At 34.5% G+C, this 72,089-nt stretch overlaps 1 protein-coding gene and 2 pseudogenes across 1 annotated transcript; all 3 read left to right on the top strand.

Moving 5' to 3' along the window:
- Window positions 1-12,107: 12,107 nt before the first annotated feature.
- On the top strand, window positions 12,108-14,526 carry LOC131071062 (3-hydroxy-3-methylglutaryl-coenzyme A reductase 1-like; annotated as a pseudogene).
- Window positions 14,527-35,838: 21,312 nt separating this feature from the next.
- Window positions 35,839-38,261, top strand: LOC131071063 (3-hydroxy-3-methylglutaryl-coenzyme A reductase 1-like). The gene is made up of 3 exons (XM_058006756.1): window positions 35,839-36,896; window positions 37,042-37,223; window positions 37,342-38,261. Exons 1-3 carry the CDS (start codon window positions 35,917-35,919, stop codon window positions 37,926-37,928), a joined length of 1,749 nt encoding a protein of 582 aa, XP_057862739.1. The 5' UTR covers window positions 35,839-35,916; the 3' UTR covers window positions 37,929-38,261.
- Window positions 38,262-50,173: 11,912 nt separating this feature from the next.
- Window positions 50,174-51,377, top strand: LOC131071029 (3-hydroxy-3-methylglutaryl-coenzyme A reductase 2-like; annotated as a pseudogene).
- Window positions 51,378-72,089: the final 20,712 nt, after the last annotated feature.

Genomic DNA, 72,089 nt, shown 5'->3' with positions numbered 1-72,089 from the left:
AACCATTAACAATCAAAAAATATTTATGAATAATATTATATAATTTGTTTTATATTTAAATAATTATATTTACTAAGTTTCTAAATTCATATATGAAAATAAAATCCATTCTAAAAATTTATTTTAAAATATTTTAAGTAATATTCTCTCATTTCAATTATGACAAGTTTCTAAATTGATATAAAAATAGAATTATTCTAAAAATTCATATTAAAATCTTATAAAATTAGAAATAATATCCTTCTATTTCAAAATATTCTAAATAAATTTCTAATTTTATAATAAACATTCTTAATTAATATAAATCAATATTATATAATATATATTATCTACTATAATTTTTTACTGTTTATTAATAATTTGAAGTGTCATATATACGGTTTTAGAAAAAAATAACATGTCAATGCATACGGCCTAATAATTTTTTAAAGTGTCATATATGGTCCAAAAGTGAAAACACGACCATCTAGCATGTCAAATTCCATTATGATCGACTAAGAATATTAATCTTTTTAATTTTATAGATGATTATTCAATGTTAAAAATTACAAAATATAAATCAAAATTACTACAAGACAATAAAAATAGAATTGAAGATGTCATTCAAATTATATTTAAATAATTTTATATTAAATTTTTATAATATCAAATTATGATCAGTACCGTTTCAATTTCAAGGAGGAAAAATGATTCTAATCAATTTTTTTTTTTTAAATTTGAAAATATTATAAGTGTCCATTCAAGTATATTGTATTTATCTAAATTCTGACATTATGCTTATATTTATTACGTCAAAGGAATCTCTTATATGAAAGAGATGACCATTTTTTTCCCATTGACGTGTACATTTTTCGAGAACGGATGCAAGATGATTCAATGCATCTTGTCCGTTAAAAAAAATTCATCATTTTTTATGCTTTCCGATGATTTTCCTTTACTATTTTGGGCTCCTAGTTTTACACGTCCACCGGGAAATGTTTTTCACGCAGTTGTATATAAAAGATATTAAAATATAATCCCAATTAAGAAATTTGTCCGTCAACTATACTCACTATTTTCGTCGTATTGTTTGACTCCTTGGCACCAATGACAACACGTCACTACATGCCTCAATTGCAGCGAGGCATATGTACCTATATAGAGTGCATTTTTGGGGGGTTAGTGTTAGGTTAATATCCTATAGTTTTCTAAGATATTTTAAATATTTAATTTTATGAATTTTTTAAATATTTTTATATGGTTGCTTAGAAATTAAGAGTATATTAAAAAAAATTAGTATTTAAAAAAAATTAATATACCTTTTATTTGGAGTAATATAATATAATATTTTTATTTTTTGAAATAATAATAAAATTAAATTTTAAAAAGTTAATAATAATATTATTTATATTATGATAAGTTTATTAATTTTATAATATATGAATTTACTTAAATTAATTTAATATTAATTATTATCAAGGATTGTACAAGAAATAACTCACCCTCTATAAATTAGTAGATTTTTATCTTACAATAAATATTAAGTATTTTTTATTAAAAGATGTAGTAACATAATGTATTTAATGATTGGATGAAAAAACTTGAAATTAAATATATATTTAAATATTTTTATTATTCTATTGTAAGTATGTTTTTTAATAATTTTTCAACCATAAATTTATAATATATATGAGAATGTGAAATACAAACTCATACAATTAAACATGTTTTATATTATATATGTTTATAAAATTTATTATTTTAAATCTAAAATGCAAAATAAATAATAATAATAATAAAGATAAGTGTTATAAAAAAAATATTATATAAAATATATATTATAAATATAAAAATTATTATTAATCATTGTTCTATTGATTAGATAAATTTAGAATTTATTTTATTGTTGAATTAAAATATGATACAAAAAATATATCATGAATAAATGTATTTTATTTTAACATATTTAATTATTTAAATTTATTTATTTTTAAAATTATTTTGTTTTACTTTATAATCATGATGATAAGAATGATTTTGTTTTATTTGCATTTTTTAATCAAGAACTATTGATATTTACTTCATAATTTTAGGTTTTTTAATTTATTAATTTTTTAAAGAAATATAATAATATAATAAATAGTTAGTTTAAACAATAAAAATAAGTAAAAAATATCTTTTAAATAATTTCAAAGCAAAACATTAATTAGGATTACTTTTAATGTTTAAATTTTATTATTATTATTATGAATATTTAAATAAGTGTTGCTTTCCAAGTCAATTTTTAGTCTATGTGAACACTACACAAAATATTTAATGTTTTATTTAATTTTTAGTTTTTCAGTAAAATGTGAACTTTAATCATTGTAATTGTTAGTGCTTAGATTGGTAACCCTCAAGATTCATAAAATCTCATGATGCCTACTTTTTGCACATGTCTTACTTTTTCATCAATTAAACCTGATCCAAGATACTTTCAATGTGTTTGTATGTTCCAAAGGTAATGTTCCCCCTTATACTTTGATTATTCACCCAAGAGTCAAAACTTTCGGGTACCTGTAAGTGGATGCATAGTTGTTTTGAAGACCTCTATTGCACAAACAACATCATTTTTTAAACAACCTACCAATTGAACTCAAGTACTACATAAATGTATGCAAAAAATAAACTAAAATTTTTCATAACTGAATTTCCACACATCTTCGGCGTACCTATTGCACACCAAGGTACAATTGCTAGTAATACTATACAATCACTACATTAGATATTTAACGCCGAAGACGTTTCCTTAATTGAAAGGAGCAACCTGCTTTATCAAATCAACGGTTATTAATTCAGGAGAAAGATTGCAAGACGATTGAAGCAATCACAATCGTCCGCCACTTTCTGTCACCGATTTCTCTTTTCATTGACGTGCCTATTTTGTTTGCCCGTTGCCGAGTTTGCCAACGGAAGATAACACACGTTTGCCGATATACTCGTCCTCTTACATTTAAGAAAGATTAAAAGAAAAAACCAATGAGCGAGTAGTTAGTTAGTCAAACATTGGTTTAAGCGGAGCATTATGCACACTTACCTAAAACAAGCAAAAACCAATTAAGACACTTTACAGTTTGGGCCCTTCCAAGTTTTTTAATATTTTGTTCTTTTTATTTTTAAAATTTTTAAAGATTTTAATAATTTCTTTACTATATTATATAAATTAATTCTTTTTAATTTTTAATTTTTTTTCAAGATTTTAATAATTTCTATATTATATTATATAAATAAAATAATAAATTATATGTTTAAATCTATTTAAATGTTTTTATTTTTATTTTTCTATTTTAATAATTATTATATAATATATAAAAATGATTGATTGTTTTATTTTATAAATAAATTTTAATAATATTATTATTTAACTTTTTAAAAAATATATAAATTAAAAATAATTAAATTTTTAATAAATATAAATATTTTTTGAATAACAATATTAATAATTATTAATAGATTATAAAATTTCCCAATGATCAAGAGGCACTTGGTTATCTTTAAAATGAAATTAATTATTATTTAAAAATTGCATTTTAATAAATTTATATTATATTTTATATTTTATATAATTTAAATTCGTTTTTACATAATATTACACACATATTTATAATTATAAATTATATTCTATAATAAAAATTATTGAATATAAATATAATATAACATATGATTAATGTATAATATTTAAAACTCTCTCTCTCTCTCTCTCTCTCTCTCTCTCTCTCTCTCTCTCTCTCTCTCTCTCTCTCTCTCTCTCCATCTCTTCATCTATCATTGTCTCCCTCTTTCTATCTTTGTTTCCACCTCTCCCTCTTCCTCTCTCCTTCAATTGTTCCCTCTCTCTACATTTATCTCTCTCAAACCTTCTATTTTTCTTTTGTTATATCTCTCTCATTTTCTCTCTCCCTCTCTACGTATCACTCCCTCTTTCTATATCTCTCTAATCCTCTCTTCTCTCTATTTCTATCACTCCATTTCCCTTCCTTTCTATCTCTTTATCTCTCTCTAGAACTCACATACACACACTCCTCGTTTCTCCCTCCCTATCTCTACCTTTCCCCTCTCTCTCTCTCTCTCTCTCTCTCTCTCTCTCTCTCTCTCTCTCTCTCTCTCTCTGTATATATATATATATATATATATAGAGAGAGAGAGAGAGAGCTATTTCTCATTCTCTTAACTCTCCCTCTCTTCATCTCTATTTGTCTATCTCTACTTCTCTATGGTTGTCTATCTCTCTTTGTTCCTCCATCTTTTTCTCTCTCCCCATCCCCTCTCTTTATATCTCATTATATCTCTCTATATCCCTCCTTCTCCTCCTTCCTCTATATATATCCCATCCTCTATCTCTCCCTCTACCTCTATCTAGTTCTCTATCTCTATATCTTCATCTCTATCACTTTCTTTGTCTCTCTCTCTCTCTCTCTCTCTCTCTCTCTCTCTCTCTCTCTAGAGATATCTCCCTATCTCTATCCATCGATCTCTCTCCATTTATATATGTATCTCTTTCATTTCTATCTATCGAAGTTTCCTCTCTATCTTTATCTCTCCATCTCCATCTCATTTCTCCTCTCTCCCATACTCTTCCCCTTTTGTCTCTCCCTCTCTCCCTACTGGTAATGAAGCCTAATTTTCTTCTTGGTTCAAAGGTTTTGTTTCAATCATTTTTTAATCCTTCTAAGTGGACAAAAAGTTCATTTCAAGCCTATCACTTCTCCATTGAAACCGTCATTGTATAGACAAAATTATTTACTCAATGACCTACAGTTAACCTCACAAATGTAAGCGAATAATAGAACACAAAAAATACTAATTGATCTTCTATAAATCTTTGGCGTACCCATTGCACACCAAGGTACAATTGCTAATTTAAATTCAATGAAATAAAACAAAACCAATTCCTCACCGTTTCTTAAGTGTTACTTTCCAAATATATGTAACCCATAATTTGTAGCAAGTACAATGAACGAAAACCAGGTAAGTCTTGAATAGTTTTATAAGATAACATAGACGATTATACAGCCAGCCGGCCATAAAATCTCAATAAATTACAGACTTTTATTTGCTGGTTAATGGGTATTCATGACTCACAACAGAATTTTCTGAATGGAGAGAAAAAGTATTCAACATCTTAGAAGCACGTGAGATGACTAGAGCTAGGTAAATGTTTCTGAATTTTTTCAATTCCTTTCTCCGTTGTATGGAAACAAATCTTTCTTCAATGCACGTTTTTCTGGACTAGAAACCCGTTTAGCTTGCAAGTTGTACAGTATACAAGAGTTTAAACACTAGTCAGTATTCAGTCAATTGTTTTGTATTTATTAACGTTAGGGAAGTCGTAAGGAAGTATCTCTTTTCCATTTTCAAAAGTATTTGAATACAATGTTTGACTACATTTCTCACACTACACTTTCCAAGTGTTTTCTTTGAACCCATTAGATATATCAAACTTTTCATTGTTCTTTTTTTCTTGATTTATTATCAAATAGTAACATTTGTTATCAATGTTTTGAAATCTTTGAAGTTATATTTCATCAAACCAGTTTCTAATAGCTAGAGGGATTTGTGAAATTTATAGTTCTATTTCAAATGTTAAATATTTGGTAGATATCATTTAGATAACCAAAATAATTCTTAATTTTGTATTGTTTCATTAAGTATAAAGCTACTTCACCTATATTTGTTAAAATATACTAGGTTGTGCCCAATATTTTCATACCCCCTAACTCAAAATATGTATGAACTTTTATAAACACATTTCAATATAATGATTATCATGGACATTTTAACCTTTATTAAATAGTTTCCTACGAATACATTTATTACATAGTTGTCTCTCCATGGTCAAAACTAATGTAAAAAACTCTATGTAGTTAAACCAAGAGATCCTTATCCTTGTTCTCATAGATGTAGTTCTCCATAATTATTCTAGATTCATTATCTAGTCTCTACACAAGCCACCAATCACTCTTTCAAAGGTTACCTTCATATTCCTCCCCTTTTATATATAATTGATAGCCATTAGTAGCTCTGACCAACAAATGTTGTGAAATCATTCTATGTCAAGAAATATATGTAGGCCTACTTAGAGTGGCCACCTCAATTTTTCTTCAGTTATTTTTGAGCATGCCTATCAATATTAATCTTAGGCAATCTCATTGATGAACCTTTTAGCACTCTTCTAGTCAATAATTATGATGTCCTCTTTCTAATTAATGTCATGGTTTGGTAGAGAGTTTCTCAGTGAGTTAGCCTCTCAATGGACATGTCTAATCAACAATTCATGTAAATTGTCCAATGCATGTACATTCTAGTAGCCCTTGGAACTTTTACCTAGTTGATCTCCTACATCATGATAGGTGAATCTAGTTCATAATGTCCTCTTCAATTTTCCATCATTTGAGTTTTCTTTTGTTCATATAACACAAGTTTGAGTTTTCATTTGGGCTTCATTGTTAGTCACCATAGGTATTTCTTTGGATAAGGCCCAACTATATTCTTGTAATCATCTCAAATTATGAATCCTTCTCTTGAAGCCCTTATGTTTCCCTTCAAAATCCCATCAATTGTTTTTTTTTGTTTTGGTCAGTAGGTGGGGAGAACCATTTACCCTTTTATTCCTATTTTGATCATTTGATTTATCACTATTCTCTTAGTCATCCAAAGTTATCATCAACAATTATTTTTTCATCATCTTTTCATCCCAGTGTGTGAAGAGCTTAGTTTTGGAATCAGAGGCACTTACTTTAGAAAAATTAATTATACTAATTTCCATTTCAATGTGCCCAATAACCTTCTCCACTACTAGAATATTTTCACTAAATATCTTCTTGTTACTTTATTTCCATAAATAGCATATTATCATTGATGGAATCATCACTCATAAAACATTGTGAATAATACTTTTTTGTGTAGTTGTAGCCAAGTCTCAAAGTGAACCAAAATGTCCTTGTGAAGAAGCCCACACCATCAAATCCATTTGCATATCCAATACTAATACACTTATACAAATTTACAATTCAACAATAAATGATTAATTCATCTACCTCCGTATAGAGAGGTAATTTCAATTTTAAATTATTTTCATTATTTTAGGAAGCATGATAGTAAACCAATAAATTTTATTATCTCTATGGGAACAATTTATTAATAGAACAATATCCTAAAATAAATTAGTTGAGATGCAAAAAAATGTTTCATGTTTAATATGTTAGTATTGTTTAGAGCCTAATGTATGTGATGGTTTATACAAGAGTACATAAAACATAAGAAATGAGAGTTCTAACTAAATTTATGTCAAATCTACAAAAAGAGAAGCCAACTATGATAGAAATATTCTTCAAATATCTCCATGGCACTATGGATTATTCAAGTTTTGACCAAGGAAGACCCAATATGGCTAACAACTTAAAACATAGTAGGTTTTATTGATGCATATTGGTCTAGAGATATTGATAGTAGGATAGGGACTAGTGGTTATATATATACCCACAATTAGTGGTGTAGTTATATGTACAAGAGGAAACCTATTGTTTCTATTTTAGATATTAAATTTGAGTACATGGAAAGTTCTTTTTCTTATAAAGGTTAAAATAGATTGAAAGACTGTGTTTGAACATGTTGCCTAAAACATGATGCATTATTGATTAGAGACGATAATTAAAATGAATTCAACATGGCCAATAGCTAAAGATTTCTTGTACAAAAACAAAGCATATTTGTATTTGTTATTGTTTTGTTATATTTATCAAGAAGGTGCATTCATTAGAGAATATTTATAAAAGAAGAAACCATAAGGGAACATATAAGAAAAAAATTGGTTCAGATGTAGCAAATTTGTTAAGAAGAAAAAATGTGTGTCATCATCTTAGAAGGTGCGTAAGATAATCTTGATTCATCATATTAGGAGTTACATAAACAAAATATTTGTATTATGCACAAGAACATGTAAGGAGGAGGTTACATTAAAATCATGAATAACATTGTGATAGGTTTGGACAGTTCTTATGGAGCATCTATGAATGGGTTCAATGAAGATAAATTTGGGCACCCAAGTTCAGGTGGTTAAATATGGAATTTATCAAATATGATACATGTAAATAATATGAAAATAATAGTTAAGAGGATCAAGAGAAAAGAAGGGTGCTATAATTTGGACTTCAATGTATTTGGGCATTGTGCCTCTTGTGGTGTTGCAAATGTCATTTTTTTTTTTAAATGGTTCCTAGTTTGAGATTCACATATGTATTGGTTCTTAACATGGAGTATAACATTTTTATTTTTATTTTGAGTTGTTTTAATATCATTGGTATGCTGCTAAAATAATGAAAGGAAGCTAATCCTTCCTAAAATAATCTTAGTGGAGATTACTATGTAAAATTAAGATCTTTGTAATTACATAAAGGATAAACACATCAAAATCATCAAAATCATACCACAACACAAGTGTACATGTTTAAACAACTTCTCGCATAAAAACCTCACAATCCAAAGTAGCTCAATCTATTATTCAATGTAAAAATAGTTACAATACAATTGTAGAGAAAGTCTGTACAAGATTATCACCAATCAAAGATCTAGAGTGATTTCAATAGTGTAGTAGAACCTACAAACATCATTATCCAATACCTCCATCTCAAGTATCCTATAAATTGGATAAGTAGTACACAAAACCATCAAATGGTAAATATAAATTTATGGAAATATCTTAGAAATATTTAAATTCACTTGTGCTGATAAATTCATCAAAAGTGTGACACAACGTTGTACATTTTATATATATTAAATATAATTTACCAGAACAAAGTAGTAGATTATGAAAAGTTGAAGATAGTATTAGTTTTGATCACCTAGCAAAACATATACATATAAGATACTAGTTTATAAATCTGGTAAAAATGTTACCACCCATCATTTGACTATACAAGATATTCCCAACAACCTCTAACATTGTAATTTGTTTTTACACTTGTTTCTAGAGGATGCCTAGAACTATAATATATAGTCTCATGATTAATAAAAAATTGTAATTTTTTACTTGATATTGATGCAAAATATAATATTAAGAGGGTTGTTTTACATAAGGAAAAATAAACTGCTATGATACTTGAGAATTATGTGTTCTCATTCTTGAATGATTATGAATTTTACATAGGTAGATGGTTATGATTGACTAAGAGTTTTTAATTAGGATAAACAGGTTTTGAGGGGACCCGAAACCCCTTACAATAGGTTTTGAAGGGACCCGAAACCCTCAGATTTTACAAGGATCTGAAACCCAAAACAAACAACTACAAAATATGCATCAGAGATAATCAGCAACCTAAAACTAGCCTAGCAACAAAGAGATCTCAATGAAACCTAGCTGAAAAAGGAGGAGGCCAAAGCCTTTCATTAGTGCAAGGGTTTTATCAGGGCTCCCTTAACCTTCAATAGATACCAAGGGTTTTTCCCAGCACCCATAACCTGAATTATGGGTTTTACAAGGCTCCCACAACTTGAATTGGGTTTTGAATTGGCTCCCACAACCAAAGAAGGGTTTTCCCAACCTCCCATAACCTATACTAGAATCTCCTGGCCACAAAACACTGCATAATGAAAACCTAACCAAAAACAAACAATGACTAGACTGGGCCCTTGAAAACTGCTAGCAACTAGCCAGTCCCAAAAAGAAACTAAAAATAGAGGGTTTTTCGAGGCTCCCTCAACCTTGAAAGTGGGTTTTACAAGGCTTGCACAACCTTCTAAGGCCTAGAAAACAACAACACTAATAGCATGCCCAATCTGGCTAAGAGGGTTTTTACAGGCTCCCACAAACAGCAAACTATTCTACGACAGAGTGATAAGACTGTGAACCTAGAACCTTCTACGAATATTACCATAATGGTTGAGAGAAGCTCCCTCAACCAGTAGCATGAACTATAACAACCAACAAGCTCCTTCACACCTACTTTCCACCTCAGTAGAAGAAAGGGTCACCTCAATAGGACAAGAAGGAACACAGGTCGACATGAAAGTGGGTTTTACAAAGCCCCCACAATCTGTTGAGGCCTAGAAAATAACATCTTGTCTTGAGAGCACAATCTGGCCAAGAGAGTTTTTATAGGCTCCCAAAACCAGCAAACCATTCTGGAAAATAAGGGAAAAATTGTAAACCCAAAACCATCTGCGAAGAAAACCATGAGGGTTTTGATCAGTTCCCTCAACTAGCAATGTGAACAGTAGTAGCCGAGAAACTCTCCCACACCTACCCTCCACCTCAATAGGAGAAAGGGCCACCTCAATAGGACAAGAGAGAGAGCAACCCAACTGCCTTGATAGCTCAAACACAGGTCAGAATCCATGTCGTCACTCCACCTCCATAGGAGAGAAAAATACCTCATAAAGAGAGCCATGAGAATGGACAGGAAGAGCATAAAAAACCCTCACCAAGGAATAAACTAGGAGAGAATAGAGGGTCAACACATAGAAACCAATGAACAGAAGCAACAGCCCATCCAAAACAGCCAAACCACCCACAAGAGTTGAAGCCCCACAAAACTTGAGTAGAGCAAAACCCGTAGTAGACCAACCACAGAAACAGAAAACCCCAACCCCAAAAGATTAGGTCTTCCATCTCCAAAGTTGTAAAGCATTTTTCTCAATCCCAAAGCCAAGAGCACCTGCCAACATATCTGCACCTTCCTGTAACCAGACATAGCCCTACATCCAGCACCCAAAAAAAGCTTGCGGTCCCCAACCCTTGCCAAGGAGATCAGGGGAAAACTAGAGGAAAAAATCACCTTCTTCCCCACCGCAATTAGCCTAGATCTTCAGAAAACTGCAACTAAAAGCAAAACCGGCATGCAGGGCAAAAAAACAAGCACAACCTGAAAGGAAAAGACCTTCTCCCAGCCCATCTGCATCATCGTCCTCATCTTCTTCACTTGAGTCTTCACCCACAAAAACCCTAGCTCGTCTGTTTCAAGTAGCTCGCCCGTTCTCACCCATCTTTCTTTTCCATCCATGATTGACTAAGAATGTTATTTTTGCTTAATCAATACTAAAAATTGTAAAATATAAGTTAAAATTAATACAAGACAACAAAATTGGACTTCAAGATATCATTCAAATTATATTTAAATAATTTTATTTTAACATTTTTTATAATATAAAATACATAGTATCAATGATATTACAATTTCAAGGAGGAGTACAATCAAAATGGGTATTTTGAAAATATTAAAAGCGTGGATTCAAGCATATTTCAATTATTTAAATTTTGATATTATATTTACATTAATGCCATACAGTCACTAATTTAGGTAATTACAGACTTTCATCTGCTAGTAAATGCGTCTGATGTAACCTCAGTAACGTAGAATCCATGACTTTCAACAGAATTTTCTGAATGGACAGAAAAACTATTCAACATCTTGGAAGCACGTGAAATGACCAGGGCTAAAACGTTTCTGAATTTTTCCAATTCCCTCATTGGAAATAAATCTTTTTCAACGCACGTTTTTGTGGACCAGAAACATTCCACAAAAAACGTTGTGCAGATTGAACATTCCACAAGCTGGCTGGAGTAAAAGAGTTTAAACAGACAGTATCCAGTCATTTCTTTTTTTTTAATTTTATTTATTTACGTTAGGGAAGACGTAACGAAGTATCTCGTCTTCATTTTTAAGAGAATTTGAATACAATGTTTGACTGGTTGTTTATGTTAGACAAACTAAATTAGTTATCCTCAGGCAGTGATGGGCATATAATTATTCCCTTAAATTTTCAAGAACCTGACAAAGATAGATTAAACAATTATTCCCCTTCACCTATTTCAGCAACGTTTGAAGAAACCATGACCGGCAGGGGTTAACAAAACAAGGATTCGACGTTTCATTTTAGAAAGACAAGCTGCCAATCTTGAATACAAACTATGACCGTTTTGGCACATTTGTAATCGTAAGTGACATCACATTAAATAGGAAATTTTAAACGTGGGATTTTATTTTACGATTATTATGGAGTTTCATGGTGAAAATAATACTCGAACTAGAGGAACATCCGTGTTATAAATAATAGGCTTCTTTGCCTATGCACAAATAAACCCAGCATTTGAGGCCTTGACGGCATTAGGGACCCTCGAAAAGCACAAGTAACAACCATTAGTACGGAGCCTTCCTTGTGATTGCTCATTGCAATGGATGTTGCTTGTCTGAAAAATTCTAAAATGGTTGTCAAGAATGGAGGACAAACTGATTGCTGCGGTGATTTCACGATGATGAAGAAGAGGGGTGATGATTCTGTAAAGAGAAAGAACAACAATGAGAATTCAAAGATGTTGGCATCTGATGCCCTGCTTCTCCCATTGGGACTCGCCAACAAGTTCTTCTTTCTGGTTTTCTTCGCATCATCATATTTCCTGATGAAGAGATGGAGAGAGAAGATGGGTACCTCAACGCCTCTCCATGTTGTCAACTTTGGGGAGCTTGTGGCCATTGTGGCCCACTTGGCTTCCTTCATATATCTGCTGGGATTCTTTGGAATTGATTATGTCCAAAACTTTATCAGTGGCAATGATGATTTTGTTGGGAAGGTGGATCTGAACATGCCTCCAACAACCTGTGGGATAGCAGACATAGAGGAAATTGTTGTTAAGAAACCTGAGGTCCAGCTCAAGGGAATTAACCTTGGTGAGAATGAGGATGAAGAGAGTGCAGCTGCTGTATGTGACGGAACTGTAGCCTCCTATTCTCTTGAATCATTCCTTGGGGACTGCAAGAGGGCTGCCTCTGTGAGGAGGAGGGCTTTGGAGATCATGACTGGGAGATCGCTTGATGGGTTGCCATTGGAGGGATTTGATTATCAGTCCATTCTTGGGCAGTGCTGTGAAATGTCTGTGGGTTATGTACAAATCCCTGTGGGTGTAGCAGGGCCATTACTAGTCAATGGGTTAGAGTACATGGTGCCCATGGCAACCACAGAAGGGTGTCTGGTGACCAGCACCAACAGAGGTTGCAAGGCCATTCTTATGAGTGGTGGGGCTACAAGCATTCTTCTCAGAGATGGCATGACTAGGGCTCCTGTTGTGAGGTTTCAGAGTGCCAAGAGGGCTGCAGAGCTCAAGTTCTATATTGAGGATCCCGCAAACTCTGATAACCTCTCTGACATCTTCAATAGGTAGGTGTTTCTCTTCGAGATCCTCTTTTTCATTTGGCATGCACGATTGATCACCTAGTTTTATGGGTATTGGTTCAATGGGCAGTAAATAAACCCATAATTTCAAGATAACTGATACGATTTTTGGTGCACTTTGTTTCAACAGGACAAGCAGATTTGCTAGGCTACAAGGTATCAAATGTGCGATAGCAGGCAAGAATTTGTACATGAGATTCTCATGTTTCACTGGAGATGCTATGGGCATGAATATGGTCTCAAAGGGTGTTCAGAATGTCTTGGATTATCTTCAACTTGCGTTCCCTGACATGGATGTGATCAGCGTTTCTGGTAATTCAAGCCCTCTGATTTTTTATTTTTCGGGGTTTTTACTTCTTCACCATGTAATTGCATTGTATTGTACTTTAAACGGGTAGGCTAATTTTGTAAATGTGCTTCTATTTTTTAGGCAATTTCTGTGCAGACAAGAAGCCCACAGCAGTGAATTGGATTGAAGGACGTGGGAAATCGGTAGTGTGTGAGGCCATCATAACAGAGACGATTGTGAACAAGGTGTTGAAGACGACAGTTCCAGCGTTGTTGGAGCTGAACATGCTCAAGAACTTGACTGGGTCTGCAATGGCAGGAGCCATGGGAGGATTCAATGCCCATGCTGCCAACATTGTGTCAGCTGTGTTCATTGCAACAGGCCAAGATCCTGCTCAAAATGTGGAGAGCTCCACTGTCTTACTATGATGGAAAGTGTGAATGGGGGCAAGGACCTGCACATTTCGGTGACCATGCCATGCATAGAAGTGGGGACAGTGGGGCGAGGAACTCAATTGGCATCACAGGCGGCATGTTTGAACATGCTTGGAGTGAAAGGAGCAAATAGGACATCCCCTGGTGAGAATGCGCAGAACTTGGCAAGAATAGTGGCAGGTGCAGTTATGGCAGGAGAGTTGTCTCTCATGTCTGCTCTGGCTGCAGGGCAGCTCGTGAAAAGCCATATGAAGTACAACCGATCAACCAAGGATGTCAAAGTAGCAGCCCACTAAAAGAGTTGAGGCGGCGTCCATATCATTCTGTGGAAATCACATTTTAGTCCAAAACAGAGGATTACTTTGCCGCTTATCGGGTAATACAATGTTCAAGGAAACCAAATCGAGAATTTAAAACATTGATCTCTCTTGGAGTTCCATATCGTAGCCCACATACATTAGGGATGTGTTTAAGACCCACGTACGCAAGATTTCTTCCATAAAAGTATTCAAACAGTTCATCATTGTAAAAGTAATCAAACAGTTCATCATTGTAGTACTTGTGTTACACAAGTATTAAATGTAATTATCTTTTCTTGATTCTTTATTATTCAATTATTTTTCTACCAATAAAAATTGTGAATTTTTTTTCTTGAATTTTTTTAATTTTTATAAAGTTAAAATGTATGATTTTTAAGTTTTTAAATTATAGAAATTATTTTTTCAAATCTAATTGGCTCAAAACTTTTACATGGATCCACTACCTAAATGCAATTTTTTAGGTTGCAATATTTACAAAAAAATTTCCTTTTTATTATGCCGAAGGCATTCTTTATTTAATATGAACGATCAACGACTCACAACATCTTATAGCGATGCAAGAAGATCAAAATGATCTAGTCATTAGATTATTGAAGTGACAGACTTTGTACATTCTTGCCATGCCAATTAGTTAGTGTCACAACATGATGGTGTGATTAAATAGATGTGAAGCAAATAGTGTTCTTTTTTCTCAAAGTGTGTTCAACATGCCCTCTCTCTTCTAATTTAATTTAGAAGTTTAGTTAGATTCCCATTTACCAAACACCACAACTTTACATAATCCATAATGTAAAATGAAAATTGGTTACTTAGGTGTAATAAAAAATGTCACTAGACTATGTTTTCCTTTGGTCATATCAATTATTTATTAGTTTTTATTTTTCCATATTTATTAGGGTTTCCTAATTTTCATATTTATACCCTAATAAGCCATTAATGGTGGTTTGCACTGATCTATAGACATGTTTAAAAAGAATCAATGAATGTACTCCACTTATCTATTCACTATTAAGATATATGCTTTTCAATGAATGTGCTCTCCTTATCTACTTATTGTTAAGATATACATTATTGCCATTGATATACCTATATTCAAACAAGAAATGAGTGCCCATGATAATGACGGTCATAATGTATTCAGCCATTCTCCATAGTAAATTATTTTAAAATAATTAAATTATTTTAATGGTAAACGAGAAAGAAAACAAAAAGGCAAAAGAAACATGAATTACCAGTCGAGAATTCCTAATCAGTGTTTTTTCCTCTACCTTCCTTCACATGTATTCTATTATCTTTGACTTTAAAAATAAAAAATAGAAATGAAAATAATTGATAAGAGATTTCCACAATCTATAGAATAGATCAAAAGTTGTTTCTGGATTAAATTGTGTTCAAGATCTTTAAATCAATGTTTCGGATCACACTTTGTGATCCATCATCAGGATAAAGAGAGCCAAAAGAATCAAAATAGGTATGAAGTTGCAGACCCAAACTATAAATAGAGAAGGGAGGTGAGAAAATGACACATGTCGATCAAGGGAAACAAAAAAACAAAGAAAAAAGAAGTAAAATAAAATAATAATAAATGATAAGAAAGCATAAAAAATAAATACAAATTAAAAAAAAATAAAAAATACAACCCAAAAGAAAGACTACACACACATACATACATACATACATGTGTGTGTGTGTGTGTGTACATACATAGATACATAGATACATACATATGCAAGAAAGGAAAATATTAAATATAATAAAATGAAATAAATAACACAAAAAAGGGGCAAAGGGAAGAGAAAGCAAAGATAAAGGATCAAATAAAAAATGAAAACAAAGGCTAAGCTCCTTGGTAAAAGAAATGTTGCAGGCTAAGCTATTAAGGTGGGAATGGAATTCTTTAAGCTTCTCAAGGCCATGTGGCCAACAAACATTGGTGTCATCCACAGATAACTTCCACCACCTTGGCTTTAGAGGAAAGGAGAAAAGAGAAACTTCTTCAAAGTGCTCCATGTAAAGGTTAGCGATGACAAGAGAAAGAGGGGAACCCATAGCCACCCCATCCAAACAATATCAATGGCATGAAGAATGGGGACCTTGGTGAAAAGTGAAACCACGTCAAAGCTCACCAAGAGATATGTTAGCGATTTTTATTTTGACCTTCAGTCCTAAGGAAACACACAACACCAAACTATGGGATTGGCAATCTAGGACCTGACATCAACACTGTCAACAGACTGAAAGAAAACGTAACTGAACAAGGCTATACAAGCCTTCTACTCTTTGAGCTCCACTAGACTCGGTAGGGTGTTTATATTGCAGGTCTGAAAATGATAAAATTATACAAACTAACCAGTAGACTTATTTTAACAAGGTGGATAGTTCTCAGATGTATGATAATGGGTGCTTGACATTTCACCATTACTTGAGCATAATCCCATTTTGCTCCTTAAAAATACTGAGAACAAAGGCTAAACTAATCCTAATCCTACAACATAAAAAGAAAAGAAGAAATGAAATGATTTTGAAAATATTTGGGACCAACTGAACCAAAACTTGCAAAGAAATGACCAGTGCCAAAGAGAGGGAAGCAGAGTCATGTGAAAGGTTTCATATGTTGTTGCATACAAGCATTATTTGAAGACCTACTAAATGCTATTAACTTATAATAACAATATCAGTAAAATAGTATCACATAATCATTCTTACTAATCCTTTTGAAACATAAGAATCCCATTGCATTCTCTGAGATATCTATAGCAATCACAGAAAAATAACTCAAAACAACAAGTGTGCCTAAAGATTGAAAATAATCCTTGATTATTTAAGTCAAAGAAGCTTACATCCCAAAATGGAGACAACCATCTAATAAAATAAAACTATGAAACACATTTCAAACCATAAGATTTAACAACTAGAACTAACTTCCAAAATATTTGAGCCTAACTAATAACACTTGACACTTTTTTACAAAGCCTTTGTCCACCTTAGCAGAAGATTAGGGTTGGAACCCTTCAAAATGAGGAGAGAATACAATAAATGGATAAGAGAGAGGACCACATTGGAACCATAGAATGCATAAAAACTTGACACATGCCTTAGCAGAAGATCGGGGTTGGAACCCTTCAAATTGAGGAGATAATAGAATATATAGACAAGAGAGAGGTCCACATTGGAACCCTAAAATGCATTGACACATGCTATTGTCTCCTTTATCTTCAAATTCAAATCTGCATTTCTCCTCCAAAATTGAGTCTTAAATCTGCACTCAAAATTTGAATGTGACATTTCAAAATCTAGAGAAACTCCTTGCATACATATGTCACATTCAACCCTACACTTTGATCAAAATTTTCCATATTTTTCCCTTGTTGGAGATTTGGTCAAAACCTAAAAAAATTCCCTTCTCAGGCACATATCACACCAAAAATCTGCACTTTGCCAACGTTTGCTATTTCAAGCCACTGTCCACCTCTGACTGAAAAAGTCCACTTTTCAGTTCGATCTGGAAAAAGAAAATTTCCTCTTTGGGCCACTGACAGTTCTGCAAAATTCCCCTCTTGTTCAAAAATACCACAAAGGCCATCCTGCCAGAAATGACCCATTACTTCCATTTTCTGCACACTTTGCATATACTCAGAAGTTAAAATAAACCCCTTCCCTGTGCCTAATCATCCTTCAATTCTGCACATTTGCCTCTAATTCTGAGAATATGAAATCTTCTTTTGGAGAGTAGGTGCCCTGTCAATATCGTTTCCTGGAAATATTTCCCCTCTTTGTGCAAGACATTTCCAGATTTAATAAAAATGCTCCCTTCTGCAATTTACTTTAAAATTAAGACGCAGTCACCCTTTTCATTTGTAAAACACTACTCTCATAATGCTCTGCCTTTGTGATTGTTCTTGCCTTGAACAAAAGTAATCCCCTTAAAAGTGGCATACCCACCCCTTTCTGTGCAATACTTACTTCTTTGTTCCTGTGAGAAACAACTTCATTGCCATATACAACCTCCTTCTGATAGTGGAAGTAAAAAACCCGAGTAACTTCTTTTGCTAATGAAATGGCACTTGACAAAGTGAGAGATAAAAAAAAATCCCAGTTTTTAAGAGTGGAAGCATTTTTACCTTTACACATGGAACACTCTCTTGTAAAATTTCTCATTCCTTTTACTGCAAAATTACCCAAGAATAATTTCATTGTAAAATCCTTGTAATACGAACTCTATCCACAACAAAGCTATAACTGAGCAGCACACATATCTTCCTTGCAGCTTCACATCCCTCGTATCTCTGAAATCGATCTATAGAAAATTCACCTTATTTCCAGAAGCTCTGAAATCAATCCATTATACTTATATATCCATGGACTTTGGATCCAACTCACCTTCATCAAGCACCTCCATATAGAGCGCTGCTAGGTTAATACAATCATTCCTCATATACTCCTAGGCAATCTGCGTAGTTGATGCAGGGCCCATAATAGTCTAATGTATGGATTTTGACTTTTGCTACCAAAACAGTCCTTCTCATATTATTTATGGTTATCTGTGGCATCGTGGACAATGGAGGAACTATTACAATGCTTTAGTTACTTCGTGCCTCACATGCATCTGAAAATACTATCCTCATCGATATTGCATGTACATTTTGTCGCTGCATACCCATCATGCTTTTGGTGGCATCGAAGTTTCCATGCTTGTGAACTGGGAATCTCCTGAACATTTGCCCTAATTTCTTCTCTTTACACGAACCTGCCTCTTTTCCTTTTACGCAATTTATTTTACCTCGCCACGCTCTATTGCGATGCATTACTAATTTCTAGCTTAGAAGGCAGCAGAGTTCCTCCCCAAATTAGCTCACATTGTGCCCCCATCGCTATGCACCACTTCCTCCATATCTTCTAGATTCGCATTTTCTTTCGTGACTCCCAGGCGCCAAAAGAAAGCTCTAACACAACCGGATGTATTGGTTCGAGACCTCAATGTTGTTGTTCAAGCTTGTTTTTTTTACCAATCTATACATTCAGCGTTGATATGAGATGACGCCTTCTAAAATTTACATAGCTACCCTATCACCGAATATGGAAGAGAATGTTGACAAATAGGTATATACTATGGCTTTTAGCCTACCATTGCTTTATGCCTGCAAATTTTTCAAAACTATTTTGTTCATACCAAATAGTCTATGCATCCATGAGATCACATTTCTCTAAGGCGCTCCTAACAGTATGCACACTCTACCTTTACCTCCACACCTGTCTGCACTAATCTCCTTCATTATCGATGTGAAATGGAAGCATTGAACCAGGCTTGTATGCGATCTCTCACGACTTGAGGAAGCACCCCCATCCCTCTGCACACATTCCATGTGTGAGCTTCTTCTGATAGGGCATGTCCATTTCCTCATTCCCTAATCCTCATCTCACAAGCAATCGTCACGTCTACCTTGACTTAATGTTTTATCCCGCGAGCTTTCTAGTCTCCTGTCGAGAGAACACGGGATAAGGGAGGGGCCTTTCTTCCCCGCTCAAAGCTTATCACATGGGGTTTCATGGGCGTCCATTTTCATATGCGGGATAACAAAATCCTTTTACCCCCGAGCTTTGCTGCTTATCCCGCGAGCTTCTTTTTACCTTTGCACGGGCTCACATTTTCTTATCCTGCGCAGGTTTTTACCCTGCCCTCAATACCCGCGGAATAAGAAATAATTCTCTTCGCTTGTCATGTTACTTGACCCGCGCATTAACTGGAGGGCCCTACTTCATACGCGGGATAAGGAAGAAACTAAGCCTTCCTTATTCCCTTTATCCCAGATGCTTTTTAACGGGTGAATCATAGAGCGGGACAAAAAATTTAGAAGAACCCCCCTTTTAAAAAATTTCAAACCTTCGTCTTTTGTCTTTATGATTTTGCTAGATACATAAAGATAATTTATTTGAAAATTTAAAACATTCATCAAAGTAATTTGAAAAGATTTTTCACCCAATATTCACGGGCAAAGCACCTCGTGAATTATCTTATGAAGCTCAAATAAAAATCTATAAAAGATTTATAACCATTTTCTTGGCCACCATCGTGAATTATCTTATCAAGCTCAAATAAAAATCTATAAAAGATTTATAACCATTTTCTTGGCCACCAGCTCATTCAATCTTAGAATTTTGTTCATAGTAGATTATTTCAATCAAGGGATGATTTAATATAATTCACCTCTCCACTTATATAAAATTGATTTATTCATTAATAGATAATATATATTTCCAAGCTTCCTCTAGTCAAACGGGGTCTTTGCCTTAGTCAGGCCCCAAAGTCGGTCCGACTAAGAAAAAAATCGTTTCAGAACAACTGAACCAGTGAAAATGCTCTGATATACTCAAGAACACTGATTGGACGCATCCTGGATGTGAGAATTTGAATTTAGGATCTTCAAATTGATCATTTTTGCAATTTTAACACTTGCCCAAAACACCCAAGTAGCATCCAGAATCAGTTTCAAAAATTGATCAAAACATTTGATCAAACCCTGAGATTCTGCACACTGATAGACTGTGACCCATAGAATCTAGGACATCTGACAGATCATCAATATGACATCCAAGGCAAAATTTATTGATTGTCAAATCTGCCTACTTAGGCTTGTGTGAAACTTAGCATGCTGAATCAACCTGAGTAGCCTTTGAAACCTGATTTGAAAAAAATATCAAATCAACACATCACGAGCCGCCACTTGGCACATTGGTAGATCAATAAACCATGAATAGGTCTGCAAGAGAGTTTGACCTAATTAGGTCATATGTCAAAATTATTAACCCCCAAAGCTGGCTTCTCTGATTAACTGAACTGTGTTGATGCTGAAACCCTGAAATGTTGCATTGGAATGAGCCTTAAAAATGGGTCAAATAATGAGCTACGGGGATATAAACTGGGGAGATGGTAGATAATATTACTGAGAATCATGGGGTATCATTGATTCAAAGTGCAGGTCAACTGGGCACGAAATATAAATCTTCAAAGCGAGCTCTCAAACTGTTGTTTAACAATGTTCAGTTGCAGAACTGAAGTTTTTGCAAAAAGAATGGCTTGGAAAACCTGTCAAATGGACTCATGGGGTCAAGTCACTTGGCATGGTGATGGAGCTTGGAAAAATAGTAGAGAATCATGGGAAAATTCCCGTTTGTCTTGAGAATCAATTGGTGCAAAGCTATAACTGCTCCAACAAGGCTACTTGGAAAAGTGCAAAAGGTGCAAACAAGAACCCTAACCTCAAGCCTTCCAAAGGAGACTTCAAAAATATATCAAATCAGATCATAGGAGGCTGGAAGTGGAATCATGGCATCTTCATAAGGTGTGCAACAAGCCCCAAAGAGGATTTTGCATGACAATCAGCTGGTTCAAAATTACAAGCTCTCAAACTGAGCAACTTAGACTTATTAGCAAAGCAAAATTGAGTGCATTTTGACAAAATTTTACATGGGACCTCAAAAATCAGGCATGAATTTTTGAGTCCCAACAATGGCTCTTGCTTGGGGATGCATTCCTCTTGCGGTATTGACAAGAATTTAGATCTCTAGAGGAGCAAACCGAGTTCCTACTCCATTGGGCCACTTAACCACTGTACACATCATTTTGAAAATCTGATTTTAAAAATTAGTAGGCGGTCTCGGACCACCAAAAAAGTAAAACCAAAATTTACCCCTATCAAAGATGTGACTCCCCTCTGATTTCATTATGCCCAATCTAGAACAATCACTGAAGATACTCTAATCATAGGCACAACCATTCATACTAGCAGGTGGTGTATCATTCATACTACTGCTCTCATTACCCTAGTCACCTGGCAATGCATATCCACCCAACTGCTGAAAACATTCATTACAAGACAACACATGGTTGTCATGCTCTTTGAATGATAAACATCCATATTCATTATAGCATCCAATATGGCATACCTTGGATGCATGGTTCATCAAACAAGTACATGGTTGTCCTAAAATCTGAAAAACACACATGTTCTTCATTGTCAACACTAGGGATCCAAATCCCATCACTGGATAGCAGATCCAACTCATCTTTTGAATCCTCTCATGCGTGCATGTAGGAGTTCTCATCAAAAAGATCATTCATACCCATCAAGTTTTCCTCATCGACATCAATAAGACAATCCTTTTGATAGTGATCCACATGATGGATCTCATAGGCATATTCATCTTCAGCTATGTAAACCTCTGAATCATCATCAATGATCATATTTTCAAGTTCATCGCAACTGTCATCATAAAGTTAAAAATATTATATGACTTCATAGGCATTGTCTCTCTTTCATGTCATGGGCATAGCTTACGCTGGCCAAAGAATATTGCCAATCAAGGCAGCTGTTGTTCTCATTGTCCGACTCCACACAAGATATGAAACTTCTATTATATCAGTTGGCATTGAGGTAGAATGGTCTTGTATGCTTTGTGCTTCTTTTTCATCCACCTCATCATGGTACATAGGTAACTCATCCCACGAAGAACATGAAGTACCAACCTCTTGTTCACTAAAATCAGGCTCATATAAGACATATGAACCTATTTTCTCAGCTTCATGGAGGTCATTCTCACAGATTGATAAAACACCATTTTCATCTGAAAGTGCATCCTGTTCTTCAAAAATTGGATTTGACACAACATAGGAATTGATCTCATAATGCCATTGCAAAGCATATGCTAGTTCATGTCCATGTCATCATCATACAATGAATTCTCAGTTGTATACACCATGTCCATTTACTGATCACTACATGTCACCTCATTTATCTTAGGTGTGCTTGGCTCTTGGACTTTATTCATATCATGTTGTTGTACAATGTCATAACTCTGAGCAATAAACTCATTATCAGCATCATCATCTTCATAGGTGCAGCTAGGATGTGAGGCTTCTTCCTCTCCAGTGAGTACATATCCATGGTTATCAATATTTTTTTAGTTTGCCCGATTCTCAGACTCTGCAACTAATTCCAAATCTAACTCTTACTCCTCATTCTAAGTATTAGGACAACAAATCACATAACTCCAATCATGGGACCAGACAACATTATCATAAACATGTGTAGGGATCATAACTTACATGGTTTCCAGTACTTGTCTATGCATAATCAGCATAATGTCTTTGTTGTTCACTTGTTAATTGAGTTATCCACCCATTTGCATTCATTCCACAAGTCATTTCTCTTGAATCAAAACCATCACAAGGCTACCACTGAGTCTCTACCACTGCCATGTCTTCATTTCTTGTAGTCATCTCAGTGTTATTGCTAACAAAAGATTAGTTATACACCATTGGATCAATGGCATATTCATACTGCTAGTGAGAAACATAAGGCTCAGTCTGATATGCATTTATGCACATCACTAGGTTTGGGACAGCGGGCTCATACTGATGTAGACTGCCATTCTCAGGTGCATACACATAACCCAATTGCTCATAGGTGTAGCTTGGAGTGGATTCTTGAGGTATAGTCATTGATTGAGGCACACTTGCTTCTTCAAAAATCATCACATCAGCTTTACGCTCATGAACAACACTATTTAAAAGTTGTTGATTTACATTTTGGTAAGACATGCATGAGGGGACAACAAGTTGGTAGTCATCTCTAACTTTGGAACCACCTTGTTTGCTTGCACACCAAGCTCTCCTTTCAGGCTTTAACTTCCTGGTCATTCCAAACTTAGAGACTTTCTCAATTTTCTTGGATATCTCATAAGCTTCATACAAGCTTTCAGGGCTCTCATTTCTCAGCCTGTAGCTCATCTTTTTATCAAAGTCACAAAGGTAAACCACTAAATCTATCTCATCTGATGGTCTGATATTCTGTGGGATTCTTTTAAATATCTTTGCAAATTTGAGATTGAAAGTTGTAACCAACTCATCTTCTCCAATGTCAATGTCCATAAAATCTTGAATCATTGAAGACTCGAAAATCTTCTCACATAATTGTTCTTTGAAAGCTGACTGAAACTCCTCCCATGAGCTAATTCAACACGGTAACCAATTAGAGAACCTCTCTCTTGCATCCTCTTTCAAGGAATGGACAAAGAGTCTCATGAACACATCCTCATGATCAACCTTGTAATCTTCCATTATCTCACTCAACCGCTGCAAATGTTTCTCAAATGATTCCTCCTTCAACCTACCGAACTTAGAAATCTTATTTCTCACTTTGAGGGGTATGGGGTTTGGGAAACTGACAATATCATCAAATCTTAAGGCCTTATACCTCTAAATGATGAAATCTCTCTGATTACTTGGATGGGGCTGACTTCTCAGCATGTTTACATTAGGCCCCAAGTAGGGATACAAATTCAAATAAATTTTAAATGTGCTCTCACAAGCTTTGGAAAATAAACTTGAAAAACCTTATGACTATGACCTCTTTTCAAGAGCACACACTATTACAACATGCTTACTTCTCACAAAAGTAAAACTCAGAAAATAGCCTATAAGCATGTAAAAACTTCCTTACAACTTCCCTCTATCAATGCTAAAATCATTCAATAGCGAAACATTCAAGTGCTATAACTCGCAACAAGTAATTTTCAGAAAAAAATTCATTCTCAGCAAGATATTTGAGAATAGCTAGAAGTATGTAGCTACTCCTCGCTTTCTTCTTTGATAATTGTAGCTTCACATCCCCCATATCTCTGAAATCGATCCATAGCAGATTCACCTTATAGCTAGAAGCTCTGAAATTGATCCATTATACTTTGTATCCATGGACTTTGCCAGCTCTCCTTCATCAAGCACCTCCATACAGAGCACTGCTAGGTTAATACAATCATTCCTCCTATGCTTCTAGGCAATCTGCGCAGTTGATGCAGACACCATAATAGTCTAATGTATAGATTTTGACTTTTGCTAACAAAACAGTCCTTCACATATTATTTATGGTTATCTGCGGCATCGTGGACAATGGAGGAACTATTACAATGCTTCAGTTACTTCGTGCCTCACATGCATCTGAAAATACATTGTCCTCGTCGGCATTGCCTGTACATTCTGTCGCTGCATACCCATCATGCTTTTGGTGGCATCGAAGTTTCCATGCTTGTGAAGTGAGAATCTCCCCAACCTTTGCCCTAGTTTCCTTTCTTTACACTGACCTGCCTCTTTTCATTTTACGCAATTTCTTTTACCTTACCACGCTTTATTGTGATGCATTGCTAATTTCCAGCTTAGAAGGCAGCAAAGTTCCTCCCCAAATCTGCTCACATTGTGCCCACATCGCTCTGCACCACTTCCTCCTTATCTTCTTAATTCACAGTTTCTTTCGTGACTCCCAGGTGCCAAAAGAAAGCTCTAACACAGCCAGATGTATTGGTTCGATACCTCAATTTTGTAGGTCAAGCTTGTTTTATTTACCAATCTATACATTCATCCTTGATATGAGATGACGCCTTGTAAAATTCACATAGCTGCCCTATCACCGATTATGGAAGAGAATGTTGACAAATAGGTGTATACTATGGCTTTTAGCCTACCATTGCTTTATGCCTGTAAATTTTTCAAAACTATTTTGCGCATACCTAGCAGTCTATACAGCCATTAGGTCACATTTATCTAAGGCACTTCAAACAGTACGCACACTTTACCTTTACCTCCACACCCGTCTACACTAATCTCCTTCATTATTAGCGTGAAAGCATTGAACCACGCCTGTATGGGATCTCGCACGGCTTGAGGAAGCACCCCTATCCCTCTGCACACATTCCATGTGTTAATTTCTTCTACAAGGGCATCCATTTCCTCATTCTCTAATCCTCATCTAGCAAGAAATCGTCATGTCTGCCTTGACTTAATGCTTTATCCATTCGGCTTTCTAGTCTCCTGTTAGGAGAGCACGGGATAAGGGAGGGGCCTTTATTCCCCGCTCAAAGCTTATCCCACGGGGTTTCATGGCGTCCATTTTCATATGCGGGATAACAAAATCCTTTTACCCCTGAGCTTTGTCGCTTATCCCGCGAGCTTCCTTTTACCTTTGCACGGGCTCACATTTTCTTATCCCGTGCAGGTTTTTACCCTGCCCTAAATACTCGCGGGATAAGAGATAATTCTCTCTGCTTGTCATGTTACTTCCCTCGTGCATTAACTGGAGGGCCCTACTTCATACTTGGGATAAGGAAGAAACTAATCCTTCCTTATTTAGAGCGGGACAAAAAATTTAGAAGGACCCCCTTTTGAAAATTTTCAAAACTCCATCTTTTGTCTTTAAGAATTGGGGCCCACCATGATTTTGCTGGATACATAAAGATAATTTATTTGAAAATTTAAAACATTCATCAAAGTGATTTGAAAAGATTTTTCACCCAATATTCACCGGCAAAGCACCACGTGAATTATCTTATGAAGCTCAAATATAAATCTATAAAAGATTTTTAACCATTTTCCGGCCACCAGCTCGGTTATTCTTAGAATTTTGTTCATAGTGGATTATTTAATTCAAGGGAGTATTTAAAATAATTCACCTTTCCACTTAAATAAAATTGATTTATTTATTAATAGATAATATATATTTTCAAGCTTCCTCTAGTCAAACTGGGTCTTTGTCTTATCGGGCCCCAAAGTTGGTCAGACTAAAAAAAATTCATTTTAGAACAACTGAACCGGTGAAAATGCTTTTAAATACTCATGAACACTGATTCGCATCCTGGATGTGAGAATTTGAATTTAGGACCTTCAACTTGATAATTTTTGCAACTTTCACACTTGCCAAAATCCCCTGAGTAGCCTCCAGAATCAGTTTCAAAAACTGATCAAAACATTTGACCAAACCTTGAGAGCTGGCACACTAATAGACTGTAACACATAGAATCCAAGGCATTTGACGGATATCAATACGACATCCGAGGCAAAATTTATTGACTATCAAATTTTCCTACTCAGGCTTGTGTGAAACTTAGCATGCTAAATCAAACTAAGTAGCCTCCAAAATCTGATTTGAAAAAATATCAAATCAGCACATCACGAGCCGCCACTTGGCACACTAGTAGATCAACATACCATGAATAGGTGTGCAAGAGATTTAATAGACAAACACCTCGAGAGGGGCGAGGAGGGGCGTAGTAACAGCCAAGTGGATAAACATGATTTAACTATATCTTGGAATTCTAAGCTTCTTTTCATTTATATTTATTTAAAACAAAATAAAATATTATTTGAAATGTCTTATATTAAAACATGTATACCAAAGCAAATAACTCTAACATAAATAGTCTAGATATATAGCAATATATTTGATAGATAACATCCCAAAAAAATTGTGTCCAGATCTATTATATGTGGATATAATTGTTACAATTAATTTGTAAATGTTGTAACCATTAAGAGTATAACACATCAAAAAAATTAAATGAAATTAAAAAATTATCTCTTTATATTGATTCATAAATTAAACATTGTCAAGAAAGATGTATAATTGTCTATCTTTCATTGATTGTATTTATTTTATGATTTTGATAATTATTACCTATCTAAATATATACAAAATATTTAATAATATAAAATTTAGATAATCATTATGAAATACAAAAGAATTAATCTGCTATATATCACTCTTCACCTTCCCATCATCAAATGGAAATCAAAATCATTAGAATATAACTATCACATTCGACACATAGGGATCTACCTAGAAGTATCATAAGAGAAACATCTCGAGTCTCATAATTTGACATAATGATATATTGTGAGACAACCTTAATGGTTGGATTTCTTCTACCAAAATTAATGATAAAAAATGGATAAGATTTTAGCTTGTGCTTGGATTCTCACCATATTCAGTAAATACTTCCCATCCCCTAGAAATGTGTGCAGGTAGATGGTTATGATTGACCAAGAGTAATCTTTCAAATTTATAAGTGATTATTCAATACTAAAAATTACAAATTATAAATCAAAATTGCTACAAGACAATAAAAATAGAATTGAAGATGTTTTTCAAATTATGTTTAAATAATTTTATATTAAATTTTTATAGCATCAAATTATGATCATTACCATTTCAAGGAGGAGAAACGATTCTAATCAAATTGAGTATTTTGAAAATATTTGATTAGAAGCAAATTTGAAACATTGGAAAATATATTTTTATATTTTTTTCTAGTTTTTCTATACATTAGTAATTGGCGTTTTTGAAGGCCTTCGGAGCATTTTCAGCCCTTGAAAGTTTTGTCTGTTGTTTAAAACATTGTTGCCACGCTTTTTCAAGACTTCACCTTCAACTCTTGGAGACCTTTCGAACGAGTTAAACGGCTCGTAATTTCGAGTCCTCAATAGAAAGTTATGCCTAGTTAAAGTTAAGACAAAATTTCATATAGTTTTTTGAAATTTTCGTAGTTTTAGATTTTATTATGTAAATAAACAGATGTGACTGTTGGGTTTCGATTCTCAAGGGGTTTTGGTGACCCTTGGAATCTCATGAACTAATATATGTTGGATTTTCGAATTGAATAGATTACTTTTTGGCTTGCTTCAATTTTACGTTTATCTTGTTCATGTAAACAAATCCACAATACTGCAGGTTCTCACTAAGTGTTGTCATCCGAATCCATAATTCAGATCAATATTATAAGTGTGCATTCAAGTATATTATAGTTATCTAAATTCTGACATGCTTATATTAATACCATACAATCATTACATTAGCTATTTAAATCGAATGAAATAAAACAAAACCAATTCCTCACCGTTTGTTAAGTGTTACTTTCCAAATATACGTAAACCACAATTTGTACCAAGTACAATGAATGAAAACCAGGTAAGTCTTGAATATTTTTATAAGATAACATAGACGACAATAAAGCCAGCCGGCCATGATATCTCAATAAATTACAGACTTTTATTTGCTCGTTAATGGGTATTCATGACTCTCAACAGAATTTTCTGAATGGAGAGAAAAAGTATTCAAAATCTTGGAAACACGTGAGATGACAAGAGCTAGGTAAAATGTTTCTGAATTTTTCCAATTCCTTTTACCGCTTCAGGGAAAACAAATCTTTCTTCAATGCACGTTTTTCTGGACTAGAAACCCATTTAGTGTGCAAGTTGAACATTATACAAGAGTTTACACAGTCAGTATTCAGTCATTTGTTTTGTATTTATTAAAGTTAGGGAAGGCGTAACGAAGTATATCTTTTTCATTTTCAAAAGTGTTTGAATACAATGTTTGACTACAATTCTCACACTACACTTTACAAGTTTTTTCTTTGAACCCATTAGATAGAGGGCGGCGTTAATCCATTTCGGCTAACCTGTGTCTCTTCTTGTGCCCAGGCAGTGCAAGTCGTGTGCGTCAAATTTGTGATCGGGGCTCCATTGGCGACCATCACCTGCTGCCGACCTCACTTCTTCGCAGGGAAGTCGACCTCCTACGAAGTCGACCTCCCACGGCCCACGACAAAGGCTTGCAAGCAGAGGGGCGAGAAAGGGCGTAGTATGTAAAATTGTATGCAATATATGCACTAAAAGGGGAAATCACAAATATTATAAAGGGGAAGTCATAGAGAGAATTGTGACAAAATCTATTCCAGAAATTGTACATCAAAATTATGTGTGGCCTATCTTCTCTATCAATCAATTATGCCTCTGGAGCAAATGCAATGTGCTCTATCTACTCTATCTGTCAATTATGCCTCTGGAGCAAATGCAATACATGGAGCCAAATGCAAGTTAAAGATGAAGAATTAGGAGAATCACAACAAGAGGAAAATATTATTGTCTCTCTTTTGGAGGATGTCTTTTTCCCACTGGGTTTTCTATCTTACTCCATTTATGAGATATTGCTTTGCACATGAGTACCTTATTAGGGTTCATGGTCGGGACTCATTTTCATTTGCGTTGTTCATGGGTACCTCAACAGGCTAGCAGTTGGGACCCATTTTTTCATTGTACTCACGTAAGCTATGCTTAAGGGGGGGTGTTAGTGTACTTCATATTCCACCTAGACGTTCACATAGGCTTTTAAGACTAGTTAGGTGACTTAACACCTACACTCATGAGATGTTCAGTTAGTTGTAGGTTTGCGAGTGGTGTCAAATGGGCTTCGACAAATCACTCTATTTCCTTGGGTTGTTCTAGCCACCACTCATAGTTGAAGGAGTCTATCCCTCCTTTGGTGGAGACACTCTCACCTATTTGTACACATCTGCTCTGATACCAGGTGATTATTTCCAGAATCTAAGAGATCAAAAATAGGCACAAGATTATACAAAATCAACCTTTTGCGCAGCCTGTGAAGGGTGCCTCCATTGTAGGGACCAACGTAGGGGTGCGACACAAGGGCAACACAAAATGACTGTACAAACCCTTTATTCAGGTCTTCACTTAAAAAAACTCTTTTTTTCTTTGATACCATGTGATTATTTCCATAATCTAAGAGATTAAAAATAAGCACAAGATTGCACAAAATCGACCATTGAATAATGCAAAGAAGATGAGTACAAATAGGTGATAGTGCCTCCACCAAAGGAGGGATGGACTCCTTCAATTATGAGTGGTGGCTAAAACAACCCAAGAAATAAGGGAGATGTGTCAAATAATATTTGGCACCACTCACAGTCTCTCAATAACCTGGACACCTCATAAGCATATTCCACCTAGATGTCGGCATAGGCTTTTAAGCCTAGTTAGGTGACTTGACACCTACACTCATGAGGTGTTCAGTTAGTTATAGGTTTGTGAGTGGTGTCAAATGGGCTTCAACAGATCACCCTATTTCCTTGGGTTGTTTTAGCCGCCACTCATAGTTGAAAGATTATATCCCTCCTCTGGTGGAGGCACTCTCACCTATTTGTACACATCTTCTTTCGATTATTCAATGGTCTATTTTGAGAAATCTTTTGCTTATTTTTAATCTCTTAGATTTTGGAAATAATCATAGTTGTATTTCATCAAACCAATTTCTAATAGATAAAGGGATTTGTTAAATTTATAGTTCTATTTCAAATCTTAAATCTTTTAAATTTATAGTTCTATTTCATCTAGGTAACCAAAATTATTCATAATTGTGTAATGTTTCATTAAGTACAAAGCTATTTCACCTATATTCTTTTAAATATACTAGGTTGTGCTCAATATTTCCATACCTGCTTGCCCAAAATATGTATGAAGTTTTACAAACACATTTCAATCAAATGATTATCATGCACATTTCAACCTTTATTAATTATTTGCCTATGAATATATTTATTAAATAGTTGTCTCTCCATGGTAAAACCTTATTCAAAAACCTCTATGTAGTTAAACCAAGAGATCCTTATCCTTGTTCTCATAGATGTAGTTCTCCATAATTATTCTAGATGCATTATTTAGTCTCTACACAAGCCACCAGTCACTCTTTCATAGGTTACCTTCATATTCCTCTCCTTTTATTTAATTGATAGCCATTAGTAACTCTAACCAACAAATGTTGTGAAACCATTCTATGTCAAGAAATATATGTAGACCTACATAGATTGGCCACCTCAATTTTTCTTCACTTATTTGTGAGAATGCATATCAATCTTAATCTTAGGCAACCTCATTAATGAAACTTTTAGCACTCTTCTAGTCAATAATTATTTTTTCCTCTTTCTAATTAATGTCATCGTTTGCTAGAGAGTTTGTCGAGGAGTTAGCCTCTCAATGGACATGTCTAATCAAGAATTCATGTAAATTGTCCAATGCATGACTAATGTATTCTAGTAGCCCTTGGAAATTTTACCTGGTTGTTCTCCTACATCATAATAGGTGAATATTGTTCATAAAGTCGTCTTCACTTTTCCATCATTTGAGTGTTCTTTTGTTAACATAACATGAGTTTGGGTTTTTATTTTGGCTTCATTGTTAATTACCATAGGAATTTTCTTGGATAAGGCCCAAACTATATTCTTGTAATCATCTCAAATTATGCATCTTTCTCTTGAAGCCCTTATGTTTCTCTTCAAAGCCTCATCAAAATTTACTTTGATTTTGTCAATAGGTGGGGAGAACCATTTACCCTTTTATCCCTATTTTGATCATTTGATTTATCACTCTTCTCTTAGACATCCAAACTTATAGGCAACAATTATTTTTTCATCATCTTTTCATCCCAGTGTGTGAAGAGCTTAGTTTTGGAATCAAATGCACCTACTTTAGAAAAGCTAATTTTACTAATCCCCATTTCAATGTGCTCGATAACCTTCTCCACTGCTAGAATATTTTCACTAAATATCCTCTTGTTACTTTATTTCCATCAAATACTATATTATCATGTATGGACTCAACACTCATAAACCATTGTGAATAATATTTGTTTGTGTAGTTGCAGCCAAGTCTCAAAGTGAACCAAAATGTCCATCTGAAGAAGCCCACACCATCCAATCCATCTGCATATCCAAGACTAATGCACTTATGCAAATTTGCAATTCAACAATAAATGACTAATTATTTCCTCTACCTCCATATAGAGAGGTAATTTCAATTTTAGATTTATTTTTATTGTTTTAGGAAGCATGATAGTAAGACAATAAATTTTCTTATCTATATGGGAACAATTTAGTAATAGAACAGTATCCTAAGAAAATAGTTGAGATGCAAAAAAATGTTTCATGTTTAATATGTTAATATTGTTGGGAGGCTAATGTATGTGACGGTCTATACAAGAGTATATATTACCTAAAAAATGGGAGTTCTAACTAGATTTATGTCAAATCTAAAAAAATAGCACCCAACTACGATAGAAAGACTCTTCAAATATCTCCATGGCACTATGGATTATTCATGTTTTGACCAAGGATGACTCAATTTGGCTAACTACTGAAAACATATAGGGTTTTCTTGATGCATATTGGTCTAGAGATATTGATAATAGGATAGCCACTAGTGGTTATCTATTTAACCACAATTAGTGGTGTAGTTATTTATATGTACAAGAGGAAACCTATTGTTTCTATTTTGGATATTAAATTTGAGTACATGGAAAATACTTATTCCTATAAATGGTAACATAGATTAAAAGATTATGTTTGAACATGTTGGCCTAAAACAAGATGTACTATTGATTAGAGATGATAGTTAACATGAAGTCAACATGGCCAAAAGCTAAAGATTTCTTGTACACAAACAAAGCATATTTGTATTTGTTATTGTTTTGTTAGATTTATGGTAGAAGACAATTTATTTTTATCAAGAAGGTGCACACTTCATAGAATGTTTCTAAAAGAATAAACCATAAGAGAATGCATAAGAAAAAAAATGGTTGAGATGTAGCAAATTTGTTAAGAAGAAAAAATGTGTGTCATCATCTTAGAAGGTGTGTAAGATAATCTTGATTCATCATATTAGGAGTTACATATACAAAATATTCTTATGATGCACAAGAAGATGTAAGGGGGAGATTACATTAAAATCACGAATAAAATTGTGATAGGCTTGGTAAGTTCTTATGGAGCATCTATGAATGGGTTCAATGAAGATAAATTTAGGCACCCAAGTTCAGGTGGTTAAATATGGAGTTTATGAACTATGACACATGTAAATAATATGATGATAATAGTTAAGAGGGTCAAGAGAAAAGAAGGGTGCTGGAATTTTGACTTTAATGTGTTTGGGCATTCTGCCTCTTGTGGTGTTGCGAATGTCTTTCTTTTTAAAATGGTTCCTGGTTTGAGCTTCACGTATGTATTGGTTCTTAACATGGAGTATAACATTTTTTTTTTTGAGTTGATTTAATATTATTGGTATGTTGCTAGAATTATGATATGAATCTAATCCTTCCTAAAATAATCTTAGTGGAGATTACTATGTAAAATTAACATCTTTGTAATTACATATTTAGGATAAACACATAAAAAATAATCAAAACCATACAACACAATTGTACATGATTAAAAAACACCTCACAAAACAGCCTCACATTCCAAAGTAGCTCAATCTATTATTTAATGTAAAAATAGTTACAATACAATTGTAGAGAGAGTCTTTACAAGAGTATCATCAACCAAAGACCTAGAGTGATTTCAATAGTGTAATAGAAACTACAAACGTCATTATCCAATACACCTCTAGTATCCTATAAATTGGATAAGTAGAATACAAAACCATCAAATGGTAAATAGAAATTTATGGAAATATCTTAGAAATATTTAAATTCACTTGTGCTGATAAATTGACCAAAAGTGTGACACGACTTTGTACTTTTTATATATATTAAATATAATTTACCAAAGCAAAGTAGTAGATTATGAAGAGCTGAAGATAGTATCAGTTTTGATCACCTAGCAAAACATATACATATAAGATACTAGTTTATAAATCTGATAAAAATGTTACCACGCATCATTTGACTATACAAGATATTCCCAACAGCCTTTTAACATTGCAATTATTTTCACACTTGTTTCTGGAGGATGCCTAGAACTATAATATAGAATCTCATGATTAAAAAATTGTAATTTTTTTTCTTGATATTGATGCAAAATATAATATTAAAAGGGTGCTTTTACATAAGGAAAAATAAACTGCTATGATACTTGAGAATGATTATAAATTTTACATAGGTAGATGGTTATGCTTGACTAAGAGTGTTAATTTTTTTGTATTAAGTATCATAGAATCACAAAGTTCATTTTTTGCTCATTCGAGCATCCACGTTACAAACTTATTACATACTAGCTCCTTTCAAGCACCAAACTAGAAACAACAATTGGAAGACCAAGGGTCACAACTTAGAATTCCACACAAAGGTGTCCCTCATGAGAGTTGAACTTGGGTCTCCACATTGAGAACTCAATCCTTTAACCAACTAAGCTCAACCCCTTGGACAAGAGTGTTAATTTTGATTATTCATTACTAAAAATTATAAAATATAAGTTAAAATTAATACAAGACAACAAAATTGGACTTCAAGATGTCATTCAAATTATATTTAAATAATTTTTTATTATAATTTTATAATACAAAATTCATGTAGCATCAAAGTATGATCATTACCATTTCCATTCAAAATGAATATTTTGAGAATATTAAAAGTGTGGATTCAAGCATACTTCAATTATATAAATTTTGATATTATGTATACATTAATACCATACAGTCACTAATTTAGGTAATAACAGACTTTCATCTGCTAGTAAATGCGTCTGACGTAACCTCGGTAACGTAGAATCCATGACTTTCAACAGAATTTTCTGAATGGACAGAAAAACTATTCAACATCTTGGAAGCACGTGAGATGACCAGGGCTAAAATCTTTCTTGAACGCACGTTTTTGTGGACCGCAAACCCGTTTAGCGTGCAGATTGAACATTCCACAAGCTGGGTGGAGTAGAAGAGTTTAAACAGTCAGTATTCAGTCATTTCATTTTAGAAAGACCGGCAGGGGTTAACAAAACAAGGATTCGACGTTTCATTTTAGAAAGACAAGCTGCCAATCTTGAATACAAACCATGACCGTTTTGGCACATTTGTAATCGTATGTGACATCACATTAAATAGGAAGTTTTCAACGTGGGGTTTTATTTTAGGATTATTATGGAGTTTCATGGTGAAAATAATACTCACATCCGTGTTATAAATATCAGGCTTCTTTGCCTATGCACAAATAAACCCAGCATTTGAGGCCTTGACAGCGTTAGCGATCCTCGAAAAGCACAAGTAACAACCATTAGTACGGAGCCTTCCTTGTGATCGCTCATTGCTATGGATGTTGCTGGTCTGAAAAATTCTAAAATGGTTGTCAAGAATGGAGGACAAACTGATTGCTGCGGTGATTTCCCGATGTTGAAGAAGAGGGATGATGATTCTGTGAAGAGAAAGAACAACAATGAGAATTCAAAGATGTTGGCATCTGATGCCCTGCTTCTCCCATTGGGACTCGCCAACAAGTTCTTCTTTCTGGTTTTCTTCGCATCATCATATTTCCTGATGAAGAGATGGAGAGAGAAGATGGGTACCTCAACGCCTCTCCATGTTGTCAACTTTGGGGAGCTTGTGGCCATTGTGACCCACTTGGCTTCCTTCATATATCTGCTGGGATTCTTTGGAATTGATTATGTCCAAAACTTTATCAATGGCAATGATGATTTTGTTGGGAAGGTGGATCTCAACATCCCTCCAACAACCTGTGGGATAGCAGACAACGAGGATTTTGTTGTTAAGAAACCTGAGGTCCAGCTCAAGGGAATTAACCTTGGTGAGAATGAGGATGAAGAGATTGCAGCTGCTGTATGTAACGGCACTGTAGCCTCCTATTCCCTTGAATCATCCCTTGGGGACTGCAAGAGAGCTGCCTCTGTCAGGAGGAGGGCTTTGGAGATCATGACTGGGAGATCGCTTGATGGGTTGCCATTGGAGGGTTTTGATTATCAGTCCATTCTTGGGCAGTGCTGTGAGATGCCTGTGGGTTATGTACAAATCCCTGTGGGTGTAGCAGGACCCTTACTAGTCAATGGGTTAGAGTACATGGTGCCCATGGCAACCACAGAAGGGTGTCTCGTGGCCAGCACCAACAGAGGTTGCAAAGCCATTCTTATGAGTGGTGGAGCTACAAGCATTCTTCTCAGAGATGGCATGACTAGGGCTCCTGTTGTAAGGTTTCAGAGTGCCAAGAGGGCTGCAGAGCTCAAGTTCTATATTGAGACTCCCGCGAACTCTGATAACCTCTCCGACATCTTCAATAGGTAGGTGTTTCTCTTCCAGATCCTCTTTTTCATTTGGCATGCACGATTGATCACCTAGTTTTATGGTTATTGGCTCAATGGGCAGTAAATAAAGCCATAATTTCAAGATAACTGATACGGTTTTTGGTGCACTTTGTTTCAACAGGACAAGCAGATTTGCTAGGCTACAAGGTATCAAATGTGCGATTGCAGGCAAGAATTTGTACATGAGATTCTCATGTTTCACTGGAGATGCCATGGGCATGAATATGGTCTCAAAGGGTGTTCAGAATGTCTTGGATTATCTTCAACTTGCGTTCCCTGACATGGATGTGATCAGCGTTTCTGGTAATTCAAGTCCTCTGATTTTTTATTTTTCGGGGTTTTTACTTCTACACCATGTAATTGCATTGTATTGTACTTTAAACGGGTAGGCTAATTTTGTAAATGTGCTTCTGTTTTTTAGGCAATTTCTGTGCAGACAAGAAGCCCACAGCAGTGAATTGGATTGAAGGACGTGGGAAATCCGTCGTGTGTGAGGCCATCATAACAGAGACGGTTGTGAACAAGGTGTTGAAGACGACAGTTCCAGCGTTGTTAGAGCTGAACATGCTCAAGAACTTGACTGGGTCTGCAATGGCAGGCGCCATGGGAGGATTCAATGCCCATGCTGCCAACATTGTGTCAGCTGTGTTCATTGCAACAGGCCAAGATCCTGCCCAAAATGTGGAGAGCTCCCACTGTCTTACAATGATGGAGGGGGTGAATGGGGGCAAGGACCTGCATATTTCGGTGACCATGCCATGCATTGAAGTGGGGACAGTGGGAGGAGGAACTCAATTGGCATCACAGGCGGCATGTTTGAACATGCTTGGAGTGAAAGGAGCAAATAGGACATCCCCTGGTGAGAATGCGCAGAACTTGGCAAGAATAGTGGCAGGTGCAGTTATGGCAGGAGAGTTGTCTCTCATGTCTGCCCTTGCTGCAGGGCAGCTCGTGAAAAGCCATATGAAGTACAACCGATCAACCAAGGATGTCAAAGCAGTAGCCTAAACAGAATGGTTTAAACTTGGCCCACTAAAAGAGTTGAGGCGACGTCCACATCATTCTGGGGAAATCTCATATTAGTCCAAAACAGAGAATCACTTTGCCGCATATCGGGTAATACAATGTTGAGGGAAACCAAACAGAGAATTTAAAACATGGATCTCTCTTGGAGTTCCATATCGTAGCCCTCATCCATTAGGGATGTGTTTAAGATCCACGTACGCAAGATTTCCTACATAAAACTATTCAAATAGTTCATCATTGTAGTAACTGTGTTACACGAGTACTATTGTACTCAATTTTTTCTTCAATAAAAATTGTGACTCTTTTATTTTTTCATTTTTTTCTATTTTTTAAAAGTTAAGTTGAATTTTTAAGTTTCTAAATTATAAAAATTACTTTTTTCAAATCTAATTGGCTCAAAAGTTATATATGGATCCACTACCTAAATGCAATTTTTTAGGTATTATTTTTATTAAAAATGTATTGTCTCATAACTGATCTTTCACAAAAATTTCTTTGCCAATTAGTTATTCAACATACCCTCTCCGTTCTGATTTAGTTTAGAAGTTCAATCAAATTCTCATTTACCACACACCACAACTTTACAAAAACCAGATATAAAATCAAAATCGGTTACATAGGTGTGATAAAAAATGCCACTAGACTATGTTTTCCTATGGTCAGATCAATTATTTTTTAATTTTAATTTTTCCATATTTATTAGGGTTTCCTAATTTTCATATTTACGCCCTAATAAGCCATTAATGATGGTTTGCACTTATCTATTGACATGTTTAAAAAGAATCAATGAATGTACTCCGCTTATCTACTCACTATTAAGATATACGTTTTTCAATAAATGTGTTCCCCTTATCTAATTATTGTTAAGATATACATTATTACCATTGATATACCTATACTCAAACAAGAAATTAGTGCCCATATATAATGTCCGGTAATGATGGCCATAAAGTATTCAGCCATTCTCCATAGTAAATTGTTTTAAAATAATAAAAATCTTTTAATGGTAAACGACAAAGAAAACAAAGACGCAAAAGAAACATGAATTACCAGTCAAGAATTCAAATTTTTATCATAGAAAATGGCTAACTTAACTTGGTCACTCGGCATTGGAGGTAGAGCTAATCAGTCTTTTTTCCTCTACCTTCCTTCACATGTATTCTATTATCTTTGACTTTAAAAATAAAAAATAGAAATGAAAAAATTTTAAAGTATAATACTCCAAATTCCATTACATATGTGCACCTCGATCTATATGGTTGTGTATGTTGGATTTTGCAAGAAGCGAGAATTGAGCCAGGATCTAATGTTGATCATAGATCATATGCACCTCCAAGCAACAAATGATCGAAGATCAAAATAATTGAATGAAGAGAAATATGAAATGAGAGAAAAATAAAGACAAAGAAGAGAATTTTGAGAAGGCTCTCACCGAGCTATCACTAAACTAGTGATGGTGAGAATATAGTGCTTATTATATAGAAAAATAATAGCATATACATCCAAGAGGTCCATTAACTTCTACTCCCCATAAAAAGTGGAAAGTTTTACCTACTTGGTAAATGCCAAAACATGTGGCATAACCTCCTTACATAAAAATAAAAAAGAGTTATAAAGGTGGCACATAAAGTTGAAAGAGGGTGAGAAACTCGACTACCCCATAACCCACTTAGGAAATGACAAAATAGTGGTTGTGTGAGGTGGCACAACAAGCCAAAAGAGGGTGTGTAACTCAACTACCCATGAGTAGGTGGGAATTACATGTGTAGATGAAGTATTTCACCACTTGTCCTCATATTAACCACTCCTAATAACCGTAGAAAGCTTAAGTAATATGTCTAGATAAATAAATACCCCCTAACATAAGAAAAAATAAAAATCTTGCACTAACATCCCCCCTTAAGTGTAGCTTAAGTGGACGAAAAGATGGGTCCCAACAAATGAGGTCATGTTAGGTAACCATGTACATAGAGATCCCCTCAAAAACAAAAAGCCACCCCATAAGAGGAATATCATCCCTAAATAGAGAGAGAAAATAAAGGACTAAGAAGCCCCTCTTGAAGTAGATGTCTGTCACATCCCAAGCAAAGCTTGCAAATGAAGGAACTTGCTTTTGGTGAAGGGTTTGGTGAAGATTGTTGTTAGGAATAAGGTGTCCCAACCTTGGATAATTCCTATTCTTATTATTTGTTTTGTAAAATGTATTTCTTGCAAATAATGTAATTAAGTGTGAGTCTACATGTCTAGTTGGCATGTTGATGTGTCACTCCACTTGATGTGTCAGCATCTTGAATTGTATGTAAGGAGATCATGGCTGAAATGGTTATGACGGATTCCTATGACACGTAAGAACTATTTCTAAGAGATTTCAATGACAAGTGAAGACATTCAAGGCATGTGGCAACTGATAAAGTTGAGTACTATACACTCTTCCTCAATACGGCTATCTTTGGAAGTTGCCCTAAAAAGGAAAGCGCATAAGCATTTTTTAGGGTTACAGACTGTGATACGAAAAGAGTGTATTGTTGGTATGATATCATGCTACTAGATTTGTCTTTGAGTATCGATTGTCTCCTGAAAGAACTTGCATTGCAAGTGTGTTGTAACCGTTGTGTTGAAGATAATACATTATACAGGTTTTGGAGTGCTGGGGTTTTTTACCGAAAGGTTTTCCCCAGGGTAAATCATTGTGTCATTCTCTATTTTCTGTATGCATGGTATATGGTTGTAATATCTTTGTTAAAGTAGTTAACAAATCTGAAATTATAAGGATTTAAAAGAATTTGCACAATACTTTCCTCTAGAGACTAGTGTAGGAAGCTGTTTCTGCACCTGAGTTTCCTTACAATTGTTGGTAACAATGCCGCAAATTGAGAGGGGGGAGGGTGAATCATTTTTCCCAAAAACTTACAGCAACTGAAACCACAAATCAGATCTGATAATTAACAATTTAAAGCATGAAACAACACCACATCAATAACACACATAACACCAAGATTTTTTACATGGAAAACCCTGCCAAGGGAAAAACCGCGGCAGGAACCTACCCACAATGAGATAATACCCTATTATGAGTAAGTGAAAAATTACAATGGGGAATGCACATGCATTCAGGCACACTGCCTAGAGCTTACTGCTCAAATACAGGAAACCCAGAAAGGCTACAACCCTTAGGGAAGGCTCACTGCCTTACAAGAAGTCTCACTGACTTAAAAAATAATTTGGACAACAATCCGAATTATATGAACTATGAAAATAGCATCTCCATATGCCCGAGCACATTTCTAATTAAGCTCACTGTCAAATCTTTTTTGCAACACACTTCTTTGCATAAATTCGCACAACTTCCCTGCTACTAAATAATTGATACAATGTTTGCACATAGCATGATCACTCTCAATGATTATTACATTTATTTATACAAGTCATCAACCCATCAAATATAGGTTGGCTAAAATTTTAATACAAATAACAAAATAATAACCTCACACGCTACAACAATACATGCGAACCAAAATAATGTCGGCTAAGACATAATCTAGACCTAAACAACCACCACAAATATGAAAGACCTCCAACAATTATGCCTCGATCATCCACAACACAATACCATATCATAAATGTCACATAACACGAAAAACATCACCGAACAAGGAAAATATTCAATAACGTGCACAATAATAAATGAGGACCACCAGTACGCATAGAACATGATCTACAAATATGAATCACACCACAACAACAGCAACAACTCAGATTACTAGAATCATCATCATCTCTCTATTAGAGCTCAAGAACATCAACATAACTGACTTCCAACCTGAAATATTTTCTTGTGGACTTCCAAATCATGAACGAATCAAATTGAGGACACACATCAATGTCCAAATTATATCCTACACATCTGTAACTAAAGATATTACAATTCTAGAGCAATACAGAGCACAAACTAGAATATTGAATAACACGAACAATTGAATAACATCCTTAATACCAGACCTCATAACTTGATCAAATCAATATGTAGACCACTGAAACTTCTACTGAATCAACTCGAGATCAAGTATCTCAAAACCCATTAAACCGCATCAGCTCATCGGCAACATATAGGCTAAACCAACTCATCCAATCTGACTGCAACACTAGAATACATAGAAGAATATGTTGACATCAATGACAACACAATATTACAGCAAACTTCCCAACAAATATGTTTGTAATCTGCTCTAATATAGAACAATGCTTAAGATCAATGATGCCTTCCTAAATCAGAGCCTGAATATAGAGCATATGTATCTCAATGTGCTTTATCTTCTGGTGATGAGATGGATTTATTGAGATCTGTATAGCACTTTGATTATCACAAAAGATGATGGTAGGATTTTTTATTGGAATACTGGTCAAACTTAGTCAGAATATATTGAAGTCAAATAGCCTCAATGGTGGCATTAACTACCCCTTGATACTCAACCTTTGTTGATGAAAGATAAATTGCAGGCCGATTCTTAATTAATCAACAAACTAGAATGGAACCAAGTATTCAGCAATACCCTAAAGTAGACTTTTGATCCCTAGAATCACCTACCCAACCTGAATCTGTATATCCCACCAAGTCAATATCCACTCATGTTGCATACTAAATTCCATATATTGTGAGTACTTTGAATGTAGTGGAGGATTCCCTTAACTTCTTTTCAATGCAACTCATGTGGCTCTTGCATGAATTGAGATGCCATACCCACATCATATGAAATATCGGGTCATAAATATAATTTTAATAATTACTCTCATAAATATAATTTTGGCCTTGCATTGTGGATAATTTAAGCCATTTAGAATGATTCAATTTTATTAGTAAATCAATGACCTATTTTATTGATGTTTCAAGTTATTTAATCAACCATAGTCACAAGGAATAATTCTAATCACGATAATAGAATTTTTAAAAAAATAATAAGACTAACTTTTCTTCTACAAAATTCTGAACATTTGTTCTTTTAGGAAATTCTTTTTAAAAAAATAAAGACCTCTAGAAAAAACAAAACTAGAAACACAACACAAAATCAAACAATTAAACTAAAACAAAGTCATTAAACAACCAACAAAAGAAAAACCAAAAAAATAAAGCTTACCTAACTAACTATGTAGAAGATATTTTTTTAGGTGGACAAAGTCCATCACTACTCAAATTCGTATTTGTGTTAACATGATTTTTAAATATGTGTAAGATTATCAAGGTGTTTCTCATTGTTCTAAGTTCAATAAGTTTACCTTATATTTAGAAAAGTATATTTTTTTATTATATTCTCCTAATTAATAAAATGGTCATGAAAAATGGGTCTATTGTTTCATCGAGGCCATCTTTCTTTTGATGATTTGCTTCCACTATCATCTTTCATCGATGAGCTCATTAGTAATCTTCCTCGATAAAGTTGCGTTGGTAAAACCACACACATCGGTAACATGACTTTTAGCCTCCTCGAAACTCATATTCTTATCGATATCTTTTATCGATGTAGCTTCCTTCTATTTGATCATGATCATTCTTTTGATAAGAACGCTTATTTTGGTAAGTTTCCTTCATGTTGCATCGATGGTATTATTTCCTCGAAAGCCTTTTCCCGTCGATGAAAATTGTCTCTGCTTTCTTCGATATCCTCTTTCGGTGGAATCAATGCTTTCGATGAGTCCCTCTTAGGTTCATCGATGTTCCCTTTCCTTCGATACCTTTTTTATATCGATGAATCTCTCTTATGTTTTATCAACCTTTTATCTCTCGATGAAACTTTCTCTATCGGCCAATAACTTTACTATCTCTTTGACACCCTTCTTTTCCCGAATAGTCCTCTCGATGAAACCTTCCCCAGTTTCTTCGATCTCATCATTTCAGTAGAGCTATCTTCTTCAGTGAATTCATTACATGTCCTACCGATACCGTAGTTTCTTCGGTACCCTTGCTTCATCGACAGAACCTCCTTTGGTTTCTTCGATATACCTTCTATCGATGAAAAATAGCACTTTCAATAAGTCTCTTTTGAAGTTCATCGAGGCCCAAGTCTATTCGATAAATTATATTATTGATGAAACATCGATAGGTTTCTTCGATTCAACAGGTGTACCATTTCGGTAAAACTAGACATTTCGGTGAGATGTTAGTGTGTTCATCTGATGGCTTTGGTTTGGGTGATAACTTTTAGGATTCTGATGTCAGTGGAAGTTTCAAGGGTTCTTTCAACATTCTTAAGGGCATGCTCGATTTACTTAAAGCTTTCCCATGACACTCAATTAGGGCCTTGAAGGCTCTCAAACCATTTTTATTTAGGATGGTGGCTCCCAGCGATCTCTCTGCAGAAATATTTATGGAATTTGCCTCGTTAATATTTATTAAGTTTATGCTCTTCGATCAGTAATCTCCCTCGCATTATGTTTCTAGAGATTATTTGAGACTAATATTTTGAGTTGTGTATCCTAGTAGGGTGACCATCCAGGCAGGTATGATATATTGTATAATTTGACCTGTTCGGTTTTTCCTTTTCCTAACATTCTGGTGAAAGATTTTCTCGAGATTTTGTGCAGCATAAGAAGCAAAGTATTCTTAACCCTATGTTTCAGGAATAGCAAGTATTGTTGCCCACAAATGGCAGCATCACCCCAAGAGATGGGCAATCTACTGCTCAACTTTACACAGGATTTCTACATACAATCTTCATTATTTTGAACAAGTTCCCTTTGTGATCTTGTACTTCCATTTTGTATTGCATTCTTAATTTTTCTAATCCTTTAGGGATTTGGGCTAGACCGGAGGTTTTCTTCCCTCCATTCTTTCCTACCAGTGCCCACACCGAATTGAGGTGTAAATGTAAATCTATCTATTTTTTAAATTAATAAAATTCTCTCACCTCGGCCTTTTATCGATCCAAAAAAAAAAAAAGGTCATGAAAAATTAATAACTAAAGTAGTTGATTATGTATATATTTTAGCACAAAAACATAGATATGCATGGTTCAACCAATATGGGCTACATCCATAGAGAAACAATCACTCTGTTTATTTTGTATAGAAAAACGAAGGGGTAAAACGTACAATGTGTCTACTGTTTAACTTTATCTTATCTATGTCACAATCTCGACATACAATATACTATTGTAATACAAATGCGTACACACAAATGGGTTTACCTTATAGGGCATTAAAATACCAACATAATATCTATGTTAGATATTTGACCTAATGATCAATGGTCTGAATTTACAATAAGAAAATATATACCAAATGTGACTTTTGAGGGTAGTCCTCCTAAACCTCCATTAGGGTGCGTAGGCACTAGACCCTACAAGAGGTACCCACCTTGCAACCACCCACACTGAAATATAATCTATACCCAATAATATCAAGCTCCATTACCAACAATTCCCCACTTGGACACTAATTACATCAACTATAAGAATATAATCAAGCTCCACTAACAACATCATCAACTAACTCTTCTTCAAGTTCCACTATTGTTGAAGTATACTTGTAATTTTCATTTCGCATGATCATTTGAACTTTCTCCTCAGAAAATATATTGATATATTCTTCTATTTTCTATGCACACAAATATTACTTAAGTGAGTACCTTCATTATTTAAGTATATTACTTATGAATCTTCCATGCTTAATTCATTCAATTGTAAAGGATAATTATGATTTAACAGAAAAACAAGCTTCCTTGTTTCATCTTCTAAATAAATTTTGGCTGATATTTAACAATATATAAAAATAATAGTGCTTAGTATATTCTATCATGGTTATTTTTGGATATTCATTACTACCTTTTTCTACTTTTATTATTCAGTCTTGAATCAATTTACTTAAAATAAATGCAAAATTATCCCTAAAAGAGGTACAAGTTTGATATGAATGATCTAGTTGTAATGGACTATAATATTCCTTCATTTGATCATTTATGTTAGGCAAGTTAGATAGTACTTAATTTAATCAATTTATGATTATGCACTAATTTCTTTAATAGTGTGCATATGTATATACTATTTTATTTGCTTAAGTCATTGCATTAAAATTATTCTATTCATTATAAGTAAATGACAATAACCATTCACATCAATATTTTGTAGAGTTAGTATGTTAATTTTTTAATATATTTTGTTAACATGTTCAATCCAAATATATTGAGTTAGAAGAGGGGGGAGGGGAAGTGCTCTATGAGAATCAAACTAAGCATGATTCTTGAGAACATGAGTGTCTAGCAAGGTAGAACAAATGCCAATTAGATTTTTTAATACTAATAGGATGAGGCACATTGACATGACTCTACAAAACAAGGGAAGAAGAAACAATAGGATCTTCTAACACCATAAATGGAGGGACTACCACCCCATCAAAAACACAACACTTATGAGCTTTTAAATCAAAATCATTATCAACCACATTCACTATATGATAATAAGAATTATTAGGAAAATAATTGGTATTAGAAAACATTTGCAATAGTAGTTTCTAAATTATTTCTCTAAAATTGATGAGTTATGAGTATTTTAATTACATATTTTTTATATAAGTAATTATGGAGTGAGTTATTATTAGTATTTTCAATATTGTTTAAGTTAATAATTTACTATTCAATATTACAAAGATGAATTATTATAGATTAATCTATTTATCATGATAAAAAAATCAAAAAATAATAATTAAGTATTTTGATTTTACTTACAATTAAAATGTACTTATGTCATTCTATAATTTTGCATCCTTTAAAATTTGAATTTTTAAAATTACTCAATAAAGATACAATTTCAAAATTCTTATCTACCAAATTTTTTTATTCTACTTTCGTTCCCAAAGTCTAAATTTATATTTCTTGGAAAATTTTATGTAATTAATGATGAAAACATCAAACAATTTATTTTTAGGGATGTTGTAATTAACTATGCAAACCTAACACAACTAACACTATAATGACAAAAAAATTAATGCAATGATATAATATTTTATGTAGAGGTAACAAAGGGTAGATGATACATAGGACATAGATGATCTAGAACCTTACTGCAGAGAATCATAATTAATAATGTATACACCTAAAAATGGTCTAAAGAGAGTTAATTAAATACACGGTTATTTGATTAATCCCCCTTCCCAATTAATTGAATTCACAAGCAATTTGATTAATTTCTCTATTCATCTACTAGTAAATAAATCTACATGATTTATTTATATAGTTCATTTCATATCCCCCTTTTATTAATTAATTCCCCCCCATATAATTCAATTCTTCTAATCCCTAATTAAGATTAACAAACTCAAGTTTGTTGAGATTAATTATCATTTTCCAAATTATTTGAATTTCTAAATTCAAATGAGCACATGGCTCCTAACTTTTAACCACCTAACCTAACCCATTCCACCTAACCCTATCCTATCTTGCACATTCTAACCTCCTTATCCTAACCTCCTATGCTGTGAATATTCTCCCCTTGAGACACATGACACTTTTGTCACATGTCTCCTCCCTTGGACACTTGCCCTTTCATGAGCAAGGCTCCTTGACACTTGTCACCACAGAGATGACATGTGTCCCTTCCTCCAACCTCTTCTCCAACTTCCTCAATCTCGGCCCTTGATATCTTCATATCAAATCTGGACCATTGATTCCTACCACCTCATCTTTGGCCTTGGAATTCCTATAAATAGCCCCCATTTTGGTGCAATAAGGATCCCTTGCATTCATATTTTTAGCATCATTACTATAGGCATTTTTATTTCAACCATCTAGTAATTAGCATTTTGGATTAATCATAGCATGTTAATCTAGTTTCTTAGATCATGCATTTCATATCATTTGCATAATCAATCATGATCAAGTATCTACTCAACTCTTGAGTTGCCACTTTGGAGGTCATTGCTCTGCTGAGAGCAAATCAATCCAACACCTTCAAGGTCCTCAAGAATAGAGGAAATGGGACATTCCAAGGAAGGGTTATGGTTTGCATCTTTAAATTTAGTTTTCAATTAAGCTTTTCATTATGTTTTCTTGTCTCATTATATGTGTATGCCTTTCTATATACCACATTTTAGCATCACAAATAAAAATGTGTTATTTATTTTTTTTCAATTTTGATGAAAAATAACACTAAGTGGGTATTTTTAGATATTGAAAAATAAACAAATATGATACTTGAGAATTACCTATTTTATTATTTGGCTTCATGTAAGTGTTTCCTATTACTAAATCATTTGTTCAAATCTTATTTTCAATTTTACTAATTATATCCTAGAATTTTGAGTCTCTTTCGATTTAAATTTATTTAAAATAAATTAAAATATTGTTTCAGGGGTCTTATAAGAGAAAATGTATACAAAGGTGAATAATTTTAACATGAATAATCTATATATATTATAAGATATTTGAGAGATAACACACCAAATATTTTGTGTCTATCTTTCATTGATTATATTTATTATTTGATTTCTGATAATTATTACCTATCTAAATATATAAAAAATAATTTAATAATGTAAAATTTTAAATAATCATTGTAAAATATGAAACATTAGATCCTATATGTATCACTCTTCACCTTCCTATCATTATCTTAAAATCATTAGAATAGAACTACCAAGAGAGAAAATAAATTCTCGTTTCACTTCATTGGATTCTCAGATTCTATTTCAATGGTATTTGATTTTTCTACCATTCAAAAGACTTATGAATATGAGGTCTAAAGTGAATAGGAAGTAAATTAAGTAGAAGCTCCCACATCAAAGTTTTATAAGCTTAATTTTGATGTTGCTACTAAGGAGAATCCAAAAAAAGCCTGGGATTGGATGTATTCTTAGATACCATTATGGAAGATATATATCAGCCTTTATCTTCATCCATCCAAGAAGGTACAAACAATATGGTTGAAGTCAAAGCTCTAGTGGCAGTGATCAAGTTGGTTGTCTCCAAGTGAATATTAACAAGTTAGTCATTAAATGACTACAATTACTGCCCTCAAAAAATTTGAAGCTCCAAATTGGAAGTTGAAATATGTGCTTTTCCATTGCTACAAAGAGGCTAATGAGGTGGCCGATTTCTTGGTCAATGAGGGTATTTCATCTCTGCCCTCAGTTTGTCCAAACTGGCTGCTTTAATTCACAAGGACATTATTTGAAAGCAAGTGGGATTTTTCTCGAACTTTATTGCTTGTGTGGGTCATGACACTAATATCTTGGTGGGCATAACACATTAATTTCTGCAATCATCCTTTACCTCCATTTTCAAATAGTTGATATCCTTTGCATGCTTCTCTGAATGATCGTGATTGCTACCTGGAGGAGTTCAGAATACGTGGTGACTGGTGCCTCTTCTCTTGTGGGATGCCTTTTCCTGTTTTATTCTTCCATCATTTTTGGTGATGTTCCATTCAGGGCAATTTTGTATTTCGCATGATTTATGGTTGGCACCCACCTTCTGACGGTTTCATTTTTTTTATCTATCTTTGTGCACATATCTAGTTTGTGAAGGCTTTTGATAGATTTCTATTAGCTGGTTGAGCTTGGCTCCCTTTTGTTTTGTTGATACTTCAAGGTTGAGTTAATCTCCTCTGGGTTTGATAGTTGTTTTTAGGCTTCTTTTTAGTATTTTCAGATCTTGTATATCTTATTTATTTTCATATATGTGTTTAGCATTTTACTTAAAAAAAAACTATCATATTTGACAAAGGGAGCTATCCATAAATTTCATAAGAGAAACATCTTTAGTGACATAATTTGACATAATGATATATTATTGATCGGTTATCAATATCAATGATAAAAACTGCATAAGATTTTAGTTTGTACCTAGATTCTCACCCCATTTAGTGAATGATCCACATCTCTTGTAAATGTGTGTGAGTGAATGGATATGATTGACTAAAGGTATTAATTTTGCTAACCTTAAAAGATGGTATTCAACACTAAATATTATAAATTATAAATTAAAATTGCTACAAGACAACAAAAATAAGATAAAAGATATCATTTAAATTATATTTAAATAATTTTATATTAATTTCTTATCACTAAAATAGTATCAAACTATGAAACTATGACCATTACCATTTGAAGGAGGGAGATGTCAATAATTCTAATCATTTTGAAAATATTAAAACTGTGCGTTCAAATGTGTTTCAATTATATAAATTTTGACATTATGTTTAAATTAATATCATACAGTAATTCATTTAGATATTTAATTCATTATGTTTAAATTAATATCATACAGTAATTCATTATGTGCCCTGCTTCTCCCCTTGGGACTTACCAACAAGTTCTTCTTTCTGGTTTTCTTCGCATCATCTTATTTCTTGATGAAGAGATGGAGAGAGAAGATGGGTACCTCAGCGCCTCTCCATTTTGTCAACTTTGAGGAGCTTGTGGCCATTGTTGCCCACTTGTCTTCCTTCATATATTTGCTGGGATTCTTTGGAATTGATTATGTCCAAAACTTTATCAGTGGCAATGATGATTTTTTTGAGAAGGTGGATCTCAACATCCCTCCAACAACCTGTGGGATAGCAGAGAAAGAAGAAATTGTTGTTAAAGAAACCTGAGGTCTAACTCAAGGGAATTAACCTTCGTGACAATGAGGATGGAGACATTGCAGCTGCTGTATGCAATGGCACTGTAGCCTCCTATTCTCTTGAATCCTCCCTTGGAGACTGCAAGAGAGTTGTCTCTGTGAGGAGGAGGGCTTTAGAGATCATGACTGGGAGATCGCTTGATGGGCTTCCCTTTGAGTGATTTGATTATCAGTCCATTCTTCGGCAGTGCTGTGAGGTGCCTGTGGGTTATGTACAAGTCCCTGTGGGTGTAGGAGGACCCCTACTCGTCAATGGAGCAGGACCCCTACTCGTCAATGGGTTAGGGCAACCACAGAAGGGTGTCTGGTGGCCAGCACCAGCAGAGGTTGCAAGGCCATTCTTATGAATGGTGGGCCCACAAGCATTCTTCTCAGAGATAGCATGACTAGGGCTCCTGTTGTGAGGTTTCAGAGTGCCTAGAGGGCTGCAGAGCTCAAGTTCTATATTGAGGATCCCGCAAACTCTGATAACCTCTCTGACATCTTCAACAGGTAGGTGTTTCTTTTCCTGATCCACCTTTTCATTTTGCATGCACTATTGATCACAATGTTCTATGGGTATGGGCCCAAAATGTAGAGAGATCCCACTGTCTTACTGTGATGGAGAGGGTGAACGAGGGAAAGGACCTGCACATTTCGGTGAGCATGCATCACAGGCGGCATGTTTGAACATGCTTGGAGTGAAAGGAGCAAATAGGACATCCCCTGGTGAGAATGAACTTGGCAAGAATAGTGGCAGGTGCAGTTATGGCAGGAGAGTTGTCTCTCATGTCTGCTCTTGCTGTCGGTCAGCTAGTGAAAAGCCATATGAAGTACTAATATAAACAATTAAGATTTATAAATAATCAAATTTGTTATGATGAAGATTGCATATTAATTTGAATTTTCTTTAGTTTTAATTTTTTTAAAGTAATAATTAAATAATTATATATTAATATGAAGTCTCAAATCTCAAGATAATGACCCACATGCAAGAGAATGAGTATGAATGCAATAAATTACTATATTAGTATAGATGGCATAAATATGTCTAAATGGTTAGATATTTTATTACCTACAATTTTTTTCATGTGGGTGGAAGTTATTGACTAGTGCATACCTATCGATTTGAGGGTAGGTGCTAGAGTATTCGTTTTTTGTTTACGTTTTTTATGTAGTTTGTTTATTTTTTCAAGTTTGTTTTTCAAGAAATCTTTTGTTTTGTTTTCTGGTGTTAGTTTTCCTATGGTCTTAGGGCCTAGAGGCTCATCTATTATAGGGTATAAAAGGGGTCCAATGGATCCTTTGCATTTTTCTTTCAAGGATGTTTTTGATTAAGTAAGCATGGAGGGGTTTCGATCCCACAACAATTTAACACATCACCCTAGCAAGAACCAACTAACCCAGAAACAAATAGAAACCACAAAACAACAAACCACAACCCACCCTTACATAATTAAAAACATAACCAAAATAGTTCGAATTAAGCTACTCAAAACATAACTAACATTATGACTAGACATAAACCTACTAGCCATAATAATAATTTGGTGCACTGACCTTAAAGAGGTCTTAAATAGAGTGTAGTCTTTCTTAACTAAGATACAAAACATTAACAGATTAACTACCATGGCGCCACCGCCTTCAAAAACTAAGAACCAAAAAGGAAATTGAACCATAAAACCTAATTGTTTGGATCTTTGATAAGACCCCAGTTCTTTTCCAAAATCTATAGGTTCTTCTTCCAGTCTCCTTGTTCAGGATTATAGCCTTAAGTATCTTCTTGATTCTTCTCGCTCTTCCCTACAATCTGTTACAAGTGTGGTTGTCATTGCACAAAAATATCGGCCTATTAATGTCTGATACAACCACTAGACTTATAGAATCCACACTAGGTTGTTAAGCCATGTCACAAACCCAAGCGTTGCACTACACAACACAAGGAAACCAAGGGCGCACACCTTGCAACAATCCCCCCTAGCGCAAACGAGGGGTTTGAACTTGTGACCAAGCTCTGATACCACTTGTTACAAGTGTGGTTGTTGTTGCACCAAAAGATTGACCTATTAATGGCTAATACAACCACTAGACTTATAGAATCCAGAGGAGGTGGTTAAGCCATGTCACAAACCCAAGCGCTGCACTGCACAACACAAGGAGACCAAGGGCGCACACCTTGCAACACAATAGTCTTTTGTTTCTTTTTATTTTTTCTCTATCCTGAAATCATTCCCATCACAACTTTATGCATTATGCCATTGGTGATTATAGTGAGGGTCTTCACAACATGTTCCAAGTTCTTTTTCCCAACTTTGAACTCCTCAACTCTGTTTTCCAATTCTTTCATTCTCACCTGCATATCAACCATTTGAGTTTTAAGGTTAGCCACCTTTCCGCTATCTTCCATAAAATCATTAACAAATCCTTGGATGTTTTTGCAAGGGGTAGTCTCATCTTGAGCACCTAAAGTATTAGTGTCCTACACCTTGTGGTCTTCCTCTACTTCTTCCTCATCTTCAGAAACAACAATATCCTCATTGAAATCCTCTATATCGTCTTTATGTTCATTGTATTCTTTAAATTTGGACTCATAACTATTGATGTCCATTTCAGGAAGAAATTCCTTCTCAGAAGGGATTTCAAATTCCTTTTCTTCTTTAGGTAGCTCTTTCACATTGGAATCCTTCTCTCGAAGTCTGACAAAGAAATGACCAATATGACCTATATCTTGTTTTGTTGTCCCCTATTTTGAAGTCTCTTTAACTTCATTATCAAGGGTAGGGACATCAAAGTCAACATTAATGTTTTTGATTTTGGTAGACTTAGAATCCAACTTTCTAGTTTTAGAATGCCCTATTTTTTGACTAGAGGACTTACGGTTTTAAGGGGTAGGTTTAAATAGTTTAGCTTCCTCAACATCCTCACTAGGTTTTTTCATGACTTTTCCTTTTTTCTTGTCATGGGTATTGGGTTATCCCAGGGAATGGAGTCTTCTCTTAATGAGGTCAATTTTAAAAATGTTGGTAAGGTTATTAGGGTTTTCATTTTGGGTTAAAAGCCTATTGCTTTGTCGGGCTTGGCTAGACACATGCCTATACCAAGCAAAGATGAGGCCTTGATGCAAAGGGGGAGAAGCACCTTTGACTTCAATTTTGATGCACAAAGATGAGAAGAGGTAAATTTGTATGTTTATATTCTCCTTATGCCTAATGTGATTGAGAATTGGAAAATGATAACCATGAATGGTGGTGTATCTACCTTCAAGGGTAAATTATTTTATCAAATGGTAGGTAAATAAAGCATAGGGAGAAAGAAGAATCAACCTGTCATACCCATTTTTTAGTTGGATAATCTTTTATCCCTTCTCAAAGAACTTCTTGATGAACAACTTGTAGTCACCACAACATTTCTTTACCACCTTTAAACATTCACATTGAGACCCATCACATCTTCTATTAGCTATGGCGTTAACTTAAACTTGATTCTACTAATAGTAACCTCAACCTTTTTCCAAGAATTTTTATAATTTGGCTAAAAGGGTACAGTTATATCCCCACATAGCATAAAAAATAGAACCAAACCAACCTCTATGAATAGGGTCTAGATCTCATCATTTTGCATCATGTCGTCACATTTCAATGGCTCCAAACATTTCATGACACCATCCATTTTATATTTCTTGGCTTTGTTAACAACATTGTAAACTTTGAAAAAGCAACAATGTTTGAGAATAGGTAGGTAACATTTCAAAGTTTAAATGACAAAGAAAGGTACCAAAGAAATAGGTCTATGATTCAAATGATGAAAGGTGATAATATTGGTACTAGGATCCCTATTTACACATTTGAACGAACTAATAATTAAAACATTATCTTTCCCAATATAGCCTTTACACACCCCATCATTGTAGAGAATATACTTGATATTAAATGAATTTAAATTTTGGGAAACTAAACTGCATGATATCTTCGGCGACATGGCCTTTCCACCTGAAAAGACTCCTAAACACAACATAGAGAAAAATCATCATTATTATTTTATTCTTTTGGAAATATATCCTATTCATAAAATCTTACTTACTTTGTGTTTGAAACCTATCCATATCGCCACCTGTCATTCAATAAAATTTCCTTTAATTTTGTAGAGCATTGATTGAGACTCAAATTTCTCCAATCATTATAACTTAGAGCCCAACTTGAAATTTCCTCTTCTACCTTGTTACTTTCCTTGTAGACATGAAGAACTTTGGATTGAGGTCTTTCAAGGATGTTGTTCAAATTAATTGGGCTATGATATTTAACAATAAAAATATTCTTAACTTTCTAATGTAAGCTATGAGAGAATCTAGGTATATCATCAAAGGATTTATAATCATCCATGATATAATACATATTTGTAAAGAAGTGAGGCTTGTCACATTTTAGTCATTACTCAAAACTTTTAGCTAATGGTGTGCATTATTAGTCAAAAACATTATTAGATTTTTAAATTTTTTTAGAGTGGTATCGCCTTTGTTGGTGTAAATAATTATTCATCATGGATATTATTACACTTACTTAAGTTTACTTAGGATAATGCATTTCATAGTAGTTTGGATATGAGACACTTGGGTGTTTGTGCCACATTGGGATAGTGTGTGTAGGAGAAATTCCACCTCTTATGGTGTTGATCTTGTTATTACACTATCATATCCACTTATTGTGGAGTGATAATTCCACCTTCGGTGGGTGATCCACCTCATGTGGAATATTATATTATTTCTCCTACCTACCCACACCTATTTCCTACCTACCTTTGTTTCTTATTGAGCCACATGTCATGTTTGTGTGCTCATACATATCCCTAGCCTTGCCTATATAAGCAGGCTCATCTACATTGTATGTAACAAGATAATCCAGTTGATTATTGATCATTTTCTATTGATGAGAATACAGTCTATTCTTATCCCATATTATGTCTCTTTCATGTACATTTCAATGACTTCTTGATCTTGGCAAAATCCAACATGGTATTAGAGCTATTGGAGTTTCATTGATTCGTCTTGAAGAGGCATTATTGTGACGTCAAGAGGCAGATCTGAGGAGCATCATCATTTGGAGGCGTCCTAGACCAGATATGACCTCTCCATTGCGTCCGGAAGGCCATTTCCATGAATTTTGGTTATAAAGTTGGCCTATTTTGGTGAGAAAAATTTTTTCCCCAATTTTGCTAATCGTACGGATTTTTCGAATATTCCTATATATTTTTCAAAAAAAAAATTTTATTCTGAAAATTGTTTTTCGAAAAAATTGAAAAATCAAAAAAATTGAAAAAAAGAAAGCAAAAAAATTCGAAAAAAAATCAAAAATTTGAAAAGAGAAATCAACAAAAAAAATTGGTTTTTTGGGGGGTCCGCAGACCCCCCCCCGGTGCTTCGTACGTACCTGTTCGCAGGTTTTCCAACGACCGCGTTGTACCTGCCGCACAGGTACCTTCCCTGCTGTACCCGAGCGACCGTCCTGTACCTCTCGGCTCTGCCCGCACAAACGACTGCCGAAGACCGGACACTCCCGCCGGCAGACCATCATCTCCCGCCGCGCCCGCTTCCTCCTCTCCTCGGCGCCCCTCGTCTGCTTCCCGCCGTCGCAGACAGCACGTGGCGCCTCCCAGCAGGTCCTCCCCGGATCTCCGGCAGCTTTCGGTAAAGCCCCCTCGGTCTCCGGTTCCACCGCCTCGGCCGCAGCTTCCGACACCTGCCGCCAGCGCTTCCGCTCGGCCACCTCACTCCGCCACGCGGACTGCAACGTCAGCGAGGCACACGGACTTCAGTACGCCAGACAGACACATCAGCAACCTAGTCATCACCTCCGTACTGTGCCACGTACATATTCCGTACTGCCACACGTCTCCCGTACGGACTGCCAAGTCATCGCCCACATCAGCTGCCACGTAATCTTTCCGTACAGTACGGACAGTACAGTCAGCTGTCCACGCAGTCTGTCCGTATGGTACGGATGCACAGTCAGCCAGGCAGCGAAGTTTTGGCGACGATCATACGGCCGTCAAATTTAACACAGTGTTTTGCTGACGTCAGCGCCACATTAGCAGGGTTTGAAAATTTTTTGACCCCCTCTCATTTGCATTTTTGATTTTGCAGTTCAACTTCAAATGGCCATAACTTGCTCATTTTTGCTCCTTTTTGGGTGCAATTTTTTTTGAAATGGGCCAGAATTTCGTGCTCTCCGCAGTGGTGAAAGAATTTTGTGATTTTGATGCACGGATTTTTCAGAAAATGCAGTTTTTGGTGACTGTCCCTGAGTAATCCCAGTTTTTGCAACTTCAGAGGCTTCGTTTGGGGTCATCCGACCTCCTTTTTAGGTGCCGTTTTTTTTGAAAGTGCGTATTTTTTCGTCTAATTTCACATGATGCTATCAAATTAATGTCATTGTAAGTATAAATTGTACTTTCAGATCTTGGCCATTTTTGGCTTTCTTGGTACTTGCATATTTGCTTGAATCTCAGTTAGATTCATTGCACTTTTGATTGAAGTCTCTTGTATCTCATTTGAGAAGTTGTAAAATTTGCATCATAAGCCCACTTTGCCTTGTTTTGCAAGTGGCTCATTGTAATCGCACTAAGTATAAAGTGCCAAAATCATCACTTTTGGGGGGGTACTTTGATTGATTGAATTTGGGGGGTGTCTCTTGTGCTTTTGTGCTCTTGTTTTCTTTCCTTTTTGGTGCTATGGGTTCTACTAAGTTTCCTCTCTTAACTCCACATAATTATGCTACTTGGAAAATTGATGCATGGAGTAAACTTATGGAAAAAGGACTCACTCATTATATTGATGGAACTATTGTTGCTCCAGCTGATCCTAAGGCTGATCCAGTTGGTCACTTAGATTGGCTCACTAAAAATATCATGGCAATTGGTACCTTAAGAAAGTATGTATCAAAGGATCTCATTTTTCATATTGAGAAATGCACTCTAATCAAGGATGCTTGGCAAAAGTTTCAAGACTTGTATGGTCAAGTTGATGAGATTAGGGGATATCAAATTGATAGTGATCTCACCATGTTAGATCCCAAGAACTTTGATACTATACAAGATTATGTCACTAAGGCAAATGAGTTGAGGGCACAACTCAAAGATTGTGGCATTGATAAAAAGGATACTCAATTGATATTCAACTTGATAGGCAAACTTCCACAAGAATATGCAGCATTTGTTTCTAGTTTCCAAACTCATAGAATGACAATGGGTTCAAGCTACAAAATGCCTACATTTGATGCTTTCAATGAAATGTTGATGATGGAACAAACTAAGTTGATAAGCATGGGCATTCTTAAGGCTTCTTCTAAGTCTCAAGCATTAGTGGCAACTCAAGGAAACAAAGGAAATCAAGGAAAGGACAACTCAAACAAGAAGAAATGGCAATCAAAGCCTAAAGAAAAAGCACCATCTTCTCCACAACAAGGAGATTCATCTTCTTCCAAGAAAGATAATTCACCAAAGAGAGAGAGACCTACTTGTGCTTATTGTAAAAAGATTGGTCATGAGGAACATCGTTGCCATACTAAGAAGATTGATGAGCTCACACATATCATCAAAAAGCATAACATTGATTTGCCTAAAGTCTACAAGAAGGATGATTCATCAACTTCCACTTCCTCACATTCAAAAGGAAAAGGGCAAGCATTCATGGCTTCTACAAGTGGAAAAACTCACTCTTTTGGAACAAGAAAAGGACAAGCTCTATGTGCTACAACAAATCATACTTCAGAGAGATGGCTTCTAGATTCAGGGGCTTCTCATCATATGGCATCTTCACAGTCTATGTTCTCTACATTTGAGCCTTGCACCATGCCACAGATTTTGATGGGCAATCATACATACATGGATGTGATTGGGAAAGGATCTATTGACATTGGGGATAACTCCTTCAATGATGTGTTGTGTGTACCCCACTTGACAAACAATCTCCTTTCTATCTATCAAATCACACATGGCGCAACTAAGAGAGTTGTGGAGTTCACACCTGACTCAGTTTTTATTAGAGACATGGAGACTAGAGCTATCATTGCAACTGGGGTGGTTGATCATGCATCTCGGTTATACTCCTTTTCAGATTTTGTTGATGATGATGATTTCACATTTGATGATTCTACACATGTTGATCACACTTATTATGATGATTCAGACTTTGAGGAGAACTTTGGACACTTGAACATGGGGATTCTCACATGTAACCCAATTCTTGAGTCTTCTATTTCATCTTCTCATATTGATATCACATCACCTATTGTACCTGATGATTCAGATAGTGCGACAGTTTTGCCTACATGTGATTCAGTGCAGCAGGATATACCTTGTCTTCCAGCTTCAGATTCATGGGATGATTACATGACAGATATTGCAGGTTTGTTTGTGGAATCCTACATTGCAGATTTGGGAGACATCATTGATGACATTCATCTTCTCTTTGATGAAGATGATCCTTCTTCGATTGTTGCGAGGGCACACTCTAACCCTCTTGTTCATTCTCTACATGATCATTCTTTCGAGGTTGACATGATTGTGGATACTTATGTACAGCAGTTGGAGGAGGTCTCTTTATGCTTTGAGGAGACACATGAGTCTTTGGACATTGTTCTACATCCATCTCCACTAGATGTTGGAGTTCCTTTTTCAGTATGGCACAGTTTACCATCTTTGGAAGGGGTATCTTTTAGCATCGACATGGGGACACTTGAGCAGTTTTCAGAGATTCCTTTCATCATGAGTTTTCTTCATACATCTTCCCTTCATGATTGGGGAGACTTCATGGATACACCTTTGGTTTTGTTTCTTCCTAAGGGGAGGAATGTTGTTCGACGTTCGTGGAGCAGTTTCTTCATACATCGAGCTTCTATCATTGGTGCAGATTCTTCATTGAGGGATGATCGCAGTTTGACTTCTCTTCTTCTCTTGTATGGGGGGGACTATTTCCTCACATGTGGTTTTGTTCCTCACATACTTCTATGAGAGTTCTCTTGTATAGCTTTCATCTCTCTTTTGGGGGAGGGTTTTTTCCCATTGGGTTTTTCTCTCTTTCCCCACTTTGTGAGAGATTTCATTGCATTGGTTTGCATGCATTTGCATTTGTGCATGGGTACCTAACATGGCCTCGTAGCCGGGACCCATCTTGCATTGCTTAGTTGCATTGTAGACTTAAGTGCATTCCCCTAAGTTGCACTTAAGGGGGGGTGTTGGTGTAAATAATTATTCATCATGGATATTATTACACTTACTTAAGTTTACTTAGGATAATGCATTTCATAGTAGTTTGGATATGAGACACTTGGGTGTTTGTGCCACATTGGGATAGTGTGTGTAGGAGAAATTCCACCTCTTATGGTGTTGATCTTGTTATTACACTATCATATCCACTTATTGTGGAGTGATAATTCCACCTTCGGTGGGTGATCCACCTCATGTGGAATATTATATTATTTCTCCTACCTACCCACACCTATTTCCTACCTACCCTTGTTTCTTATTGAGCCACATGTCATGTTTGTGTGCTCATACATATCCCTAGCCTTGCCTATATAAGCAGGCTCATCTACATTGTATGTAACAAGATAATCCAGTTGATTATTGATCATTTTCTATTGATGAGAATACAGTCTATTCTTATCCCATATTATGTCTCTTTCATGTACATTTCAATGACTTCTTGATCTTGGCAAAATCCAACAGCCTTTCCTCAAAAATTACCTGTGCATCATATATGGAAGCCAAGAAGGGTTATGAAAGAACTTATATTAAATTTGTAAATAGTTTCTTCATCAAGTGGTATTTTCAAGAGTGGTTGACTAGAATTTGAATTTTCAGGAACATCATTATTTTTATAATCAATTTGAATTGTTGATTACGTAATAGATTACATGTTTCAATATATTTGAATAGCTCCCATCTAATATTATATCTTGATTTCACCTTCTTCGTATTTTTATCGAATTCTAAAAACTAAATCTTTTGCATTCTATCATAAGAAAATTCTTGGGCCCTTCTCATCACTCACTAGAGAAAAAGGTAATTTCAAGTAAGATCATATATGTGTGGAAATTGATCTTAATAATCAATTATTTGGTTCAATAGAGACTAATTATGAACTATTAAATTGATTCAACTACTATATTTTAAGGCTCTTCGTTTTACATATTGTGTTTTTCATGTTTATGGGCATTTTAAAAGAAAATTTCTAAAGAAAACATTAGATATTGTTCATCACCATCATAGGTATTAATGGATAAAACTAATGCAAAAGGGAAATGCCTAGTTTATGTTGAAGGGATCGACTCAAATGGATTCTATTTTAATGAAGTATTGTAATAAAATAATGAATCTGATGCATTAGAAAAAGTCACTTAACAAAGGGTATTTCTACTATTAGATTTAAATTCTGGAGTATTACAAGGATCTTGATTTTGCTTTGAATAATACTTATTTTTCTGATCAAAACTTGTTACACCTTGATTCTACACCTCTCCCACTATGATAAGCTCAAAATCCATCTAAAGTGCATGTATTACCTAGGGAAGGGACTTCTCTTTCTTAAGTTATATAGAAAAATTAGGTGAAAATATTGAAATTGGTTTAAATGTTGTTCTTATTTGATGGTTCTATTTGAAGATTCCAAAAATTTGTGTAATGCTACAAAATCTTCAAGATATTAGTATCAAGGATGGTACCAAGGATAATATTAAGAATAAAACACCTCTACTAAGAATCCAAAAATAAATTAAAAAATATTGCTATAGATGAAGTCTTTAAAATGGGGAAAAGGTGATAAGAAAAAATTAAGGATGATAATAGAAATACTAGTAGAATTTGGGGTCATTTTCACTTCATACTACTAAAGATTATAATTACAAAGATGAAGACATTTTGTAGTCCAAGGTATATATTAAGGTTTGCTACATACAAGTTTAAGCTGGTAGTTTCTCATGGTAATAGAAAATGCAAGCCTTATTCTTGCCTAAAATGACCTATATGTTATATAAATCTTGTTTGTAAATGTTCAACATTGCATTTCCCTCAGGAACTTTTGTTGAACTATGTTACGAGTTCAAATTTGTATTTTCTTGTTGGTATTTTCATCTTATGACATGCTCCTTATGTAATCTTATTTTAATAATTATATAAGTTCAAGCATTCTTTCCTTGTATCTAAAAAATATTGAAAAGGAAGCATAATGATAAAATATCCTTGGGAAAAGGTATAATAAATTTGACATAGAAGAACTATGTGCCTCCACACCCTAATCAAAAAATAAGAAGGTCAAAACCCAACCCTGGAAGAAAATGAATGAGAAAAATGAAGTACAATCTATTATAAATTAAAATATAAGTTGAGGATCAACTTTAGTAAGGGTAGTGATCACTGAATTGTAGGTTGATGTTCTCCTAGGTTGAGCGTAAAATTAGACCAAAGTATAGTCAGAGAAATTAATAAAAATAAGAGACGCAATGCGTCAAGTTCCTACCAATAATGTAGTTAGTTTAGAGTAGAAAAAAGTAGAGATGAAGATAGAGGGGGAGAGGAAGAGGGAGAGAAATAGATAGAGAGGGAGAGGGAGGGATAAAAATAGAGAGATGGAGATAAAGAGATAGACAATTAATAGAGGGGATAGAAAACGGAAAACAAAAAGCATTTGGTATGATGTGTCTTTTGATCATGAAACATTAGTAATTAAATTGTTAATAGATTGTCAAAAGCGTGTATATTTTATAATAGTAATAGAGAAAATTACAAAATTTATATTAATATTTTTTTTAAATTATAATAATAAAGTGTTTAGTTGATGGTATTATATATATTTTATTTGTTTCTTAATAATAAATTTTTATTTATTTTTAATTATTAAACATTATTTTAAAATTTAAAATTAATCTTATATATTTAATATTGTTTAAATTCAATTTTAATAATGATATTATATGTTAGTTTAGATATTTAAAAATATATGGAGATATATATTTGAAACTATTCAGTTTTTTTTTTTTTAAATTATATAGTTTGAAACATAAAATTTATATGTCTTATTTTAGAAATATTATTTTTATTATTAAATATTGAAATTTTGACGTAAATGATTGTCAAATTTAAAATAAAAAACATAATATTTTGTCAACACATTTATGTCATTAAACTTCAACATTTTTTATAATTAAAAAATTATAATAATAAATTGTTTAATTTATGGTATTATATATATTTAAAATTTGATTCTTAGTAAAAACTTATGTGTTTTAGGGGATGGCCATGCAATGCAACGGTTTTTGTGAGCCTTGTTTCAAGTAACGTCTTGTGTTCGAATCTTAGCATGATATGATATGATCATAAGCCAATGAAAGCAGCACAAATGTTGGAGCATATCACTAGCCCCTCACAGCAGCAAGGAGAGATAAGTTTTTTCACTTGGCTCTAGGTTTTAGGTGGTGGGAGTTGTAGGAAGTAAAAATAGGCAGCTACGGCACAAGCAGCCAACATGATCACATAGCCATGCTTGCCTAGCCCAGCGGGTATCAAAACCAATTCGGCTTCAGCCCATGACCGATTAAAAAAAATATATTGTTTTTTTTTAAAAATATAAAATATTATTTTAAAATTTAAAATTAATATTATATATTTAATATTTAAAAAAATTTATTTTAATTATGATATTATATATTAGTATAGATATTTAAAAATATATGGAGATCAATTTGAAGATATTTTCATTACTTCAAATTTATTTAATTTTATTTTTTATTTATTTTAATTACATGCTTTAAAACATAAATTTTATATATCTTATCTTAGAAATATTATTTTTATTACTAATTATTAAAATTTTGACATGGAACTGATTGTCAAATTTAAAATAAAAGATGATTTTTGTCAACACATTTATGTCATTAAACTTCAACACTTAATGTTTTAAATAATTAAAAAAAACATAATAACAAAGTGTTTAGTTGATGGTATTGTATATTTTTTATTTGTTTCTTGATAAAAACTTATTTTTGAGAGACAATATTTTTCAAGCGCGTCCACTGGGAGATTACGTGGAGGAGAGATATCTCCTCCACGCCGAGTACCCTCTCTCTTCATCTGTGTTTTCATTTATTATGCTTTTATTGCTCTGTTTTCGCATTGTTGTTTTGTTAAGTTAATTTCATGGATGCCGAGCCTGTTAATTCGCAATTCCCGCCTGACCCTGGAGCCCTAAATCCGCCGAGGAGATCCTTTGCTGAGATGGTTGCCCCTCCCAGCAATGGCATCTCCTCTGCTGCACGCTTTGTTTACGCTCCTCCGAGTGAAAGACCCGGAGCCGAAGGTCAGTCGTCTAGTAACCCCTTGGAAAATATTTGCATTATGCCCAATGATGAAATGTTGCATGAGATCTCGCTCGAAAAATGTCGGTTAAGCTCTACTGCTATTTTCTTTTCCTGTGTAGATATTGATAAATGCCCTCCCCATAAATTCATGGACGACTAGTTTCACAGTCTATGGAATTTGAAGTTAGGTTTTAAAATCTCATTCTGTCGACAGATTCAAAGAGGGTTGTTTATCATCTTCTTTAGTAATCATGAATCGTAGGTTGAGGCCCTTAAAAGGCACTACTGGACGGTTGGGAAAACATCCTTTCGTGCCCTTGCTTGGTCTCAGGATGCAATTAATGAAGAAATTCTTGCTTTAGCTTGCCCTAGATGGGTTATTGTGAAAGAAGTTTCGCCGTTCCTCTGGAAGTTCCTGCCTCATTTGATGGTCAATTTTGGGAAAATCATCCGTATAGACAAAACGGCTAGGCTGGTTGCTAATATGGATGCCCGCATGTTGATTTCTATTAAACCGGGTATTGACATTCCCCCCAATCTAAAGCTCAACATTGGCGGTGAAGTTTTTATCTGCCCTATTGAAGTTTTAGGTGGCCTAAACGCTTGCTTTCTGTGCAAAAAAGAAGGGCATCAAAGGAAAAATTGCCCCATCATTACCAATAAAAAAATACCGCTGCAAATGAAACCCTAATTGCTTCTAAAACTATTCATTCCACTGTGTCTATACCCAGTTCGGGTTCTCCTGTGGGTTCAATTGGTAACCCTGTTAATTCCAATATGGTTATGCATAATGACAATAATGAGGGTGGTTCTTCTTCACCCTCTGCTGGTAATCAAAGCCATACCCAATTCTCTGAAGGAGTTAATTTTCAGTCTACCTCGGTTATGCTTGGTAACCCTAGTAGCTCTAAGATGGCTATGCACAAAGATTATAATTTGAGTGGTTCTTCTTCACCCTCTGCTACTACTCAAAACCATGCCCCAGCCTATAAAGGAGTCCACAACCAGTCTACCACAGGTGTGGTTGATAACCCTGCTAACTCTTTGGTGGCTATATTCAACAACACTAATATGGCTGCCTCTTCTTCCTCTCCTATTCTTACCCAAACCCAAACCCCAGAATCTGTCGGATTCAATAACCTGACTTCCAAAACTTTGGCTTTAACCCCGATTACCTTTTCCTATCCTGAGCCGGCTGCCGTTGATGACTTCCAAACTGTCGGGAAGCACAAACGATAATGGAAAAATTCCCAACAATTAGCTTTAGACCGCATTCGTGCTATTCAGCCCACTGCTAACAGGTTTGATGTTCTCAGCTCCTCTACTTCTCATTCTGTTGATACTCCCTTGTCCTCTCCTCTTGGCACGCTAGATTTAAATAATAATGCTTCACCCATGGAGGAAATTAGGGACTCTAGCCCTGTCATTGACCCTTCCTCACCTCACATAGATTCCAGTCCAGATGGGATTCCACCCAATCCCCCTACATCTTCCTTAAACGAACTTGATAATAATGTGATTATTGAGGTCATTTATGCCAAGCCTACTCCGGTCTCTGGTGGTTCTAAGTTGACTACGAAAGACCCAAGCTTAATCTCTGATGACAACAGTGAAGATGAGGATGCCATGATTAAGGCTAGCTCAAAGAAAAAGGGTCGACCTCTCAGTTCCAAGAACAAGAAGAAAGGTGGGGATTTTGATCCCCTTACTAGTTCCACTAAAATACCTTCTCAATGAAAGTTGTCTCTTGGAATGTGAGAGGCCTCGAGTCTCCTGATCGCAAGACTATTGTCAAAAATTTCATGAGTTCTCATGCTAAATTTGATATCATGATGTTGCAAGAAATTAAGACGGTTGGCTTTAACCTTGATACTGCCCTTAACTTTATCTATAAAGATTCCTTTAAGATAGTTACTGAACATACCAAAGGCAAGGGCGGTGTTGCTCTCCTCATCAACCATAAATGGACCAATTCTATCACTAGTTTTGGAATATCCCCCTGCAACCGCGCTGCCTGGGCGATTTTTAATATCAATAATTCTCAATTTGGGATTTGTTCCCTATATGCCTCTAATGACTATAATGACAGAATCCACTTTTGGGAGTGGCTAACTTCTCTTCCTAGCATCCCTTGGTTCTTTGGTGGAGATTTTAACATGATTGAAAACTCTGGTGATAAAGTTGGTGGCTCACCTTTTGAGTGGAGGCCTGCTGAAAAACAACATTGGGACAAGTTCAAGCATCACTTTCATCTCTTCGATCCCCTTGAAGGAGATATACCTGGGAATAGGTCTCTGTGGTTCACCTGGTGTAACCTTCAACAAGGGGCTAACCGGATTTACTCCAGGCTTGATAGATTCTATGCTGACTGCAATTTTTTCTCCTTTTTTCTGAATCATTGCGGATCTCCTGTCACTACCCTTCCTGCCACTTTATCTGATCATTATCCTATCATGGCTCAAATCAATTTCAGAACCCTCACCCTGCCGACCTATACCTCCCCCCATAAATTCATTCTTAATGTTTCTTTGCTTGAGGATCAAGATGTGAACATTGCTATTAAGATGATCAGACTCATAAATTTGCAAAATAAATCCCTCTCTCACATCAATAGATGGCTTCTTAATATATCTTCTTGGACCAAGATCTTTCAAACCTTTGGGCAAAAGAAAGCCAAAGACTACAGACGAATTGAGCAGGTGCTGACTAATCGACTCTTTGTGGCTGAAAATAATATCCAATCCCAACCAGACTCTATCAGCCTTGCTGAGCAAGTGTCCATGGCCAGGAATTCTCTCAGAAAACATCAACATGTTAAAGCCAAAGGGGCCTTCATCAGAGCCCGGAATCATTGGCTTCAGTTTGGTGACAAAGGTACTAAATATTTTTTTAATCTGCTTAAGGAGAAACAAAGCAGAGAGAGGATTGATAGAATTTTTGATAATGACAAGGAGTTGCTTACGGACCAGGATATTTCTTTGGCCTTTGAAACTTTTTATAAGAATTTGTTTACCTCAGAAGATAATGACACTTCAAGGATGATGCATCTTAGATGCTCTGAGCTTATCCCTAAGGTTCTTTCAGAGGATGATATATCTGCCCTCCAAAGCCCTGTCTCCCAACAAGAAATTGTTGATGCCATCCAAAAGCTAAAGGATAACAAAGCCCCGGGCCCCGATGGGATTCCTGCTGAATTCTACAAAGCCAATATTGAATGGGTTTCTAAAGACCTCCATGATTTATATCTTGAAGCCTTCTCGCATGGCACCCTTGGATCTATTATTAACACTGGTATCATTAAGCTCATCCCTAAAGAAGGGGACAGAGCTTTGATTAAAAATTGGCGGCCTATCACTTTACTTAACGTCTCCTATAAAATTCTTGCGAAAGCATTGGCCTCCCGGTTAGAAACTATTCTTCCTAAGTTTATCTGCTCCACTCAGACTGGCTTCATTAAAGGACGATTCATCTTGGAAAACCTCATTTCCAGCTGGGAAGCCATGGAATGGGCCAATTCCTCTCATCAAGAGGCTGCTATGCTTCTCCTTGACTTTGAAAAAGCCTACGACAGAATTGAGTGGGACTTCATCTTGATGATGCTAAAAGCCTTTAGATTCCCTGATATCTTTTGCAAGTATTTTCAAATTCTTTTAAAAGATGCTTCTGCCATGATTGATGTCAATGGATCCCTAACCAATCCCATTCCTTTGTCTCAGTCTATTCGTCAGGGTTGCCCTCTTGCTCCTGCTCTTTTTGTCATTGCTTCCGATGCTCTTCATTATATCCTTAAAGATGACACCATCTCCCCTAAGGTGCGTGGTATTACTCTTCCTAATGACTCCAAGCTCCTCAATATTCAATTTGCCGATGACACTTCTCTCTTTCTTGAGCTCAGTTTTGACAACCTAATCTGCCTTTGTAATAAACTTGATATGTTTGGTAAGGCTTCTGGAGCTCGTATTTCCAGCTCCAAACCCATTATGCTGGGATGGAGTGATCATCCTCCGGACTGGCTTTGCCAATTCGGTTATTCCTGGGGAGGACCTAACCAGATTGTTAGGTATCTTGGTATCCCCTTTTCTATCAAGCCTTCCCTCAAAGATATGTGGTTATGGATAAAAGACAAGATTTTCAGAAAACTTAATAAATGGAATCATAGACTCTTATCCCTTGCTGGAAGAGTCCAGGTTTGCCAAAAGATTCTCTCCTCCTATAGTATATATTACTCTTCTGTCTGGATGTTTAGTAACTATCAGATCTTGGAAATTCAAAAAGCCATCAGGCACTTTCTTTGGTTAGATGGCAATGGTTCTAGGAAAGCCCATTCTGTTAAATGGGACTGGTGCCATCTAGAGAAAAGTCTCGGAGGGCTTGGTCTTAAAGATCTCAAACTTCAAGGAATGGCTCTTGTTTCTAAATGGATCCTTCAATCCCTTGTTGGTGATGAGCCCTGGAAAGTTCTTGTCAGAAATAACATTCAGAATGGAGTGCCTAAAACTACTAAATCTTGGAAACATCTCCCCTTCAGTGATTTGGTTTTTGGCAATTTCCCCATATCTGTGAAGGGAACTTGGGTTTTCCGTTCCTTATGGAAAGCATGGGAGAACATTCGACACTATATTGATAACTCAGCCTTTGATTATCATTATACTCTTCAAGGTGAGCGATCAATATGGTGGAATCTTCTCCATCAAGGTAAACCCCTTGCTTTGACTAAAGGCTGTTCGGCTAAATTTTGGGCCAACAAGGGTGTTAAGTATATCATGGATATCCTTGATCACAATCAGCTCATCAGTTGGGAAGACCTTGCTAATCAATTTGATATCCCTGCTTCTCATAAGCGAACGTATGACCTCATCAAAATGGCTTGTTCTCACCTTAATCTCTCCCGTAATACTGATGTGGATTCTCACCGATTTCTCTCTTTTAGGCGGCAGGATGGTACTCACCTCTCTTCTATCAAAGCTAAAGATATATACCGATTTCTTAACCATGATACCTCTGTTTCTCAACATCTTAATGTCATTTGGTACTCTTCCTTTTCCTCCTCTGATTGGCATAAAATGTTTGATAAGCTCTGGAAAGCTCCTATTCCTCCTAAAATTCAATGCTTTAAATGGCTGCTCCTGCTGGACAGGCTGCCCATTAGAAACCAGCATGCCACCCTTGATATTTGTTCTTTCGGTAGAGTTCCTGAAACTATGAGACATATATTTTTCGATTGTTCCTTTGCCTGTGAAGTTTGGCTCATGTTTGGTATTTGCATCACTCGCTATGTTTATACTTTGGATATTATTACTGGTTTTATTGATGGCCTTAGAAAAGATACTAACTTATTTTGGCAGGTTCTCTCATCTTTCATCCTTTGGCATATATGGAAATTTAGAAATGATTCTAAGTTCCAAGGTTTTACCAGATCTCTTACTGGATTTCATAGAAATCTCATATATTTTAAAATTGCCTCACAGGTCTGCTGCGTGCTCAACCTGGAAAAAAGGAAGTTGCTCAGATTTTTGCGTGATGGCCGGGCTACAATGTTTATATATGAGATGCAGAATGGTTATGAGTTAGCTAGTGTGCTGGACAACCAAATGGCGTTTGATGAAGCCCTTGCCAAGCTCATGCAGGAGATCCAAAACAGCAAAAACCCCTCTGTTGATAACCTTCAGGTCTTTCATCAACTGTTGGAATAGAAAAAGGCTATCTGGATGGAGGGACCCCTTGGTTGGACATCCTGGGTCAACAAATTTGAAGATGTTTACCCATAGGACTAATCCTTTTTTGGTTTCTCTTTTGGTTCTCTTGTACTCTGTTGCTTCTCAGCTGTATATGTATCTCGGATAGTTCTTCTCTTTGGTGGCTCTCTTTCATTGCTGCTCTCCTTCAAGCTGGTTGAGGCTCTGCCTCCCTCCTTTTTGATGTACTCTTTTGAACTCTCGATTTATAATATAAAAAAAAAACTTATTTTAAAAAAAAAATATTAAATATTATTTAAAATTTAAAGTTAATATTATATATTTTAAAGTATTCTAGATTTATCCTTGGCAAGACCAGAGGTTTTCTTTGTTCTTTCTCTAATAAATAAAATTTATGACTTCAGCCCATTTTCGAGCAAAAAAAAAAAAAAGTTAATATTATTTATTTAATATTTTTCAAATTTAATTTTAATAATGATATTATATATTCGTATTATATTTATAAATATATAGAGATATCAATTTGAGGCTATTTAATTTACTTAAAAGTTTTTTTGTTTTTTTTAATTTATTTTAATTACAGACTTTGAAACCTAAATTTTATATGACTTATTTTAAAAGTATTATACATTAAATAATCAGATTTTGACATGGAAATGATTGTCAAATTTCAAATAAAAGATAATATTTTTTGTCAACACATTTATGTCATTAAACTTCAACTCTTAATGCTATTATAAATGCTTCTTGACATTAATTATATAATTTATTGTTATTTTTAAAATTGAGATTTTATATTGTATCTAAATTTAAATTATGTATATAAATTTTGTTTTCAACAAAATTTGTATAAATAATTTAAATTTATTTGTTATACTTTTAAATGTAATGTTTACAAAAAATAAATAGATATATTTCTTGAAAACTATTCGTTTAAACAAGATATGTATAAATAAGTTTAATACAACCTATAATTAAATATATATATACAAAATAAACACTCAATTAATTTATCATGTTACCAAAATATTGCATAGACAAAATAATTATTTTTTTATAAAAAAGTGTGTATCAAACTACAAAGTATTTTAATTTAATCGGAGGCATAAGAATGCTTTTATACAATACAGATAATTGATAATAAAATTAAATGTTGTACTACATAAGCGTGTAGTCGTTAGCATAAAACCCTTGTACGAGTACATTGTAGAGAGGTTCATGGTACTTATTGCTTTAATAAACCCTCACATCATTGTCCTTTTTATTTGATTTGATATTTTTTTAACATTTGGTTTGATTAATTTGTCATGTTAATTTGATTTTTATACTACATTAATCAATAGAAAAAAAGATAAATAAATGTTTTTGAAATTATTAAAAAAAAAATTAATTATAGACTATAGAAGTTGTTCAAATTTTTAACTTTATCTACTAATTGCCCAAATTAATTAAAAAATGAAATTGCATGGATGCAATAGTATCATGCCTTGGTAGGAACTAACAACAACCTTTAGTCATGAAAATGCTCTAGAAATACAAAATTATATTATTTTTAATGCTCCAAATTAAAGGATTATTAGGATGATTCTCCTTATGAATGATAATAAATGCATTGTGAATACATTTTAAATACCACTACATATAAATAAATCATTCAAAAATATGTGTAGACAACTAAGATTCTCCTTTAATTAATTAATGTTTATTATTTATTTAATTAGTTTATTTTAATGTCTTCTACTAATTTAATAAATATTTTATTTATTTAATTTTATCATTAGTCTCTTCCATCATTAATTAAATAAATATTTTAATTTATCTAATTAATTCACTAAGCCTCTTCTTTCAAATATAAATAAATATTTTATTTATTAATTTGTGGTCTTTCTTCTGTTAATTAAATAAATATTTTTATTTAATTAATTCATTGATTCACTTTTTTCTTCTTATCCTCATGATGACACATCTCCCTAAATACCTACTTCTCAATCCTATCCCTTCATTTCATCATTTAACTTCTTATTCCTATCTCTATAAAATTGACTTCTTCCTCTGGTTTTCCATATAGCATATTGGAGCATACTTACATTCTATCGAAATAATTCTAGCATACATCACCACATCATCTTTGTAGTCATAGTTATATATCATTACAACCACATGTGTTCTTCCTTGAGCTCTTATGAAAGGGTCACACAAATATGAGAGCAACCATATCATATACAAGATCATGGAGGATAGGAGAACAATGGATACAAGCCTACTTTGCGTGTGAATGGTATAATATTTTTTATTTTGTTATTATTTGCATGCAATTGTATTTTTAGTAGATACCTAAAATTGCCCTTTAATTAAAAAAATATTTATTATTTTTTTAATTATTTTTTTTTAATATCCTCTATTTATTAAATAAAAAAAACTATTTGATTAATTAATTCATTAGCCTCTTCCTCAATTAAATAAATATTTTTATTTATTTGATTAATTCACTAAGCCTCTTCTTTCGAAATTTAAA

Source organism: Cryptomeria japonica, chromosome 4, assembly GCF_030272615.1.
Source record: "Cryptomeria japonica chromosome 4, Sugi_1.0, whole genome shotgun sequence".
Classification (NCBI taxonomy): Eukaryota; Viridiplantae; Streptophyta; class Pinopsida; order Cupressales; family Cupressaceae; genus Cryptomeria; species Cryptomeria japonica.
The sequence above is the reverse complement of the archived record's forward strand: the minus strand, read 5'-3'. Positions and strand labels throughout refer to the sequence as shown.

What these genes read in the sequence shown, in the direction of transcription:
- LOC131071063 (XM_058006756.1), top strand. Translation starts at nt 35,917, where the DNA reads ATGGATGTTGCTGGTCTGAAAAATTCTAAAATGGTTGTCAAGAATGGA. An exon ending in CTCTCCGACATCTTCAATAG is followed by an intron (nt 36,897 to 37,041) that starts GTAGGTGTTTCT and finishes TTGTTTCAACAG; the next exon opens with GACAAGCAGATTTGCTAGGC. An exon ending in GGATGTGATCAGCGTTTCTG is followed by an intron (nt 37,224 to 37,341) that starts GTAATTCAAGTC and finishes TCTGTTTTTTAG; the next exon opens with GCAATTTCTGTGCAGACAAG.